The sequence below is a fragment of the Syngnathoides biaculeatus genome, chromosome 2, assembly GCF_019802595.1.
Source record: "Syngnathoides biaculeatus isolate LvHL_M chromosome 2, ASM1980259v1, whole genome shotgun sequence".
Taxonomy (NCBI): Eukaryota; Metazoa; Chordata; class Actinopteri; order Syngnathiformes; family Syngnathidae; genus Syngnathoides; species Syngnathoides biaculeatus.
The window spans coordinates 8,021,144-8,092,432 of record NC_084641.1 but is presented as its reverse complement, the minus strand read 5'-3'; the positions used below and the strand labels follow the sequence as shown (position 1 = coordinate 8,092,432).

The 71,289-nt window shown below is 41.6% G+C and overlaps 3 protein-coding genes and 1 long non-coding RNA gene across 6 annotated transcripts; 3 read left to right on the top strand and 1 right to left on the bottom strand.

Annotated features, from left to right (window-relative positions):
- The first annotated feature begins 1,560 nt into the window (after positions 1-1,560).
- LOC133514617 (uncharacterized) lies at positions 1,561-3,013 on the top strand. The gene is made up of 3 exons (XR_009798824.1): positions 1,561-1,693; positions 1,753-1,806; positions 2,830-3,013. It is a non-coding gene; the product is annotated as an uncharacterized LOC133514617 (long non-coding RNA).
- Positions 3,014-15,832: 12,819 nt separating this feature from the next.
- Positions 15,833-20,614, top strand: ccdc28a (coiled-coil domain containing 28A). Its single transcript, XM_061830329.1, has 6 exons — positions 15,833-15,946; positions 16,166-16,452; positions 16,619-16,800; positions 18,095-18,249; positions 19,456-19,478; positions 19,580-20,614. Exons 2-6 carry the CDS (start codon positions 16,244-16,246, stop codon positions 19,632-19,634), a joined length of 624 nt encoding a protein of 207 aa, XP_061686313.1. The 5' UTR covers positions 15,833-15,946; positions 16,166-16,243; the 3' UTR covers positions 19,635-20,614.
- Positions 20,615-22,259: 1,645 nt separating this feature from the next.
- On the top strand, positions 22,260-64,185 carry LOC133506305 (epithelial cell-transforming sequence 2 oncogene-like). The gene is made up of 22 exons (XM_061830320.1): positions 22,260-22,481; positions 23,667-23,779; positions 23,873-24,035; positions 24,115-24,379; positions 24,461-24,647; positions 25,627-25,744; positions 25,831-25,996; positions 26,140-26,268; positions 26,335-26,427; positions 26,502-26,711; positions 26,779-26,882; positions 27,311-27,421; positions 27,499-27,585; positions 28,960-29,069; positions 29,152-29,299; positions 29,928-30,001; positions 30,089-30,245; positions 30,319-30,384; positions 30,464-30,552; positions 30,698-30,870; positions 30,946-31,108; positions 64,063-64,185. The coding sequence occupies exons 1-21, from the start codon at positions 22,407-22,409 to the stop codon at positions 31,074-31,076; spliced, it is 2,769 nt and encodes a 922-aa protein (XP_061686304.1). The 5' UTR covers positions 22,260-22,406; the 3' UTR covers positions 31,077-31,108; positions 64,063-64,185.
- On the bottom strand, positions 34,256-67,816 carry filip1l (filamin A interacting protein 1-like). 3 transcript variants are annotated; one of them, XM_061830311.1, is made up of 5 exons: positions 65,010-67,816; positions 64,761-64,934; positions 64,043-64,221; positions 37,718-40,454; positions 34,256-34,471 (listed from the first exon to the last, which is right to left on the bottom strand). In XM_061830311.1, exons 1-5 carry the CDS (start codon positions 65,364-65,366, stop codon positions 34,256-34,258), a joined length of 3,663 nt encoding a protein of 1,220 aa, XP_061686295.1. In that variant the 5' UTR covers positions 65,367-67,816. The 3 variants fall into 3 exon arrangements, with proteins under 3 accessions (XP_061686295.1, XP_061686287.1, XP_061686277.1); XM_061830303.1 differs by lacking the exons at positions 34,256-34,471; positions 64,043-64,221; positions 64,761-64,934; positions 65,010-67,816 and adding an exon at positions 43,706-43,827 and having other exon boundaries at positions 37,442-40,454; XM_061830293.1 differs by lacking the exons at positions 34,256-34,471; positions 64,043-64,221; positions 64,761-64,934; positions 65,010-67,816 and adding an exon at positions 42,543-42,710 and having other exon boundaries at positions 37,442-40,454.
- Positions 67,817-71,289: the final 3,473 nt, after the last annotated feature.

The window sequence follows — 71,289 nt, the reverse complement described above, 5'->3', positions numbered from 1 at the left end:
CCGAGTCCTGCATTTGGGTCCCACTCTCATTCCGATGGGACGTGACAAGATTATGTTCTAACACGTTACTGTCACTTGTGTCCAAGTCACCCTGTAACTAAATGCTTGTCCAATCATTAGGAAAGTAATTAGTTTTTAAGGCCCATAGATGTTCAATGTCTGATAGACATTTTTTTGAAAGAAGGATTTAATATTTATAACACATTCTGTAAGTGTATTGCATGTTGTATTTTATTTTGTTTTACATACAGATCTGCACTGTTTAAGTTATTTTGTGTGTTATTGTACATGTTTCTGGTAACACAAAAAGCATTCTATTCTTCTCTTCTATAAATAAAGTTAGTGTTGCAGTCTCCGAAGATGATATGACGATAGAAAGTCACCCTGGTAAAATTGAAAATTTTCTGAAACATTTCCATGTTTGAGTTTAAGCCTAACAGTTCTGAGGTCCTGGGCTCAATCCTGTGTGGTGTTTGCATGTTCTCCCCGTGGCTGCGTGGGTTTTCTCAAGGCACTCTGGTTTCCTCCCATATCCCAAAAATTAAACATTAACAATAATTGGACACTCTAAATTGCCCCTGGGCGTTATTGTGAGAGCAACTGGTTGTTTGTCTCTATGTGCCCTGCGATTGGCTGGCAACCAGTTCAGGGTATACCCCACCTCCTGCCTGTTGACAGCTGAGATAGGCTTCAGTACTCCTGCGACCCTCGTGAGGGTAAGCGGCTTAGATAATGGATGGATAGATTTCCATGAATTGGAAAAAGCAACAATGTGCAAAGCTATAGAGAAAATACAGTAAAATCCAATATCCCCAAACCTTTTCGTTGTGTGTGTCTCAAAAGAAAAAATCTATAACAATAGTAACCTTTTTCTAGTTTAGTCCACTGTGCTCTTTTTTTTTTAAATAAAAAAAAAACATGAAATGACATAACGACTAGATTTTGGAAATTGTTCACTTTTGTTATAAATTCCCAAAAGAAGCACAAGATTTTGTTTTGTTTTTAAAGGGTTAAATCGAAGCTCAAGTTCCTGTTTGGACAACCACCACAAGAAAGAATTTTAGTGGGAAGAGGAGGAGTACTCATTTAGTACATGCTCTTACATCTTTGATCTGCACTTTGGACTGTTATGACACACATTGCTACATACATCAACACATTCATTCAGACATTTGAAAAACTATGCAGGCTTGCAAGTAAATACTAGACCTATGCAAATTATCGCTGTAACATGTCCAAACAAAGCTGCCACGGTTGAAGGAAGTGGAACCCGGAAGAGACACAAACAGAGTTAGCCAATGGTTTCCCTCGAAGCAGAGGTGGCAAAGCTTTAAACACACAATTCCACAGTTGACTTGCTGGTGAAGGTGGGAACAGGGGGAAAGGCCAGAGCGCTAGAAGGTCAGCCAGCAGCTCAAATGGAAGACATTTACTTCTCCAACAAGGCTGTTAACACACAACCACACGCACACACACGAAGAAAAAAAAAAAAAACATCTGAGCCAGTGTCTTTGCTGGAATAATTGCAGAAGCGAGCACATCTGGTGCACTTTGAGATGACTGGATGCAGCAGTGGTCATAATCGGCCCCTCAGAATGCCAGCTTTTCATCTGACCCGGAATATTCATTGTGTGTCGTTTCAGTCATAGACTGCATGGAGAAATTAAAATGAAATAGATAATCGGCTGTTGAGGTAGTCCCCTAAGATTTGTAACTTTGTGAGAACAGTTAGTCAAATGATTTTCTTTTCAGTTCCAGCATGCTGTGAAAACAATGATTTGAACACTTCAACAGCAAACTTTCGAGGTGAGTGAGAAGAGAGACTGAAATCTGACATCATAAATGTTCTTCTAAATGCATTTTTTTGTATACACCTGCCCGAAGATACCTAGGATAGGCTCCAGCACCCCCACAACCCTTTGGAGGATAAGCGGCTCAGAAAATGGGCAGATATTGTATACATTGAGGTAATTGTTCATGCACTTCTGTGGCTTATTTAACTTGTAGAGAATATGAAGATTGAGAATGTATTGAATGTTTAGATGTCCATCCATCCATCCATTTTCTGAGCCACTTATCCTCACGAGGATCGCGGGAGTGCTGGAGCCTATCCCAGCTGTCAACAGGCAGGAGCCGGGGTACACCCTGAACTTGTTTCCAGCCAATCGCAGGGCACATAGAGACAAACAGCCGTGCTCACAATCACATCTACGGGCAATGTAGAGTGTTTAATTTATGTTGCATGTTTTTGGGATGTGGGAGGAAACCGGAGTGCCCAGAGAAAACCGACACAGGCACGGAGAGAAAATGTAAACTCCACACAGGCGGGTCCGGGATTGAACCTGGGACCATAGAACTGTGAGGCCAACGCTTTCCAGCTGGGCCACCGTCCCACAGCCACCGTGTTTAGATGTGTATGTATATTTTTATGACATATATTTAAAGCCCGGGTGTCATCCCTATGAACATTCTTAAATAGATATTGTAATGAAAAATACATATAACATTATTCACTTCAATGTCTATACAAAAAAATAAATGTGAGCGGAGAGCGCGTCATCCATGTGCAAAGTTGCAGAAGTGTCATTCTACCATATCCAAGTGGTCGCCATATTGGCTGCGTCCTCCGTCCGTGACGTCACCCAGGCATTTGCAAATGAAAACATGCGGTGCACCCTAACTATGGGAGACAAACGCGCCCCGTCTGACACGGAAGCTCTTTTCGAAAAGGAGAACACTACACAACCGAGTGAAGTTACCGGGGCAATATTACACTATTGTTTCGAGCCCTCGGGGCAATATTACACTATTGTTTCGACCCATATTCAGATGATATGCGATCACTGCCAAACCTCTTCCCCGTCCAATCCACTTCCGCACCGGAGATGAGCCATCGTGGTGACGCGCAGCCTTCGCAGAAGCAGTGACCGCCGAATGCAGCGCCTCAGCCAGTGTGGCTGATTTTCTGCACTGTGGTGGCATATAAGGAGGAGGTGGAGCCGAGCCATGTTGCTTTTAGGGGTATGTTCAAAGCCGCCGCAGTACTTGTTGAACACCATCGAGCCGGGATACATTGCCGCCTACCTGTTATTTGGAACCCACGAAGTTCTTGACCTCTGCACTCGTGCAATCAATTTTTCACAACGAACTGGGTCTCTTGCAAACTTATGAAGGCTAAAACCATTCTCCCGAGTGTTCAAGCAATGTCCAGCAATGGAATGAGCTGGCATTTTGACCAACACGTAGGAACAACTTTGTGGAAAGGTACTTTGGGTATGTGTAGTGTATAGCGGTTGCAGCTACTTCATTGATTTTCAAGACAAATTCCCCTGAGCTGACCATAAAGTTTATCCTGACCCTGTTCATGATCCTGAAAAGACAGGCAATGAAAAAATGAGAACCGGAAAGACACTGTCCAGTTGTCACGGCAATAGAAGCACTCAAACTGACTCCTCACAAAGGACGGGAATGTAAATAAGAGTCCAACTGGCAGAGGCTTTCCAACCACTCTTTTCTTTGTTTGTATAACCAAGCTGATAACAATAATAATAACAATATGACAGCAACTTATGTCAGTCCAAGCAATGTTGTCTGGGCTCTTCTTGCCACCAGTTGCTGGTGCGACGGGCCTGAAGCCACAGCCGCTGCAAGAAAGGCCCGGGAGGCCTCTTAAAGTGCAGTCATTAAGCAGCCACTTGTGTAGGTGTTCTTGCAAGAAATCTTGTACCAGCCGTCAATTAGACACACGCACTTGCTGGAGAGAAAGCCAGTGGATGAACGCTGCACTGAACGAGTGTGTGTGCGTGTTTGTGTGCATTGTTAATCATGACCCAAGGCTCAACCTGCTGTTGAGAACAGTAACTTGTGACTTAATGCCTTTGTTCACCCTGGAACATCTGGCTTTGACCGAAGGGTGTGTGTGCGTGTGTGTGTGTGTGCATGCCTATGATTGTTTGAAATGGGCCATTGCTCAAAGAGACAGAGAAAGAGAGAGTGTGTGTGCATGTGTACCGATGCGAGCACAGCAAGGACTAAGGCGCGAGGAGTTGATCATCATCGTGTAAACCTCTGAGGGGAAAAAGGCCTCGAAGCCCCTTCTGTCAGCTGGGCTCCGAACTCCTTCCCCTCGACTGCCCCCACAGACACACACACACACTCGCACACATACGGGATCCCTCTGGTGCACCAGATTAAGGTTTGACTGAGTGTGAGCAGAACAATACCCCAGTGTGTGTTTGCAGAGCCGTGGCTAATTGTGTTCATTTGCTGCTTAACTTGAGACAGTGAGGCCACTGAAGATGTACGTGTGTCTGTGTGGTAAGTGCCATGTGAGGCAACTTTTAGTGTCTGAACATCCTGGTTAATGTCCACCTCAGAGGCCACGTTTGTAAGTTCAGTTTACCGCTACTTCACAAAGTGATTCTGAGTCAAGTCAAGGCCACCTAGCGTCCTTAAAAGCAGAACAACGGCAGCATTGTTGGCACTGGAGTCCCAGCAAGGCTCAAACGCACAACGGCAGTAGATCGATACCAAATAATGTCATCTTAGAAGGTCACTCTTGGACCTTTTGGCCATGTCAATACAAAGCCACATGCACACTCACTCACTCACTCCAAATCAACATAATAAAATCTTAATAAACATGGATAGCATTTCTAGTGATGAAATGGTTGGCATGCACACACAAGTACTGTAAATGTGAGCACTGCGCTGCAGGCTTTGCTGTGTTCATCCTCCCTGCCTGGCGTGCCTAGCACTAAGAGGCCCCTCCCTGCCCACACTGAGTGCAAGAGAAAATAAACAGCTAAAGAGACAAACAGCGAGAGTCACTTAGAGCCACTTAAAGCTAAGGCTCCTTCCCACAGCGAAGCACTTGCCCAGGGCGAGAAAGTGTCTGCTTGCCACGCCAGGAGGCCGAGACCTCCATCAAGGAGGCAGGAGTTGCTCTGTACTACTCTTCCTCTAAGAGTGTTGTTTAGGGCCTGCCCCAGTAGGTGGAACGTGAACTTTAATATGAACAATGATCAGATTTTTTTTCACCCAAGATCAACTTTTTGGGAATCTTCCAACATCTACAAAATATTATATTTTTAAAAGGTAAATTGCAAATTAGGTGGAGTTCATGTTCAACGACATGAACAGGATAGGATTCACTGCTTCCTTACAAGTTTTGTATGCCTATTTTCTTGCCCTTTTTTTTTCTTATTTGCTATTATTCTCTCCACTCTGCCTCCCTCCGCTCATTCCCTCACCTGCCTCTGTTTGTCTGTTCCCCGACTGTGAAACCAAAGGCCAACACTCCCCTGGGAGTTCTGTTTACCTGAGCTACTCCCCTCTTTTTGACATTCGCCTACTTGGAGACAGAAGGAGAAAAAAGGAAGGACACTTTGTTTGGGGGAGTTAAGGTCAGCCATCAATTAAAAAAAACAACAACCATCATAGAAAGTAAATATGTGGAAAAACACCAGCCAAAGTTGTAAATGTTTTTCGCAGATGATGCAGAATGAGTTCAAATTTGCAATAAAAGGCATTGAAAAACACACTGTATGAATGGGTCCATGAACACTGTGCAAACAACACATGGCATGGCCACTAACAGTGTGTGTTTACCTTGAGTGTAATGCATGCTGATGGTGACACAGGTCCCTACAGGGCCAACCACCCCTGGGGTCCAGGTCGCCCAGCTTGAGGATGGGGTCAAACAGACAACTCCCACCGGCCGCACCATAGAGGGCTGCCCAGGACCATTAGTATCCATTACCAGGAGGTATACAAAGACACAAACACACAAAGAGACGTGAAGATGAATGTCATAGAAGCGGTTTTATTGGAGAGATGGGTCTAGTCTGTTTTGTTTCCAAACACAAATGAAAACAAAAAATCACATGTTGCCTGCTGATTCACAATAGGATTTTAGTGTTTATCAAGTTGTATAGTCAAAAATACACCACAATGGGGAAAAAAAACCACACGAGTAGCAGCATTTAGGCGAGACACCGTAACTAGGCCTCCAGCCGCTTGGTGCCAGAGATCTTCACTTCAAATGGATGTCCTCAGGGCAATGACCTTCTGGGAGTCTGTGGGGTATGTGTGCTTGTGCAGATGCAATATTAGTGATATGCAAACTAAATATCGTTGCTGTCCAGTTGAAATATTAATTGACAGATTCCTTGTATATTTGTGACATACTTGATTCTGATTCTGATTACGCTAGGGTGTCGTGTTGATTTTGTTGTGCAACATTTTATGATTCAAAAACATGTAAAAAAATGTATATATATTGAATGATGTAGCGTTTAACAAACATGTTTTTTTTTGGAGGGGATAAGTAGTTTTGGCGATGAGAACATTTCATCCGAAGGCCAAAATGTCCAAAAATATCCAATATAACAAAGGTGGAGTTAAAAATCAGTGAACAGGCTTACGTACGAACTGAAAATGCACGAGACGAAAAGCGAGATGAACTTGTCTCTGAAATTGTGTGTTCGCGGCTGCCGAGCGAGCAGCGCCCTTAGCAGCCTATTATCCAGACTAAAGCGTGGCAGCCGGCCCATATCTGCAAGGTGTGTGTGTGCACTTCATAGCTCAGCAGATGTGTTATACCTCCAAGCATCTACACAACATCCTCGTCTGGATACTGAGTGAAATGAAGGACAAAAGTCTCCCCTCTGTCACAGTCTTCGGCCTCCCTGATAAAATGCAATCTGTTCTCCTTGGACAGTGTCACATGTATGCATGCACTTCAAGATCTGTTTTAGAACTTCTTGCTGTACAAAATCCACGATTAGCCATCTTGTTCAAGTCAAATTTGTGTGGCTGTACTGTTCTGTAGTCACAGCACTGACACAAGATCGCCCTGTCAGTATTGTGGCCTTTTAGGTAATAGGAGCAACAAATCGAAAACTGATAACTGATCTATTCACCCAATAATGAAAAGAGATGTGTAAAATTCAGGGATCCTGTTGGATGTTGTCCCGCATCTGGGCCACATAAAAATGGCTAGGGACACAAATACTAAATCTGCTTACTGGGATGCAGAGTCGTGGAAGTACGATAATGCGCGAGAGTACTATACGGTACATTGTATTATAAAGTAGTATTAAAGTACTCTGGCATAGTGTTGGAAATACAACGTTTTTAAAAATGTTTTTCGTTGAGACAGAGCTCTAGAGTGCGACTAATTTGGTCACATATGCAGCCTAGTTTCCAAATTGTGCGGCAAAAAAAAAAAAAAAAAACAATGTGCACCTGCACGCCCAGCCATTTGAGGAAGAAATAAAACTCTGCAACTTGAAAGCAGACATAAGAAATGCATTGCGGTCTCTAAACCAATCAGAGATAATGAAGGGCAGGGAACCACCGTCTGACTGGCTGTGTCTGTTTGTGTTTGTGTTTTTATGCGTACATGTATGTGTGTGCATGCGCGTGTGTATCCATGCAGGCAAGGGCCAGCTTTTGAAATGTGGGCGCTAGCATACACAAAGCCAGGTTTTTTGACAGTGAGCCAGTAGCTGCACAGTGAATGAATGAATGAATGAATGAATGAATGAATGAATGAAATTAGTTTCACAGCCTAATACCACAGTGGCGATGTGGGAACATTTTGGATTCAAGCTAGATCATTGCAGCCAACAAGTTGGTATATCAAATTTGCATGAAGTCTCAACAAACACAACACAAATCCTAAATAATAATCACAAATAATCTAAATTTTTTTGCTTTTTAACTGAATGAGGTTAAATACAACGGTAAATGCTCTCCCTCACTCTCTCAATATGAGGATAAAAAGTCTGTCTGCACTGGTCCTGCCTTCTGTACAGATTCTCACACACACACACAAACGGAATCTCCAACCACCTAACTGTGCACACCTCCGTTGCATCCACCAGCACTACCACCAGCCGCGGCAGCCTTAGGGCTCGGCCATCTGCCGCCACTGTGTCCTACCCACCTTCTTAACAAATGCAGCCCTTGCCCTGGGTAAGGTGGCGGGGGCACCGGCCTCGGCATCAGCCAAAGGGGTTGTTGGGGGGGGGGGGTTTCAAGAGTGCATATGGTACACATGAAAGAGTGACAAGAAGGAGGCGAAGAAAATGGAAGGCAAAGGAAGGATTAGTTAAATCTCAGTTTCGCGCTCGGTCTCCCCCATATGGCCGTTTGCTGCCTGAGCACCAAGGTCAAGGCCCACAAAGGACTAACAAGGCCGCAAGCGACGCAGTGAACAGGGGAAGAGCAGAGGGTAGGGGGTGGGGGTACATGAGGTTTAGGAAGGGGGTGTGCTTGGTCAATGAAGCTGGCACTGTCACTGAGACACCATTGTGACATTGTGCCTCGGGGCATCCAGAGCCACAAAATGGCAGGTGTGCGCTACTTTCATCCGCTCATCATCATCCTGCCTCTGTCTTCCACCCTCCAAACAAGATGAGCAAATGACAGTCAGTTTTGTTTCATCGCTAACATTAATTACATCCTCTTTTCTAAAGTCCTTTTGTCCATTTTTCATGAGGCTTCTTTTCCATGCACTGCGCCAATCTGCTATTCTCTTTCTTCCACCAGGGCCTCTTTACCCGTTCCAGGAAAGCATCAAGTTTTGAGGTTTGTCAGTTAACCCAACAGGGAATAGGGTTGGAAAATAGCCTTGAAATTTTTACAAAACTTTCTGCATACATGCAAGGTCCAAAATAAATAAAACATTTTTGTCACCTCTATCATCATCTGATATACACGATGCGTGTGTGTGTGTGTGTGTGTGTGTGTGCGCGCGTGTGCCTGGGTGTGTGTGTGTGCATGAGGGAGAGATTGAGCTGTGATTAAATAAATCATGCTGACCTTTCTTATAACCTTTCTCCCTGCCTGAAGCCCCTGCCTCCCCCATCCGACCTTACAAGACCGCTCACATTAAAGACTTTTTTCCCCTTATCTGAACTTTCCAAACATCTATCATCACATGAGGAATTTCTATATGCAGCAGGTTGGATTCTTTATGCGGTCCTTCCATCAAAAGCAAACACAGACATTGTGTGTGTGTGTGCTGTTCAATGTGCACTGAATATGTTTGTGCATGCGTTTATGCACTTTGAGTGTGTGATCTTTAAAATCTTCTGGTTCAAACGACCACTCCCACCACGCCTTACCACTGAACTCACCAAGAGGTCGCTGAGATGCTACAGTCCGTGTGTGTGTGTGTGTGTGCGTATGCGTCCGTGTGTGTGTGTGGGGGGAGGGGGGGTGAGCCGATATCCTGATCTCCTACTCTAATACCCTGAGGACCTTTTGGTTCCTTAACTGCAGGAGCTCAGAAGAAACACACACACCAACACCTTCAAAGATCTAACATCAATCGCTCGTAGCTCTTGAAGTCTTGAAGAACGAGCACCTCAGGTGAAAGGTCAAGCACACCTGCGGAGTGACACTCAATCAATGTGCGCGGATGAAGGCACCATTGAGGATGAGTGGCAGGGGGGAGGGAGGAAGTGCTGGCATGGAACAGCAAGCGATGGTGTTGTACCTGAACAAGTTAGAATTATGTAATAAGTTCAGTACAAAGTGAGAGAGCCTCAGCATTGCTCAACATACAATACACGCACATATTTGAGGCTCATCACAAAGGTTCCGAGCTCAAATCCTGATTTTTCAGCCTTTTTGAGCAGAAATCCTGAATTTTCAGCCTTTTGTGAGGTTTGTATGTTCTCCCCATCTCATTTGTGGGTTTTCTCTGGCTTGCTCTGATTTTTCTTCACTTTTTAAATTCTGTATGTTTTATTAATTTTCAGACAGTTTTATTGACTGAGGGGTTGCTCATGCAAATGCAGTATTCCTCCAGCTGACGAGAGTGATGTATACAATTTGAGTGTTTCCACAATATGTATTCAGTCCTTTCCATCTGGATTTCATAAATGGTTTCATATGGCCCGCACATCATTATGATTAGGTTATTAACTTGGTTGGCATTCTCGAGTGTTTGCAGGTACACACACTTCCTGAAGCATGTCTACAAGACCCTCATTGGTCTACTTTAGATTTATTGAGGTTGTTTTTATCGAAGACAGACCTATATCCTACAGTCATGTGACATTTTTATCCCTACTGTTCTGAACAAAGTTGAAAGAGTTTTTACTGTACTATACTGCTCTGCTACGAACAGAAAAGTCAATAAAAATCCACTGGACAATGCCTGTTACCTTGTACCTGGATTCACAGCTTACCTTAATTTATGTAAACTCATGCTACGTTGAGTGGGAGCTCAGTTTTCACTTGTTTTGTTGGACGTATGCTGCTGACCGTCTGGCCACATCAGCATTCAGACTTTGGTCTCAACTGCTCTTTTACCTAGTTAAATAAAGGTAAAAGACAAAACAAGAACAAGAAATAACTTTTTAAATGTATTAAATGTTGTCCTATTCTTTACAGTAATGTGTTGAAACTAAAAAAAAAAACTGCATACATATGAAAAAGGGTCTCCTAATCTTTATGAAAATGACCTGTGATTATTTCCATCCAAAAGCTGAAAATGCTTGTAATCTTTTTAAATATTCTGTCAGGCCATGTAGAAGTCCGTCACGACCAAAACAACAATGGCACCCACTGTAGCACTGTCGCATTCGTACACATAATGTTTCTCCTGCATAATGTATATTTAAGGAGCCTCGGACTGTTCAGCGATGTATCATACTGTAATTCATATCTTACAGACTTTTTTTTGTTCAGAGATGACAATTGTTTCTAATTGGAATGATAATGGAAAGTTTGTCTCACGCCTGTTTGAGCGCCAGCGCGACTGAGTTGCGCTCAACTCTGCTCGGCCTGCGGTGCCGAGCAACCGGCGTAGACGAGAGAAGAGAGGCTTATCTCTGGACGCTTGGTGTTTGGACGCGTGTGATGTCGGACCAGTTTCAGTAATGCTTCCTGGGCTGGGTGCGCTGATAAGCTTTGGGATGGAGATGTGCAGGTAGCAAACAAGGCTCAGTTGAAATTGAAGCCCATTTGTCTGTGATGTTCTTCTTTAGCTTGTCAGCATCCCTGAGCAGTGACCGGAGCAGCAAGCCATCCAAACATTTAGAAACTGGGACGACAACGAAGAGGGGATGGATGGTAAAAAGAGAGCTGGGGGAGAAAAAGGATGGAGTCCAAAGAAAGGAGGACGGCAGAGGAGCGACTGCACATGGAATGCCACAAAACAGAAAGACCTGAAAGCGGAGTACATGGAACCAAACAAAAGGAGGAGAAGTGTTGGATTGAATGATGAGAGGAAAGCTAAGGCCGTCTCTTTCCTTCTCCTCTTGTCCCGCCTCTTCCCCCCGTGAGAATGTGGATTTTTCTTCCTTCTTCAGATGTGGTGCGCTTTCATGTGCACACAAAGACGAGCCATACCTGGCACACCAGGGCGTGAAGGAGCTGGCACAAAGGTTTGTGTGCCACACACACACACACACACACACACACACAGACACCTGCCTGGCAGATAGTGGCCTGTTTGTCGGAAAGTGGTACACACATAATGATAATCTGGATGGTTTCCCCCTCCAACTAAAGCCACCAATAGCCTAGTTGTATGATGATTCAAAATATTGTCCTGACAGATTATTCTGTTGTGTACAATGTGTTAAAACAACCTATGTCAGGTCACTGTTTGAGGCTTAGACTAAAATTATCGGTGCCTCCACACACCTACACACACACATACTTATACACGCACAAAAGATGATTTCCTTCCACTGCCCAAACTTAAGAGATAGTTACATGACTCTGCAGTACATCATTGAAGTTGAAGTACTCTCTTTGCATACTAGCCGATTAAATCTAATTAGTTGGTTAATTGCAATTAATTGCTGCACTTACGTAAACATTATTTTAGGATTGCAAAGCTTTAATGACTTGTATTCATTGCGCCAAAAGCATTGATGCCATTGTTGTTCTTAATTCCAAAGTGATGCTCAACAGCTGCAGTAGTAAACAAGTGCATGCTAAAGAAACGTGTGGCCACAAACAATCAAGAGGAGAGAAACGGATGCACGCATGGATGAACATCCACGCGAACATAGAGCTACATGCACACAAAAACACTGATTGCTGTAATTAGTTTGTTTTAAAGGAAGCAAATAACAGTGATTTTGAGAACCACAGCATCCATAACAATTTGCCCCTGGAGATACTCCACAATTTGAACAGGATCAATTCAGACACCCACACATAATCACATATGTGCGCAGACACAAACGCTGTCGCGTCTCCATTAAACGTACTTGAATTTAGCAGTGAGGGGTCGTCTCAGTTATTATACACAGAATTTATTACCCCTCATCACCAAGCAAGGTGCAAAAATTAAGGCTCAGTTTGATCATGGTTTGAAAGAGACGAGTAAAACTGATGGGTGTCTGTAAGCACAACCACTGGTGAGCTGCAGTGCTGCAAATAACAATTAAAGAGAGTGCTACAAGACTGAATAAAAGAGAACAGATGATTTTAAAATCAAGGATGAAGTTATGGAGCAAAGTTGCTTAATGCACTTGTGTCACAGCCATATAGATGTCTAAAAAGATTGACAAACACTTTTGTGTTTCCTTTTTCTTTTTTCTTTTTTTGCATCTCAATGAAAATTAATTAGCATCAACTTCCCCGAGCTGTATACCAAGTAATTACACACTAACCTCCCCCACCCCACCCCACCCCACCCCACCCCCCACCACTCCACCCCCCACCGCAGCATTAACTTTGAAGGGACCAAGCCCAAGGAAGTATTAAGTAAGTGACAGTAAGCATGGGAGTCTCACTGGACAAAGATCTGGAGGTCTGCTACCAGAACTGTCCACTTAAACAAATTCGTCACGGATTTATCTATATCTTTTTTTTACATGAATGTGCTGCACCCTATATCAGCAATTGTGTACCACATAAAGACTACTCAAATATTTATTCTCACGTTTTCACCTATAGCCAATTTTGAATATTTAATTGGCCTACCATACATGTTTTTAGGATGTGTGAGGAAATTGGAGTACCCGTTGAAAATCTACACACAGGGAGAACATCCAAACTTCAAATTTCCTCCAAGCTCAGAATTGTGTTGCAGATGTGTGAAGCACACATACACAGGGTGTCTATGAACAGAATATATAATACTTGTATTTGTAAATGTAGAAAACGTTTTGGATGTTTTTGATATTTGGCACAGATTTTTAGCCCCCCCTCCTTGAGTTTGACGCCAGTTATTTAAACCGTCATTTCCAACTGTATCTCCCGATGCCCCCCAAACTGACACTTTGAAATTGTTAGACTGATAAACGCTAAACTTTTTACAAATGTAAAATATGTGCAGTCAATTTCTGACTGGCACATTTATGATGTCTTCTTTTGATTGCTTCTCCTGGAGGCCCCATCAGGGACCCTCGGCTATTCTGTGGCGACCTGCCAAGAATTTCTGCACCTCCTGGAACCCCTCAAGGCAGCAGACAGCCAAAATGTCAGCTGGACCCTCTACAGAGTGGTGAGGAGACCAAAGTTGAAGAGGAAAACAGTGGCGTATTTTCCAAATGGAGCAGTGGGAGGCAATTTAGAAAACCGGTTGGCGGTTGGAAATTTCATCTCACTACAATTCTATATCGTAAAGAGGTAATTACATTGCATATTACTTAAATTGTCTATTCTAAAGCTGAAAGGCGAGAAAATATGCTGGACTTTATTATTATGCTCCATTATGTTGTTGTGTGCTGTCCCCGTGTTCAGACCTAAGTTGTTTCTCTCATTTGTGTACTTCATCCAAGAAGTAGAGTGGGCCTTCATGGATCGGAAGGCATTTTGGTGAATCACTCAACTGTATTATAAAAGTTTAATTCATTAGTTAGTAAGTTCTCAGTACCAGAATTTGTGTTTCAGCACTAAAGTTAACGTGGTCAGCAAGTCAGTAAATACGTAACAATGTGGAATATTAACTGAACCTCAGGTGTTTTTTTTTTTTTTTTTGCTTCAAGTTTAATTAAGTAAAAGTTTTTTTAGATGTTTTTTTTTCCCATACTGAATTATTTATTCGCCGACCCTTTAAATCTAATTGAATGGAGGTTTACAGTTGTAGAAAAAGACAGGGCTTCATTTTTGTGACTGACAGAATAAACTTTGTGTTCAGCTTGGTCAGACTTGGTGTTGGTAATTTTGTGGATCAATGTTCAAAAGAGGAAGGTCTGCCTTGCTGTGAGGGTGATCACAGCCGGTTACATGTCCAATCAAAGCAGCTCCTCTCATTCCCTTTAAATGTGGCATGGTAGGAGGTCCAAGCTCACAAAGTACGGCTCTGCACGTAGACCTCTAAGGGCAGTTGTAAAGTTAGCTCTGGAAGAGAAGCCCAGTAAACTGGACACTAAAGACTGCCGCCTAGCCATGACTGGAACAACTGTAATAATAATAATAATAATAATAAAACTGTATCTTCTCATGTAAAATACACATTTCTTTCCTTAGAAAAAAAATGATTAAAAAAATCTAGGATGTGAATTATATACATGTAGTTGGAGAATGAAAATTAGTTGCCATATTGTATGGATGTTTATCTGTACCTAAGGGTTATGAAAAAGTTGTACTTTCATTCCAATATGATATATATAGATTACACACAAGAAATTACAAAAATAATAATGATAAATGCATACATTTTCTGTTCCACTTATCGTCACTACAATTATTATCATTATTATATTTATAATGATTTCAATGAATTCATATATTTGGGAATGGAATAAATCTGACATCCACCACATGTTTGCGGAGCTTGTATTATATCACGGTCTGTCACTGGTTTGCACACCCGCCTAAGCGTTCTGAGGACCCGGGTTGAAAACCAACCTCGCCTGTAAGGAGTTTCCATCCTCCCCGCATACCTCCATGAATTTTCTCCGGGTCCTCCAGTTTCCTCCAACCCCTCCCCCACACACACACACCAAAAATCGAAGACTAAATTGTCCATAGGTATGAATCGTTGTTGTTTTTTCTGTGCCCTGCAACTGGAAGGCATACAAATGTGTGAAAACAACTAATATTAGGTGACATGGGTTATAATAAAATTAATATAATATAATATATATAAAATACCCTCTTCAATTTGCCCATCCTATGCCAGTTTCACAGGGAGGGTGTACATTTACTTCACGAAATAAAATATAAAAGTATGTTATATGCATACAGTTTTCTCATCCAAAGCAAAATAATGATTATTTTTTTAATTGTCTGAACTGTCTTTTTTGCTTCCTTTATCCGAAGCAATTTTGCTGCTAGTTTGAGCTTTCTCTGGCTCAAGTAAACGCTGAATTTGAACGGCAGGTAAGTTAGAATTAGCGGCGTGAGGATGTGTGCAATTAAATGAGTTGTCATTCATCTAAATTCGAATGCATAATTCAAAAAGCATTAGAAAGGAACGAACTGGCTCTCAGAAACAGCATCCTACACTGCAATTATGGGATGCGCGTCTCCTAATGGCTGTGAGGACTCAGCCTAAAATGTGTTCATCTGTGGAATTTTAGCCATGGTTCACCTCACTCAGTCTGTCACCCAGCACAAATACACAAATTCACAAAGGCGAGAAGAGGGAGCGTATAGCGGGGACGTCAAGTGGACCGAGAAAATGCTCTCACATTACAATTTTGTAACTTTAACCCAAATGTTTTTAGCATTTTAAAGTCTGATTTGATTGTGTTCTCTTAGTTTGGAGAATAACAAACATTGCGTGGAGACAAATACTACAAATTTAAATGCGTGTAATTCTAAATACATTTTGAACAAATAAAAACTATTTTAACCTGGGATTTTAATCGGGTGTTCTATTATTGACATCTTGTGGTTGTTGCCAGTAACTACCTAAAAATGTTGTTGTTTACATCTCCTACCAATAGATGGCGGTAATTCGCCTCAACGTTTTTCGCCAAACACCATTCAATACAAAGATGAAAAAGGCCAGGAAGTGGTATGTGTTGGCTACTGGCTAGCTACATTGCGGAGAAACGGGTGTACATTTCTCAGAGTTTTTTTTTTTTTTTTTTTAGTAGTTTTATCCGATTGCTACTCATTTGTAGGCATGCTCCCAGCGTGCTGACGTTACGTCAATCTTGTTTACATCCGTTTGACGGCCTGTCATATGGGTACGTTTCACCTCTAACACTAGTTTGTTATCTGATGTTAAAAGATTCAGGTTTGAGTTGGGATTGGTTTGTCGTGATGTGCCCTCGACCTCGCTAATCCGAGAGCACCGTGGGCTGCCGCTATGGAGGAGCGAAAGCTGAAGAGAAAGAGCCCTCGGACCCCCACAGCCACAGCCCCAGCATCAGCAGCGGCGCCGGCGGCAGCTACGGTGATAGCGCCGACAGCCACAACAGCGTCTGGCCGGAAACACAGTGCTTCCACCGGTGGGAAACATGTCGGCTACAGTCATGGCACGGGGTCTCATTCCAGCCAGAAGAATAAAAATAGAAGGTAGAGACGAAATTTAGGCTACACTCACAAGTTAGTACTTTAATTAAGGGGTGTCAAACTTATTAATCGACTTTCAAGGCCTTTTAACGCTGCATTTTCTCTCTGTGAAAGGCCCACACCCTTGCTTTAGCTTGGTGTTTTTTTTTTTGTTTTTTTTTTTTTTCAGGGGAGTTCGTGACAAATCTAAGTATCAGATGGGGTCCGGTGTTCGACCCAGCCCAAATCAGAACCAGACAGCTCCCATAATCCAGCATTCGTTCTTGACTGATGTCTCTGACGTCCAGGAGATGGAGAATGGACTTCTCAGCCTACTCAATGACTTCCACTCTGGGAAATTGCAAGCGTTTGGTGAGCTGATTAATGGAGTTTCACTGCTTGACTCAAGTGACACAACTTATTTTTTTCTCCCTCAAATGGCACAATTCAAATATGGCAACTTCTTCTTTTTCTTTCGGCTTGTCCCGTTAGGGGTCGCCACAGCATGTCAACTTTTTCCATCTAAGCCTATCTCGTGCATCCTCCTCTCTAACACCCACTGTCCTAATGTCCTCCTCACAACATCCATCAACCTTTTCTTTGGTATTCCGCTCGCTGTTTTGCCTGGCAGCTCCAAAAGAAATTACAACCGTATATACATGTCCCCCATATTGGAATTAGCCATCTTCAGACAGATTTCCACTCCGGGTTTTTGTGCCCAATTCTGATAAATCACTTTTTAAAATCTCTTCACATCCTGTCAGTTCAGTGCCTAAAACAAAAAAAAACGTTTTTCTAGGGGCATTTTGCTATCTTCATCTGAAATGGAGAGATTATTTGAGGAAATAAATCTGATATAAGAACTATCTAAACTGGAAATAGCCACTTGAACTCAGACATGCAAACCAGTCAACCTTCGTTGAAATTCACTGTTTTGAACTCAAAATAGGCCACTTATGTGAATCGTATAGATCCTGGAAGGGGGGGTTGGTCACCTTCGCTGACATCATATGCTACATCGTACTGCTTGAATGCAAGCAGCTCGATGCATTCCATACATCCACCATCCACAGATGTTATTGTGAATATTACTCTTGCGGCCTGATATGTGCGGGTACATGTCTGAGGTTCCTCCTGTGCGCTGAGGACCTCCTTTGGAGAAGTCATAGGTGTTAATGAAACCACAAAAAAACACTTCCGCCCCTCCTGCTGTTCAGAAGGAACAGGACTTTTACTCCATTACAATGATCTAAATGTCACTGCTTGAAGCAGCTCAAGGGTGCAGGTAGAGATGGGCCTAGCTATAGTTCAAGGCCCGAACATATAAGCAAAGAAATGCAGCAAATTTAATTTTGATCTTAAATTTGTGCGTAAGCCTGCACTTGAGCAATTGAAATTGTTTTTCTGTGTGAAGAAAATGTTTATTTTGCGTTATTGTAAATTTTAGTCTTCCAGATTGCTGAATTTATGTTTAAAAAATTCCTGCATTGAGCCCGGGGGATTCCCCCATACCCATTACCCCTACAATGTTTTTTGGTCACCTTTTTCATGCCTTTGGCGTTTGCATGTTTGTGGACCTGATGTATAAATCCACCCTTGGTTATTTTCACCCGAGCAGCAAGTTAAACACAAGAGTTGCTAACTTCTTTTGTCTTTTATGTCCCAGGTAATGAGTGTTCCATTGAGCAGATGGAACATGTGCGGGAGATGCAGGAGAAGCTGGCCCGCTTGCACTTTGACATTTACAGCGAGGAGGAAGAGATGCAAGAGGAACAGAGTAAAACAGCACGGGACACCAACATGGACAAGTTGCTTCTAAATGTAAGACCTTGGACATTGGCCAGTTCAGTACAAAACTTGGATCAGTACTAGGATTGTTGTTTTAAGGACCTTTTCTGCAGAAGTAATATTGGCACAGTTCAAATGGTTAATAGTTGGGCTTCCATTCCCTTTAACTCCAGTGATGATACTCCATACTATACTATACTATACTCCAAGATACTCCTCACTAATTAAATTCCACTTGCATTGCAAATCGAGAGTATTCACAGAACCTTTTCTGCTTTTATTTTACAGCCATATTCCAAAAGTGATCATTGTTCCTCAAATGTCTACACACAATACATCAGCATAAAGGTTTTTGTGTCAGCACATTTGTTAAAAATGAAACTATTCTACTTACTATGTCAGTAAGCACACCAATTGCTATCATACTTCAAATTGAGCTTTGCACTGCACCCTTGAGATGTTTTTTTTCATCTTGATTTGTGTCTACTTGTGGTAAAACCAGATTGGACATGACCTTGAAAGTAACCCATTCAATCTATAGAAGATTCCAAAGTTGATCAAGCTATGAACTCAGAGACATTTTCTGTAGAACTCACAGGTTAAGGAAAGGGTAGAAAAGAAATCAAGCAAGGTTGGGGAGAGAGAGCTCGATTGACCACAGTCTCAACTGTCTTTCTGAATTTAGATCATCCTACTGTCGGATCACCGTCTTCACCGTTCCAACACGACAATGCTCCTTAGCACACAGCCAAGATAACAAAAGAGTGCCTTCGGGAGTCATCTATGAATGTCATCCAGTCGCACAATTAAAGCCCACAATTGAAACCGACGGGGCATTTCTGCTCGTTTCAGATTGTGCTTTACGGGGTCGCTTTGAGTTTTAGATGTGCAGCGAAGAATGAGAGTACCTGCCCAAAATTACATAACATACTCGGGAAGGCAAGGTTTCAGAACTTTTTTTTTCACCTTGTCCCTCAGTTTGCGTATATAGGATTTTGAGGGAAACAATTGGATTCCATTTTGGTGTGCAATTTGTCAAAAATTTTGAAGGTGAATGCTCTGTTTTCTATATTTCTGTACATGTACTTAAATGTCATTTGTTGCTGTTGCTTTATTTATATATTATAAATATCTTTGTTTTTGTTTTGTCTTTTCTGCCTCTGTAGTCTTAGAACCTTAGGTAAGAATTATGGTTGCAAAAAAAATGTAATTGATTTTTTTTTTTTTTTTCCTTTTCAGCTGGAGGAGCTAAGTTCATCTATGTATCCTTGTTGGCACTTGCAAGGCCTAACGTGAGATTTCTAAACTGTTGTTGCGTTAGAAAACACATGTGCTTGTGTTTCTCCTGAACTCGCCTTTTCAGACAGAAACTGAATCTGACCGACAGCCAAGAGATTCCAAAGTCTGCCAGCGTGTGACTGCCTTTCCGCCACAGTCACTGGAGGAAACATAGTTGTTGCCAATGAAATGCAAAAGCAAATTTTAATACACGTAATGTGGGGGCCGCATCCTAATTTAACGAAACAATAAGGTCCGAGTAGTTTAGGAACTAATATTTACTGTCTCATTTAACTGATCACCAGCATCTGTTTGCTGTTACAGTGTCCTGTAGAGGAAGCTCTACATTCTAACCAAAGTGATTTGAATTAACTTGACAATAGATTGTGTGGATGAAAACAATATTATAGCACTCTGTTGCACTTTATATTAGCAGTGAATTGGTGTAAAATCAAAACAATTTATCAATGCATAAAAAGTGTTTTTATCCCCTTTCTGTATCAGGACAAAATGGTTCGTGTCCACATATACAGTGGCTCAAATTGGCATTTAACACATCAGCATTTTTATCACGAAATATACTTCCAAAGGTGCTACTGACAAGATGTTGGGAACAGCTCAAGTAATCATACATGCAGAGAAAGTAGAACAATGACAAAAAAATGAAATGACAGGAGAAAAGTAGCGAATGCATGAAGAAAGGAGGTGCAAAAAGGCATAAAAAGCCAAGACAACTAAAATCCAACAATAATCAAAACCGCAATCCAGTCCCTTGTCAGTGCAAATGAATATCAGCTTGTCCAGTTTTAATTGACGGAGGTGGTTTGAGTCGAAACACATCTCATGATGCATAAGAGCAGCGAGCTGTCTCAAGACCATAGCAAACTAATTGTTACCAAACATTATGATGCCTTTGGTTACAGACACATCACTGAGCTTCTGAAATTTCTAGTGAATGGAAAGCCAATCATACCACCAGATATGTGCCTCAATCAGGTGCTCCTCACAGGTTTTCTGACAGAATAGGGCAAAGAATAATCAGAAGAATTGTCCAGGAGCCAAGGACCACCTGTGCAGACCTTCAAAAGGACCTGGAATTTGCAGGTACTGTTATCACAAGGAAAGCAGTAAGTAACGTACTCGGCCGTGGCCTGTATGCAAGACGCCATTGTCGGGGCGAGGGAGCAAGTTTAAAGTTTGCTGAACAATGAGCGAGTTAAATACTGGGAAAATGTAGTTTGGGTGGATGAGTGGAAAACTGAACTGTTTGGAAGCCAAAATGAACCCCACATTCGGAGGAGAAATGGCACTGCACATCACCCTAAAAACAACACACTAACAGGAGCATGATGGTTTGGAGCTGCTTTTTAACAAATTGTACTGGCGAACTTCACATTCGAAGAAGAATGAATGGGCAAATGTCCTTGACATTCTTGACAAAAGTCTGCTGCCATCTGTGGTGATGATAAATATGAAATGACTGTGGACATTTCATCAGGATGATGATCCAAAACACACTGCCAGGGAAAGTCTCAATTGGTTTCAAAGAAAAATAAACCTGCTAGAATTTGTCAGCCTTTCACGTGACTGGAACTCAAATGCAAATCTATAGAAAGAAAGTCAAGGTCCATAAAAGGAGCCCACGGAACCTTCAATTTGAAGACTGCTTATGTGGAGGAATGGAAAAAAAAATTACTATTTTCTCCATACAGGAGGTGTCTTGAAGCTCTCATTGCAAAAGTTTTAAATAACAGGTGGCATTCTTAAATAGGTTCCCCTCTGTTCACACTACAACACAATTTTTGAGCATATTTTAGTCCTTTTTGTGTACGGACTACCTCGTTGTTCCCAACATCTGGTGAAAAAAATCATCTCATGAGCATCTTTTGGAAGTAGAGGAAAAAATGATGCGTGTGAAGTGCTTATTTTGCTTATTTGCAATATGTTTTCTGTTGGGCTGCAAACAGATATTGATTTCACTACCATGCCTTAATTTGTATGGTAATGTAAAAATTTTAGTGTAGTTTTTCACATGCAGATTGTAATCTTTAATCATTTGCTGCTTTGACTGTCAGTGTCAGTTAATGTTGGGGATGAATTATTTTCACAGGTGATGTTTCTGTTGTTTTTAATAAAATGTATGTGAATAAGTTTATGCAGACATTATTCTTTAAAAACATTATGCCACTTTTCAGCAAGCATTTTTCCTAAAGTTTTTTTTTTTTTTTTTTTTTAATACTTTATGCAAGCAGAGTACAGTGCAGTTACTCTCCCTTACAAGATTGTCATCTCTGTCACTTGGAATTATCCAATTTTCATTGATTGGTGCAAAAATTATTGACTGCAAATGTATATTTTGTTCATCTAGCTATACCAGTGCCATATTGTGATGGGCAGAACTTTCCAAATGCTCATCTACCAGACTCCAAAGTCTAATTATAACATAATTACCCACTTTTTGGACATTTTCGTGAGATCGTTTGCCTGCCATTTTTCCACATTTCAAATGGTTGGTGAAACACTGCTGTTTGAGTTTGGATTTTATTTGACATTCTCCAAGCTCCATCTTGTGCTTACAACCCGAAGCTACACGTAGAAGACTGAATAAATCAGAAGTTTAATCATACGGCCACTGTAGGTTCGTAATATTCTTTAAAACGTAAACTATTGGAAGGCAGATGGGGTCGGAGAAGTAAGTAAACATAAGTAGCTGGCAGACTTGTTCTTTCTTTCTTTTTCTTTCTTTCTTTAGCCGGGCCTGACAGATTTTGCACCTTGAGTGGTTGCTGCCCGCAGGAGGCGCTGTGTCCAAAGGAATGTGTTTGTGCGTCTCTATGGTGACTTGAGGCTCGCAAATTTTTAGTCTTCGAGTGCAAAGTCAGGTTTCCACGCGGCTTTTTGAGCCATCATCCATGGAGAAAAAGATGAACTCTCACACTCTGTTCAGCTGCTGGACGCCGTTGAGCAACCACGTCGAGAACATGCAGGTCAGCGCAACATCAAATGACACAGAAATATTTTTAAATTAGAAAGATATACAATTTTGTGAAATACATCTGGAATGACCCATAACCTTCCGCACCAACAGTTTGGGAACATTTACTTTTTTTTTTTTTTTTGTATGGTTTCATTGGGGCGGGGGGCGCCGCACGTCATTTAATTTAGCTATCATCAGTGCGTGTGATATATTTTGTTTGTCAAGTAAGATATGCTCAGTTACCAAGGTATCAAACTTTTTTTTCCCCATCCATCCATTTTCTAAGACGCTTACCCTCAAAAGGGTTGTGGGAGTGCTGGAGCCAATCCCACCTGTCATCAGGCAGGGAGCAGGGTACACCCAAAACTGGTTGCCAGCCAATCACAAGGCACATAGAGACAAACAGTCGCACTCACAATCACACCTAGGGGCAATTTAGAGTGTCCAATTATTGTTAGATGTTTTTGGGATGTGGGAGGAAATCGGAGTGTCTGGAGAAAATCCATGCGTACAGAGGAAGAACTGTGAGGTCAATGCTCTAACTAAGTTGTGCCAACGTTCAGCAAGAAATATAACTAATGATTCCTGAATATTATATATAGTGTTGAGCTCTAAAGCACCACGTAAAGGTTTTTTTTTTTCATTTTTCTCTTTTTTTTCTCAAGTAATGCACATATTAAATGGATAAAGTAAATTTTAACTTCTTCACCAGCTGCCATATCAGCTAACATGACTAGCATTTATGCCAAACTAAAACATTGTTTGTATTGTTTTGTAAACCTGCTTCTAAAATTAACGTAATACTCAAATTCAATTTGAATAACATTCAAGTTGAACTGTAAAGGATTAACTACAATGTTTTTTATGCACCTGTATTTATTTTTTCATATGCCTGACCATGCTATGTGTAACAAGGTTGTGCCAAACACGCCATGACAAATAAAATATCTAAGAAAAAAAAATGCATAGTTGATGATTGAGTTGGACAAATTAAATGTATACGGTTACGTATTTTCTGGAAAACAATTTTGATGCCTAAATTGTCCTCCAATTCTGTAATGGACCATTTATCATAAAAATAGCATCAGTCTTATATTTAAAAACATTTCTTGTTTAATACTGTGTGTGTTTTTAACTTAATAGACTGAGTACTGTCCATTCATAGCACTGCTGCAGCACGTTTGTTTCCCTGCAGTTATTTGATGAGAGGACCAGCTTAGTGCTCCACTGGTTTGATCTGTGGACTGACCGACAGAGGAAACACATGCTCCATTCTCTTCTGACGCGATGCACCAAGTCTCAGCTCAGGTCACCTGAAGCCACCCCTCCCCCTTTTTTTTTCTTCTTTAAAATGCGTACATCAGACCTCTATTCAACAAAATTGTTAAATCACCCGAGCAGGTACTGTAGAGATCTGCTGACCGAAAAACTTCCATTGACCCAAGTGGATTTCACAGCGGTGTTACCTCGTTTCCTGTCACTTTACATCATGTCCTTCCTTCCCCCTCTGGATCTTTGCTCTGCTGCACAAGTCAGCTGGCACTGGAGGGTTCTATCTGAACAGGTGAGAAGGTTGTAAGGCCAACAATTCTACATGATCACTCGCGTGACTTTTATCCTTGTGGGTTTGACATAAACCCCAGGACTGTCTCTGGGCCGGGCGCTGCATACGGCAAGGTTGGTTTCTTCCCTATACACCTGGAGAAAAAGAGTTTGGCGCTTGGAAGAACCACTTCATCTCTTCTCTCCATAAACTGGACTGGCTGACTCCTCGTGAGGCGCCACAGCGGTACTGGAGATTTAACCAACTGTGTGAAGAGGCAGAAGAAGAAGAAGAAGAAGAAGAGGAAAAACTAAAAGAGAGCAGAATCAGGCAGATGATCAGAGCGAAGATTCAAGAGGAGAAGAGTGAGTAAAGTAATATACAAAAAAAAAAAAGAAAAAGTACCACGACAAATGCAGCATATTCTACATTGTTTGTATCCTCAGGAAAAGCACTGATAACAAGGAAAGCCTGGAGCAGCAGTACAAAGTTGGGGCCATCTGGAAGTCGGACCATGCAAAGCCAAACAAGCATCCTTGAGACAGTATTCAGGACCTCTGGATCTCCTGGCGTGAGTTTGAGCACAAGCGGTGGTCTGACCTTGGAGGAAAACATGAGGTGCAGCTTGAGCAGGTCAGAAATGTATTTAACAAAAATGTGAAATTGTAACATATACTGAACTTAAAATGTAAACTAGCAGCTAACTGTTCTCAGTAAACACAAGATCATCCATTTTCTGAGCTGCTTATCCTCACAAGGGTCGTGGAAACACAAGATCAATTTTCCAAATTATGTTGATGACTCGCCACAACCTGTGATTGAATTGTTGAAAAATTGATTTTTTTTTTATCTTCTTGAAAAACTGATTTTTAAAATGAATTCTTCCATCCATCAATCCATTTTGGAGAGCGCTTGTTATGGAGGCAGGGTTCACATGGGACCCTTCAACAATCACTTGCAGAGTGCATCCAGACAAACAAGCATCCACGCTTACATTCCTACTGAAAAGTCAAGTTTGCCATTCTTAAACAGCTAACAAGATTTGAATATTAGCTTTTCATCTCTGACCAAGGCTACGCTCCAAACTGACATGAACTTAGTCCTTCAATGTGCTCAATTCGCAAAGCGCTTAAAATATCACCATGACACATATAGTGTGTGTTTGTTTTGTCTCAACCTTTCCAATTCCTTCTTTTAAACTTCTTTCTAACTAGAGGTAAAAAAAAAAAAAAAAAACAACTGTGAGTGTGCACGGCAAATGATTAACATCTCGTTGGTCATACCTTTGATCTCAGTTTCTGATAAGCTGTTCTCATCCTAGCAGGAAACATTTTCAAATAAAATATAGACATAAGATAGATATATTTTCAACATACCTTTTTAATAATTGTATTATCATGTCATGCACACAAACCTAGATACTGACAAAATGTTTGTCTATTTTACTGCAAACTCCAATTTACAGACAATTTAGAGTATTTAGTTAATCTAACTTTTCCGTTCCATCATGGCAGTGCCCTTGTACGCGAGGTTTTAGGTGATCATTTCTTCATGTAATAATTTTTAATAAATTGAGCTGCTGTTTGAATTTTTTTTTTTTTTTTTTGAACAGCGTTAGTGGTCCACTTTCTAAGTACATCTCCAGACCTGCGCCACTACAATCCTCCAGCATCAACACACTTCCTGCAACGTGCTTGCTGTTGGTCTCGAACAGAATTCCTGCTTACGAGGTAATCCATGAACTTAAAGAAGACCTGGCTGAACATCTGGAGACAAGTGCTTTACCTGCCTTGGTTTCTTCCTGTGTGGCATGTAGCTGGTGCTGTGCGGCGTCAAGGCCGATGTAATTGTGATCCTCTACGACCACCGAGGGACTCTGTCGGCACTGCTGTGCCAGGTGGATGGCGCCGTTTCTGGACGCACCTTTCAAAGGCTCGGCCTGTTGGCACCAGGAGGAACAGAGGAAATCCACCTGTTTCACAGTGAGAACGAATACTGCACATTTGCTTTATGTTTTTAAAACCCAGAGGTTATTTTTTCTTAGTCCTATTGAACAGCATCAATGAGTCCTTAAGTCTTCAAGGATGAGCTTCTAAATATGTTTGTTATTCCTTTGTTTCTGCAGACAGCTGTTTATCAGACAGAACCCTTCTGATTCCAGCCCACCGGAATTTCTGGGAAAAACTGTCCATGCTAGTTGTCCCTGCTGAGCAAGGCGGTGGGATTGACATTTTCTCGCCATGTGCGGCATCAAGTGGGTGATCCCCATTCTTACTTTGATTTAGACAAGCTGAGCGTCTCACCTGCTCTTCTCTCTCAGCTGCAGGTGTGGCGTTCATGCAGAAGCTCGCAGCTATTACAGGGCTGAAGGTTTCGGCACCAATGGGTCTCGCGACTGGAAGTTTTCAAAATAGTGAGTCCTGTAGCCACAGTCTTATAGAATAAAATGGTTTGCCGTTTAAAATGAACCTTGTAACCCGTCCTCAGTCCTTAGTGATTGGTCTGATGGTAGTATCAGTGCCATCAGGCTCTGCGACCCCCAACCGGGAGGACCGGCGCTTCATTACATCAGTGAGCCAGTCCTGCAGAGCTGGTGCAGACAGGTCCAGTGGATGGAGGAAGCACTCGGGGAGATGAAAGCGTGTCTGGAGTTCCGGTTTCAGCAGGTTGGCCTTCAAGCCTGCGGCAGAGCTCTAGGTGTGTGTCACACATTTGGAGGCCTGTGAGAACATTCTGCGTCTTTTAAACTTGGGCGATTTTACAGGTCATTCGTTGTGGGAGAGAGTCCGTCTTGAGGATCTATCTTTGCCAGAAGACATAAGCATGGCTCTTACTGAGGGACTCACTATTCTCACCAAGCAGGAAGAGGTAAATAGGACTACTTGCTGTTCAGTTGAATGATCACCTGACCAGCTGTAGAACAGATGTTAACTTGCCATCTAGAAGTTGCATACTTCAAATTGTTATGTTTACTCTAATGTGCTGGAAGTCCGTGTCAACTAGTCGCTGATGTCGTAAAAGTCACAGGAGGGAAGTTCTGAAATAATCTATCTTCACTTACCATGGGCAGGCACCTCAGACTAATAATTTACACAGAACAGCAAGTAAACCAATGTGTCACATTTTACATAACATACATATGTTAGCATCGACCTGTGCTCTCCTTCCATTTTGATGCGTTGTCCAAAAAGTTGTTTAAAATCCTGCTCGAGTGTGTCTTTGTTTATGCAATTATGCTCTGAACATCATTGTGAGTGGTAAAGTCAACTTATCGACCCCCATGTTTGCATCCTCAGATGAGACCCTTTGAGTTTCTCGCTGGCTTTCTGATGAAATGGAGTGATGAGAAGGAGGCCAGAGAGGAGACACAATTGTCTAACGGATCTCTGATTTCGGGGCATCCCCAGGTGTGATATGCTGTATTTGTTCTCTCCCCATGCCAAAGAAAAGCCATGCCTTCATCTTTGCTCACCTCTACTTCCAGGTGCACTTAGACTGGAGAGGCGTCATCGTCAGAGAGTTGCAACTCAGCGAATTTCTATACATCAGCAGACTGAGTGCTCTTGTGAAGGTCTGTCCTCTTCAGAGCCAGATGATTGTGGATAAGAGGCTTACTCTATGAGTGCCTTGTTTATGGTTTATATCTCAAAAAATTAACAAGACGATTTTGTGTTGGACTAACATGCGTTTGCTTATCTGATGGAACATGTTGTCGTCTGCTGCACTGAGTATGTTGTCTTTGACTGATTGTAGCATAGTTTGGCACTGTACTACTTTTTACCACTGCAATTTATGTAGTACTAAAAGGGGAAATCCAGTGGTTTGCATTGACAATGTATCCAATAGGTCATGTAATATGTACTCTATCTTGACAATGTGATGTTAAATGCTTTCTCATTTAATAGCATTTTGAGAAGATTTTTGTCGACAATTATGAATTTTCATGGTTGCTGCCATTTCTGCAAGTCACATGACCTACATGGGCGTGTGTGACGTGTTACGTGCCGTTCCAAACGCTCCATTACATGGGACACCATTATGACCAGTGCTGATTTCTTGGATTTATCCTCATCTGATGAAGAAATATTAGTAGTAGTATTAGTTGATTGGGAAGACGGAGGAATACGTCCATACACATCCGTGAGCGGCTCTCCGCTGCTTGGTTGATCGGGAAGACTGATGAATACTTCCATACACAGCCGTGAGCAAGCTCCCCGGCCACGCAAGCTCACGGCTCCGGCGCTCTATATGGAAGTATTTCTTCCCGATCAACCGATATTGCTATTTCTTCATCAGATGAGGATGAATTTGAGAAATCAGCGCTGGACATAATGGTGTCCTGTGTAATCGAGCGTTTGGAATGGCATGTAACGCGTCACTTACGCCCACGTAGGTCATGTCACTTGCGAAAATGGCAGCACCCCTGAAAATTCGTAATTGGCGATTTAAAAAATCTTCTCCAAACACTATTAAAATGAGAGGGGATTTAACATCACTTTGTCAAGATAGAGTACATATTGCATGACGTGTTGGATACATTCTTAATGCAAACCACTGGATTTCCCCTTTAAAGATTGAGTGAGACAAACTGCAGTCTTAATTGAACACTTTTTGAAAAAGAAAATAGATCCAGAAGAAAACACACTGGCTGTTGTCAATTAAAGCTTGTCCAGTTCTTGTCATGACGAGCCACAGGCCAAGGAAAACAAAAAACATTGGATTTTTTTTTTAATACTTTGTCAAATTCCACTTATTGAATGTGGAATAGATTAGTGGGTTTTCATTGTGTCATGCTGTTATAATGTCACACTAACTTTGGATGATTGTGACAAAGTTAGCGCTATACCACATCAGATTCATTACAAACATATTCACCTTCGTGGCAGTCATTGTGTATACTGTAAAGAGCTGTCAGTTCTTTTTCCTGATGTCCTCTACTTTAAAGGCATACCAGGAGCCTCTCACGGCAGCCCTCAATTCCAACAGAGCCATTCTCAGCTTTGCTGACATGCATGTTGTGCTGAGCCCCGTTGCGCAAATTCTGGACCTCAACAGGTATGCACAAAGTATAACCTACACACACAGCTTGCGTGTTTAGTTTTTTTGTCTCCAGACAGTTCCCTCCTGTTTGTCACAGGGCATTCAAGGCAGATTTAGATGCCAGACTGCAGCAGTGGGGAGCAGAGCAGTGTGTTGGCGATGTGTGCATGAAATTGTGCACACAGCTCAGAGTTTACACAAACTACCTCAACAATTACACAACTGCTCTAAGTACCATTGACAAGGTAACCACTTCCACTCATGTACATTGTTCCCTTATTATTCACGGGGGTTGCATTACTTACACCCCCGCGAATAATGAAAATCCGTGAAGAATGGATGGAGTATTAATACAGCTATGTATGATCTGTACCGAATGTGTGCATGTGCAAATGTCAGAACTCATTGTGTACATAAGGTGCAGCACATTGTACGGTGCCATGTCTAATTTGGAGCCTTGTCTATTTAAAAGAGAATTTAAGATCGCTACGATTGTGAAAATACAGTAAATAATATATATTTTTTAGAAATCTGCAAATATTCAAGCTGTGAACGGAGAACTGCAAATGGGAGGGCTCACTGTATAATTCCGAAAGCTGTTTATTATGTTTCCTGTGTCATGCAGCAAAATGTATAAATATTATTAACTGTTCGCGGTGATGCTCTGAAGTTCAATTCCACTATTATCTACAATTACAAAAATAAACAGTGTGTGAAATGAATACCCCATTTGAAAGTGACACTCATTGTCAAAGGTGTGATTATTTTATACAGCTCACGACACTATACTCACTCAGATTATGTAAATCATGAAAATGATTGTGTATCATTGCATTAATACTAAATGTGTACTTTTGTGTCTATGGCCATCAGTGCAGGGATGAGAAGCCAGCATTTCGAGCTTTCTTGAAGAGAACTGACAGAACACTTGCAACACACATGCTTAGGTGACTTGTATACGCTTGTACTCAATTGATGTTAGATGTTCTTGTGTGTACGTGGTTTTGGGTTCACGTGTTTGTCTGCATTCATAGTTTACAGGAGCTCCTGCTGTGTCCAGTGTGGAGAATCCAGGAGTACACGACTCTGCTGCAAGCTCTGACTTTGCATACGCATGACAGTCACCCTGATCACACACACCTCTCCTCAGCCCTTAACACCATGCAGCGATACACAAAGTTTATCCAAAATGTAGAACAACAAACACTTGCATGCTCAGTGAACACTGATTTTTCTAAAAAAAAAGAATTTTGTCTCGTTTCAGCTGAAGCGCAACTGTGAAAGAGACCGGCTGTTGGAGGAAACCCAGCATAGGATCCAAGGCTGTCCGGTAGAATTATGCCTCTGTCTTCTTTCGACACGTGCACACCTGGGAATTTTTTTTAATGTTTGTGTGGGTCTGCATACAGAGGCTCAGAGAGGGAAACCGTCAGCTGATAACCAGTCAGGAAGCTGCTTTGCTATACAGCCCGAATGAGCATATACCAGAGTCTCTCAGGTAGTGATTTAATATTAACTTCCAAATATTTTGCAATGCTCCTAAATAACAATAATGCACTCTTCAACATGTGAAAGATATCATGCATGTAGGACAGGACTGTTGTTACTTTTTGTGGCTTGATGTGTGGATCATGTTTGATTAGGACCTACGAGCATGTGGCAGACGTCTGCCTCTTCCTGTTCACTGATATTTTGGTGTTGACGCGGAGGCAAAAGCAACACACACCTTTCACAGTATTGCACAGAAGCACACACACGTTCCTCGCCTGTGTGGCGCTCGCCAATCTGACCGTGCGCAGGATCGTGCACTCACGTTGTAAGTAGTCACAGACATAATTTGAACGCACTTTACTGCTGCTCTTCTTTCCTCAACTGCGTCATATTTTCTTAGATGTGGAGCATGCCTTCATCCTGGAGGGGCCTTCATGCTCTTGGATTTGTGCCACAGAGCGAGACGAGCAGATGAAGCACTTCCTGTGCGTGCTGAGCAATGCCACACAAATAACGCTAACAGCCACATGATCAGCAACAGGATGGCAATGCGAGGACAGAAGGTTTGGACAACTTGGACTTGAAGTATCACAAGTAAAAACATTTAAGGATGCAGCACAAATACATTTTAAAGTATAACATAGTGCATACGGAAGGCTTCAGAATCAAGTAGTCCTGTGCATCCCAGTCAGAGAGAGAGTTGTGATGGGTGCAGATTTCAATGGACATGTTGGCGAAGGAAACAGGGGTGACGAAGAAGTGATGGGTAAGTACAGCATCCAGGAAAGGAACTTTGAGGGACAGATGGTGGTGGACTTTGCAAAAAGGATGGAAATGGCTGTAGTGAACACTTTTTTCCAGAAGTGGCAGGAACATACACTGACCCACAAGAGCGTAGCGTGATGCACGCAGGTGGATTATATTTTGTCCAGACAATCTGAAAGAGGTTACTGAATGTAAGGTAGTGGTAGGGGAGAGTGTAGCTCGAAACCACAGGATGGTGGTGTGTAGGATGACTCTGGTGGTGGGTAGGAAGATTAAGAAGACAAAGGTAGAGCAGAGAACCATGTGGTGGAAGCTGAGAAAGGAAAAATGTTGTGTGGCCTTTCAGAAAGAGGTGAGACAGGCTCTCAATGGACCAGAGAAGCTACTGGTAGACTGGACTACTACAGCTAAGGTACTTGGAGAGGCAAGCAGGAGAGTACTTGGGGTGCCATCTGGTAGGAAAGGGGAGAAGGAGAAGGAAGGAACAGGAAGTCATCCAAGCAAAGAGATTAGTGAAGAAGAAGTGGGACACAGAGGACTGAGGAGAGCTGGAAGGAATACATTGAGATGCAACATAGGACAAAGGTATGGGTGGCGAAGACTAAACAAGTCATATGATGACATGTACACCAACTTGGATATGAAAGAAGGAGAACAGGATCTTTACAGGTTGGCTAGACAGAGGGATAGAGATGGGAAGAATGTTCAGCAAGTAAAGGTGATTAAGGATAGCGATGGAAATATGTTGACTGGTGCCAGTAGTGTGCAAAGTAGATGGCAAGAGTACTTTAAGTTAATGAATGAAGAAAATGGGAAAGAAGGTAGAGTAGAAGAGGCAAGCATGAATGACCAGGAAGTGGCATTGATTAGTAAGGGAGAAGTGAGAAAGGCACTGAAAAGAACGAAATATGGAAAGACAGTTGGTCCCGATGACATACCGGTGGGGGTATTGAAGCAACTTGGAGAGGTGGCTGTGGAGTTTTTGACCAACTTATTCAACAGAATACTAGGGGGTAGGGGGATGCCTGAAGAATGGAGGAAAAGTGTGCTCGTTCCCATTTTTAAGGACAAAGGGGACTTGCAGAGCTGTGGCAACTATAGACGAATACAGTTGATGAGCCACACAATGAAGTTATAGAAAAGAGTAGTCGAGGATAGACTCAGGTCAGAAGTATTTGCGAGCAACAGTATGGTTTCATGCCTAGAAAGAGTACCACAGATGTATTATTTGGCTTGAGGATGATAATTGAAAAGTACAGAGAAGGTCAGAAGGAGCTACATTGGGTCTTTGTGGTTCTAGAGAAAGCCTATGACAGAGTACCAAGAGAGGATCTGTGGTTCTGCATGCGGAGGTCTGGTGTGGCGGAGAAATGTTAGAATAGTACAGGACATGTATGAGGGCAGCAGAACAATGGTGAGATGTGCCGAATGTGTGTCAGAAGAATTTAAGGTAGAGGTGGGACAGCATCAGGGATTCACGCTGAGTCCCTTCCTGTTTGCGGTAGTAATGGATAGGCTGACAGATGAAGTTAGACTGGAATCCCCTTGGACTATGATGTTCGCAGATGATATTGTGATCTCCAGTGAAAGCAAGGAGCAGGCGGAGGAACAATTAGAAAGATTGAGGCACGCACTGGAAAGGAGAGGAATGAAGATTAGCTGAAGTAAAACAGAATATATGTGCGTGAATGAGAGGGGCGGAGGAGGAAGAGTGAAGCTCCAGGGAGAAACGATCGTGATGGTGGACGACTTCAATTACTTGGGGTTAACAATACAGAGCAATGTCGAGTGTGGTAAGGAAGTGAAGAAACAGGTCCATGCAGGTTGGAATAGCTGGCGGAAGGTGTCTAGTGTGTTATGTGACAGAAGAGTCTCCGCTAGGATGAAGGGCAAAGTTTATAAAACAATGGTGAGGCCGGCCATGATCTACGGATTAGAGATGGTGGCGCTGAAGAAACAACAGGAAGCAGAACTGGAGTTAGCAGAAACGAAGATGCTGAGGTTCTCGCCCGGAGTGAGCAGGTTGGATAGGATTAGAAATGAGCTCATTAGAGGGGCAGCCAAAGTTGGCTGTTTTGGAGACAAGGTTAGAGAGAGCAGGTTTAGATGGTTTGGACATGTTCATAGGTGAGAGAGTGAGTATATTGGTAGAAGGGTGCTGAGGATGGAGCTGCCAGGCAAAAGAACGAGAGAAAGACCAAAGTAAAGGTTGATGGATGTTGTGAGAGAGGAAATGAAAACTGTGGGTGTTAGAGAGGAGGATGCATAAGATAGGCTTAGCTGGAAAAAGATGACAATGCTGTGGCGACCCCTAACGGGACAAGCCGAAAGGAAAAGAATAAGATGTTTTAGCAAATTTATTAGCCATAACAAAGAAATCACCTTGTACATGTGTATTCATGGCCTTTGCTTTATGTATTCCATCTTAGAATACAGCTGGAGCATAAGAAAAGTGAAGCGATCTGATTCTGAATACTTAATGCTTGAACTGTATTTTACTCTTAACCAACGCTTCTACAGAATTTCTGATGAGGAATTTGAAACGTGTGTGTGCTACAATATAAAAGGTCTTTATTGAACCAGAAGGGGAAAACAACAATATTTAGACTTCAGAAGTGTGATGCAGCTGGGTTCTGTCATTGGTTTTAGGCATTTATATTTTTTTCATTATTACCACTTATTAAAAAAAAACGTTTTTTTTTCTCAAACTAATAAAAAATAAATTATAAATAGTCAACATACAGCTTTTGCAATTGTCCTTAATGTTTCTCTTCAGCTGGGTTGCAGTGATGTTGACATGATAATTAATCTAAAACTGCTCCTGTCTATTTTTTTTTCTTTATTAATTTTTTTTCCTGGAGTCATCACCAGCTTGTAAATCCAATACAGGGTGACCTCCTTCAAATCACACATTGTCATTCATCTTCATGAATCCATGACATTGATTAAAGTCTGCGGTTGGCAAGGTTCGGGTTGCTGTTGTTGTTTCTGCGGGCTGCAGACGTGTGCACAGCTTGATCTTTGCCACTACTGAGAGTAGTGTGCAAGGACTGGCTCCCAATCGGTAGCAGCCCGTTGCCGTTTGTGCCTTTTACAGAAGCGTAGCCCTTTGGTTTTGGGATGCGTGTCGGCCCTGGGCGTCTGAATGATTCTTGAGGTATCTGGAAGAACACACAGAAGAAACGAAATGTACGTCGAGCAGTTGCAGTTGGTTTGTTTAAAATATTAAACAGTGACCCTTAGGTAGAGCCAAAGTAACTTACTAATTACACAAAACCGTCTCCCCCTAAAGATGTTTTCAGACGCAATGAATGGGAATGTCTTGTTTCATTTGAAACATATCAGAAAATGGGAAAAATATGGTGATAAATTTTCCTAAGCCATCTGATGTCCATGAATGTTAAAAAAACAGATAATGATGAGTAAGTACATCAGATTCACCAATGACAGGCTGAAATAGGATGATGTAAATTTGTATCTGTTCATAAATGATAAAAATGGTTGAATTAATTTACATGTTGTCTGCAATAACTTTGCTGACAATAACTATGCTTTACTGGACTGTTGAGCGTCTTAACCAGAGTTTGACAATTTGGTTATTTAGTTCTTTGGCCCCTCTGGAGAAGAGCAGTTAAATGGGAGGAAAATAATAACTTACTCTTAAAAGTTGGTTTCTTGCTGAAAAATGCACCCACCCCCCCAAAAAAAAACCTCTCTCTCTCACACACACACACACACACACACGCAAACAAATACACACACACTAACCTGTGAAATAATGGCTTTGCCACTGACTTTATGCAAATGGTGACACATTTGGAAACTATTTCCATCTGTTAAATGTCATTCTGTGTGTCAGTAGTTTAGGTTTCCATTTTGTAAATTATTTATCCAATTTGTTCTAGGTGCACAATGACAGGCACATCATTTTGTTGAGCGTGCATTACTTTTTATGTCGACTTTTCCTGCACTACATGTGCGCAAATGAATCAAAGTGGGACTCTTCATAGTTTCTATTCACATGGCTTCCAAAGTGGATTCTAACATAGCAACATGAAGTGTAAGTTTCAGTACCTCTAAGAGACCGGAATATGTGTCAATACTTGATTTGTGGGATTCTATTTTCTTCTTTGGCATCTCATTGCTGCAGCGGGAGCTCAGCTTCCTCCTGCTGTTTCCATAGAAACCAAACAAGAGTTTTGTTTTGGCGCTAGCGCCGGAGTGCGGTCACATTCATGGCGTCCGCATGCCCACTTGCATGTGATGTGGTATGTTTGGAAAAAGCCCCTAGACTGGCGTTATCATACTTTTATTTTGGCTGCTGCTCACAATGGTGACTGTTGTCCATTACGGAAATTCAGGAAGTCTCAGTGCAGCTGTTGAGGAAAGTTTGCGTTCAATCCAAAGTGAAGCACAGACAGCATACTCAGCTGCCCAGTTTTTCTCAGGCCTTACACTAATGAATAGCATCTTGTTTAGCCCGCATCATCTCTTCCTTTCCAAACCCGCCAAGGATCCAGTTTCTTCAGCTGTGACACTAACCGTAGCATGTGTTTTATTTAATGCCTCATTTAATCATCGCCTCACTGCCGCACGGGTCTGTGTGGACGAGCTGAGGAAAATGCTTAGCACACTTCCTATTGTCTGCTTTACTTCAACCGCTTAATTCTTTTCACATTATATAAAAATATTTTTGCTATTCCAAATACTTGGTGGTCAGTTTCACATCCCGTTCTATGCTTTCAATACGAAATTATGTTTCGTCTGGTAGTGTTTATACTTACAGCAGTCAGCATGGCCACAAATTCCAACCAACTATACATCTTTTAGATGTCGTCGTCACCGTCAATGAATGAGTCTTACAAAATGTATGGATATGTACAAATCCATAACTTGTTGTGTGCATCCCATCCCTTGGTATCCCACATGAGTGGCTGTTCAGTGCAGTTTAAATTTAAATATGTCTCGGTTCCAGGCTGGCTGACTGGTCATCTTTGTGTTTGTGTGATTCACGTACAAAGGATGGTGCATCCCCCCCCCAAAATGTTAATATACAGTACGGTTAGGTCCAGTAGTATTTGGACAGTGAGCGACATGTTACAATTCTGCCTCATTCCACCACTATAATGGATTTGATTAACTTGTAGCGTCTCAGCAAATTCTGAGGCTCCTTCGTTGAGATTCTTTGCCATTGGATTGGTATCAGGTCAGGACACTGACTTGGCCATTTAGTAATATTCAGCTCATTTGCATTCAAAAAACCTTGATTTGATTCTTGCAGTAATTCACAGGAAGATAACTAAACCAGATTATAAAAACACATTTGGAATCACATGCTGCGGACAAATTAATTACGTTATTTCCATCTCATTATACGACGTTTACCACATCATGTCAAACATGGTGGGGGCATGTTAAACTGCTGGAACATTATCGATTTTTTGACTGCTGCAAGCAACAAGAGAAGTTATGATGTGCAGAGTTTTAAACCCTGCCCATGAAACTAATGCTTCAGACGCTAAGCATACTACAGTATTCTTGAAATTTTACAGCTAGTCATTTGAATATCCTTCCCCGGCTGTATAATTGTCGGTGGATTCCAAGCACTTCTTGACTGTAAAGCAATCTTACTTTTGAAAATTTACAATAAATATACTTATGACTATGTCAAATGTTTGCGCTCCCAACTCAGTAATGGCTGTAATTTCTGAATGAAAACAATAGAAATTCAATATTTTGAGAAACCTCTCAAATGAGACAAATCTTGTTTCTCATTTCAAATCCATTGAGGTGATGCATGAAGTCCAACTCAAATGAGCTTGGTCAATTTCTATCGATCATTCGATTGGATCTGATTAAGTTGTCATGTTGCTCTGTTGGTTTAGTTATTTGGGGTTTGTTTGTTATTATGTAGATCAGCGGATATTACGTTTCTAAGTTTCATGCATTTGGATATTCAGATACATGGAAATGTGAGTGCAAAGGTTGTATAATGAATTTAGCTATTGTCAAACGTGAGTGCATCCCAACAATGGAATCACATAACTGTACATGCTGTAAAAATAGAATCAAACAAATGTTTTATTATTACATGCTGCATTCAGTAAATAAATGAGGCGGGTGAGCACTGATGACAAACTAGAACAACTTTAATTCTCAGAAACGAACTCAGAGACATATAATAGGATAGAATGTACATCAGTGTAAATTGCAACACAGTACGTGCACTCTGTTTAGTCCGGTTGTGGCAAAGCAACAAAAGTCAAAACCCCGGTCAAGCCAACTACTCTGGGTCAAAGGAGACACATAGAAATGGGTCAGGGTTTTGTATTGAATCTCTTGTGTGATGGGATGGAGGATGAGGGTGGAGAAGGGTCTCATAAGGGTCAGTCGTAAACATTACTTACTGTAATCTGTGATGGCCGTTGGTTTTGGGTGGCGGTGGGCTTAATCATGATGCTACTAGTGACTTTGCTCTTGCTTTTGGGTGTTGCAATGCTGTCGTTAGTGATCCTTTGCTCCTGCAGTGCTGGTGAGCTCACACTATGAATGAAGGGACTTCCCAACTGAATATGGATTTTGTTATCCTCTGTGGTGATAACGTTTGGCCCAGAGTTGTTGGATCTCTGCACCTGCCAGCTGTTCTGACGCTCAGGGGTCACACGAACAATAGCGTGCCCACCGGCTACCTCCATTGGGTCAACTGAGACATTCCGGTCAGGGGTGCCTGTTGTGACGGAAACAATTTGGATAGGGGACATTGCTCTGTCAGGGGTCAGAGAGTTACAAGAGTCAGGTGTCAGGGCTCTAGAATATGTTGTCATTGTAAGAGGGGAGAGCATCCTGTCTGGCGAGCAAGACCTGTCTGATATCGGGGAACCTCTGCATTTCGCAGTCGGGGAAATGGCTGTGTTCTGGATGATGGTAATTCTCTGTTTGGGCGGGCCTCCGCTTGTGGGTATAATGGCGGTACTGGTAAAGGACTGTGTGTTTTCCGTGGTAGGGCTGGTGATCTCAAGTGTCGCCATGTTGTGTCCATGCTCAGGAGTCACTTTAATCTGAAGCGACTGGCCAGGACTGTGGGTTAATACCACGTCTCCAGCCTGTACACTGTTACCATTGGGCCGCGGTTTCAACTTGCCATTCAGCTGGTGAGGAACCTCATTGGATTTAGCACATTGGACTCTTCTCATGTTGTTATTGAGGTTATTGATATTATTTACAAGGGAGGGGCCACATTTGGTGTGGATCTCGTTGTCCTCAGATTCGCTCTCATCACACAGCTTCCCGTTAAGCATGACATGCCCTAATGGGACTGCTGTCAAGAGGTCACGAGACTCAGTCTGGACCTCTTTGGTGGCAAGGTGCAAATCAGAAAAGCGCCTACCATTCATGCCAGGGCGCAAACTTTTGCTAAATCTTCGATATCGTTCCAGCTCCCGTGTAAGCGTCTCCATTTCCCTGACCAGTTCTTTGTTTCGGACCTCCTGTTGGGTCAGCTTCCTTCGCACGGTGGTCTGGTCCGTCTTCATGCGGCATAAGGACTCCTCTTGTCCCATATATTCGTGGATCTTGTCTTTGAGAGCTTCAACCTCCTGTGCCAAATGACTTGACTTGGCCTCCTCTTCCTTCAGACGTTTGAACAAAACATGCTCTTGGTTGGACTCATTCTTCTCGGCGAGCCGGTATGTGGAAAGTTCTTTTCTTGATATTTCCAGCTCCTGGCTCAAAGCCTTGGCCTTTTCTTGCTCATTTGTAAATCTCTTCTCCAAGGATTCAAGTGTCTCTGTTTTTAAGAGGTCACCATCTACAACCCTTATGTCTTTGAGTTTCTGTCGGAGTCGCTCAACCTCTTGGGTCAAGTCTTTGACTTTGTTGTCCTCTTGTTGGATGTGGTTGGCTAGAGGGGTTTTAACGTGCTCCTCTTTGACTTTGCTCCTCAGGTAGTCTCTTTCTATAGTCTCTAGCGATTGCAACCTTTTTTTCATCATATTGATTTTTGACTGCAAATCGACGTTCCTCTCCTTCTCCTCCCTTAATTCTGCCTTTAGGTCATCCCGCTCCCTCTTGGCATCACACATCTTCACTTCTAGTTCAGCCTTTGCCTTTAATGCTTTTTTACTTTCTTCAATGAGCTTTTCTGTGACTGATGTTACCTTATCCTGTTCCACTTTAAGTTTCCCAGTGCTGCTTTGTACCTTGTTTTCCATCTGCTTGAGCTTCTCTCCCATGGCCTTCCTCTCATCAACCAACATGACTGTCAGTGTCTTTAACTTGGAAAGGTCCTCCTTCAGTGTTACCTCTGTCTTTTCGAGATGACCCTCAACACACTCCAAGTGTTTAACTTGAGATTTCAAGGCTTCGAGTTCACCAGAGAGAGTCTTTGATGTGTTTTTTTCTTTCTCAAGGTTATTTTTTAGTGAGTTGCATTCTTGTTTACTCTCGCAAAATGCATCCTCTAGTTTTTCCAAGTCCATAATTCTCTGATTCAGTTTATCAACTTCAGCCTTCAAAGTATAGCTTTGGCTTGCTTCTTTTTCCAGTTTTTTGTTGAGGTCCCTGCAGTGGTCCTCCATTCGAATCAATTCCTCATCCTTTCCCTCCATTTCAAGTACTCTTTTCCGTAGCTCCTCCAATTCTGGCATGAAAGTGGAGTTTCCACATTCACCTCGGCTAATTTTGTCTCTGAGTTCCTGCAGTTCCTCCTCTGCTCGACGCAGTGTCTTATTGGTGTCCTCCAGTTCGTCAAGCTGCCGGCTGAGAGTTGATAACTTCTGACGCAGCTGCCGATTCTGTGCATCCTCACTTGTCAACTTGGCCGTCATGGCCTCCTGCTCCCGATGGTGTCGACTGATGCAGTCACGCAGTTCTGTTTCCAGGCGACACACCTTCTGTTCCTCTTCCTGCAGGTTTCTTTTGGCCAAGCTCAACTGCTCCTGAACCTCTGAAGTGCTGGTGCTCAGCTGTTGGACCTTGGCCGTTTGTTGGCTGAGCTGCTCGTTGAGATGCTGCTGTTCATCTACCACCATCAACGCAAAGGACTTGACCCTTGTTAGCTCCTCTTTCAGACTTATAACCTTTTTATTGTTCTCTTGGTCCTTGCGTTGTTGATAGGCCTTTTCCTGATCAATTAAGAGCTTCAGCCTGTAAAAGAGAAAATTAAGAAAGCATTACCCTCAAGCACCGAGACTACAGTCGGAATCTGCTTTCGCAGATCCCATATATTTGACCCCAACCATCATGGTACGTTTTGGAAAATAATGAGTTGTGATTTGACATATATTTCTCCCACAGGAAGTCCTCGGGTGATGGCAGCGCAAACGCTAGATACATGTATCCATCCATTTTCAAAGCCGTTTATCCTCACAAGGGTCGTGGGAGTGCTGGACCCTATCCCAGCTAACTTCGGGTGAAAAGCGAACAACAGCCACAACTGGTCTCCAGTCAGTCAGTCAGTCAATCACATTGCACACACACACATATACAGTATATGGACACTGTCACTGAATGGGAACTGAACACATGGTGTCAGCACCAAAGTCAGGCAAGTGTACCACTACACTACCATATCCATATATATATCCTATATTTAACTGAATAACTGATCAACTTATTGTTTTAAGTTGACGTTACACCAGTTTTTCTCAGCCTAATTGGATCGGCCGATTATTGGCATTTTTTGCTAATCACCCGATCAGTTTTGATGTTATAATTTGTCAATCCTGCGACTGGCTACTGACCAGTTCCTGGTCCTGCCTGGGATAGATTCCAGCACTCCCATGACTCTTGTGAAGATAACCCACTCAGATAATGGGCTGATGGATGGATGGATAATTTGCCGATCCAATCAATGTCATTGATCCGTTCAAAAAAAGACATTTACTCCATCTCACTGTTGTGATTAGCAAATCTGAATCGAAAAGCTAGTTTATTTTCATATCGTAGTATTCATATAGTTTTTTGTGCCCTTTAGCATAGTATTGTAAATATCTGACAGCCTGAAGTTATTTAAAAAACAATGTCGGCAGCATGGAAGACAAAAGATGGCGGAGAGAGAAGGGAGTAATGCGCTGATTCACACTACAAGACAAATTAGATCTTTCATGTGTGCACTATGTCAGACTACTGCAATAAAATCTTGGATTCCAATACCACTGCATCCCATTTTATATGATCATTCGGCTTTTATCTGGTCAAATCAAATGCGACGGGCTACATTCATTACTGTGGGGATGAGTGGATCGACCTGACTGTACTTTTGGAAGAAAATGGTGGAAAACACGTGTGTTGGCACGTGTGTTGGTGGTCACCAGTTCTCAGGACAAGGGAAGACATTCGTGTAAGGCTTGCTTGAGCTATTTTCGCGTACTTTTAATACGATACGGCTCACGAGCAGCCAACAAAACTTTATGTAGCCTAGCAATGTATGTATGTAAGCATACTGCGTTCTGTTGAACACATGATCTGACCAGAGTATTCTAACATTTTGGGAGCCAAGGCACAACATACTATACCCGAAAAATCCTGATCTTGTAAAGCCTGGTTTTGAGCAAATAATCATTAACTTAGAATTTTTTGATTGCGACACGTCCCAAAAAAGACTGAGAAAGTGCAGGAATGGTCATCATGGCGCTGTGTTAGTGCCAACATCATGGATAACTTACACATCCGTGAAGTCACCACTAATGTTGAAAGGTACATGCAGATTTTTGAGAAACATATCCTGCCATCTAAGCAACGGCTTAGTTCAGCAAGACAATGCCAAACAAAAATCTGCATGTGTTACAACAGCATAGCTCTGTAGTATAAGTCCAGTGGTTTTGGATTTAAGAAAGCAGAATTGATCAACACCTGCACTGGACATTACACCCACAATCGTGACTGACTGTGGATACTTCACACTGGACATCTAGGACCTTGGATTCTCTTCTTCACCTGTCCTCCGCCAAACTCTTGGAATTTAATTTCTGAATGAAAGGCAGGCTTTACTTTCACCAAAACGTGAGGACCTTGGACCACAAGCCAACAGTCCAGTCCTTTCTCTCTTTGGCCCAGTTGAGACGCTTCTTACTTTAACTTGGGCTCAGAAGTCGGCTTGACCCGAGGAACCAAGTAAGGTAAAGTATTTCTAACAAATATCTATAATTTATGAAAGGGTAACTTTTTGAATGGAATTATGAAAACAAATACATTTTTGCATGATATTTCTATTTATATCGCTACTATCCTCACATTTCAGAATTGAAAAAAAGTACCATCCTGCTTGTCACTTCTATCACATTCCAATATGCGACAATATCAGCGTGACAACATCCCAAAATCATGTTCCATTACTAATTTAACACACTAAAAAAAAACTGTCAAATTTATTATGCTATCAGTGATTAAAAAAATGGTAGGATACATCCCCAGCATTTAGCCAGCTCCAGCTGTCCACATCAAAGTGCGCACGCATCATAGCAAAAGCCTTTAATAAAGCACAAAGGGACTATTTTGACTTTCCAAACTATTTTTTTTTGTCTTGGAGTTATGAGATATGCAATAAATAAACAACGAGATGACTAACCCGAGTATTAAACAGATATTAATCGTCACGCAAACTTGCTTTCATGACTCACAGGCTTCCTTCTAAAACGCCATATTACAGCAATTGATTTAAACAGAACAGACCCACTCAAATGTATCTTCTATATTTTCACATTTTATTATTTCAAAAAAAAACATCCAGACTTTTAATCTTGTGATGACAATTATCTTGCAGTGTGGAGGGAGTCGAGTTTTACAAGATATGATGGTTTCAAGTCCAGAGATTCTTTGTCCATTTAATAATAATAATATTAACAAGAATAGTTTTGCACTCTGGGAGTGGTGAGAAGTTTGAAACAGCTAAACTTAAAAAAAGTAATTGATTATTGAATTAATCATTAATTTATTTAAAAATAGCATGGCATATTTAAAAAAACAATTTAGTTTGACATCGATGGACAATTTACTCTTCAATTAACCTAACATCTGTTTTTTGGGTGTAGGATGCAAATTCCACTCCGAGATCTTTTGATGCAAAATGAAACTCAGATCTCTTTGGGTTCTAATCCATTATTGTAAAATTCTCATAAATGTAAGTAAATACAGCACATTCACCTGTCTTTTTTTTCCTCCCCAGTAAATTAGAATTAGCTTTATGGTGGTATTTATTCAGGAAATTAGTTTTAAGTCCTAGTCGTTTTAATCAGATGTTCCATCTTTTAAATGAACTCAATAGAGTACATGCAGATAAATGTTTGGAATTTTAAAGTGATTTGTAATCCAGATGAATTTAGCGCTCAAAAACAAATACTGTACATTGTACTCTGTCTTGACCAGCAAAGAGTTTGGATAATGTTAAGCAAGCCTACCTGGAGCCAAGCTTCTCTCGGTCCCTGTGCCATGAGTTATTTTGACGTACATTGTGAGCCTCGCTCTCTGAGTAGCATTCCTGTAGCCAGACCAAATAATCAGGGATGTGCTCTGCGCTCTGTGCCTGTCGGCCATGACATCATCAACATGGCCTTTTATGGAGCTTTGCATTGCACAGTCTCACAAGAAGCGGGTGTACGGACTTGCTTGCGTGTGCGAGGACTAGACCGCATGTGTACATTTTGCCATATTAGCCTCTCATTCAACATTGCGGCGAAGTGATTAAGTACAAATACTTTATTGTACTTGGGTAACTTTTGGGTATCTGAACTTTTGAATATTTTTCCTCACGGCTTCTTACTTTCTATGTTTGAGAAGCGATAGCTATAGTTTTTACTTACAATATCAAAATGGTTTTGTTACTTCTTTTTTTTTATTTTAACGGATGGCAATAAGGCATTAAAAAAATCAGAATGTAAAACAGAGAGAACAGTGAAGCAATAGAGGAGGAGCAAGATGTTCCCCAGGCATGGCCTTATTTAAGACAATTTTGTATTTTTTTTAGTTGTTGACAGCTAATTTCACATTTTTCCGTTAGTCAGTTTGCAGTGTGCGCTGGTTTTATGTCAAAAAAAAAGTCAGCCAACACAAGATAACTTTTTCTTCTAGTGTCAAAGACTACAAAAGACTATTTTGTGTGCAGAAAACTTGTTTTTTCCTTTGTTCCACCTCATCACAATTATTGTATAGAGCCTTTAACGATTTAAAAAAAACTGTGCTACTGTATTTAAGTACATTTTAATTTGTACCTATAGAGTTGTGTCAATACTTGTACTTTTACTAGTCTTTCTCTGGTACTGATATTTGTACTTCTGCTTATGCACACAGTGCAAGTACTTTTGCCAACACTGCATTTGAACCAGGTAGGTGTCTCTTGTTAATGTATTTTATCTCTACTCATTTTTAGATTACAGTATTTCATACAATATCATAGAGCTGACTTTCATTTTTTTCCCCTTCTAAGGATCCTACAGTATTTTGTGTGTTTCCAGAAATGGTTGGTGGCAAGTTTGCAGGAAGTGAAGTCATTTAGCCTAAATTATGCAATTTCCTGTGTCAAGTCAAGAGTAGTCTTTCGTGTGTGTGTGTGTGTGTGTGTGTGTGTGTGTGTGTGTGTGTGTGTGTGTGGTGTGATACAGCCAAGCATATATTTTCCATACTGCTTATCCCAACTAGATTTGCGGGCGTACTGCAACCTAGCTGATTTTGGGCGGGAGGTGAGCTACATCGTGAACTGGTCACCAGCCTTTCGCAGGCCATATATAAACAACCATTTCCACTCACATTCACGTATACAGGAAATTTAGACTTTACAATTGACATACTATTCACATTTTCGGGATGTGCGAGCAAATCGGACTACCCGGAGAAAACCCACGGAGGGAATGGGAGAACATGCAAACTCCACACAGGTGAGGCCGAATTTGAACTTGGGTCCTCAACTGTAATACATGTTAATACGTGTGTGACTACTAAACTACTACGAGCAGTAGTATTATTACGACTAAATCAATTGGCAATTGATTTATGACCCTTTTCGTTGAGAAAATGGTCTCAAACTGGCTCACTGCAGGCCATTTATAGCCTCAAAGATGATATTTTATCGCCCCCATCTTAAAGGGCCACTGTCATGAAATGCAAGATTTTTAGTATGTTATTAATGAAAAAACGGCAGCCGACATGGACCCATGTGTTTTTTCATCAGAAAACATGACTTTGCCGGATACAGCTTTTTGTAACTCCTGCCATGAAAATCCTCTCGAGGTATTTGTTTTTGAGAAGAAGCAGGACGTCACGTACACGGCAGGACCGCCCTCAAGTGGACTCGTTTGTTTCTATTAGTTTCACCTCCGGGAAGGTAGCTCATTGTTCCTTCGTGTTAGCCAAAATGCCGGCTTGTTGCATTGCTGGACATTGCTTGAACACTCGGGAGGATGGATTTATCCTTCATAAGTTTGGAGGAGACCCGGTTCGTCGTGAAAAATGGATTGCATGGGTACAAAGGACGAGAGGGTCGTGGGTTCCAAATGACAGGTATGTGTGTATACAGCTACTAAAAAAAAAGAATAGTTTAGGGTGGACCACGTAATCCATCTCTCATAATGTAACAAAAGATCCGGGTATGTATGACAGGGGTGCTAAATGTGTCGATGTGCGCGTCAGACGGCTTCCACGTCAGGCTCGCCGGCGAAGGCTGCCGTGTTGGCTCACCTGCGAAGGCTGCCGTGTCGGCTCGCCGTAAAGCGGCCCGGCTCGGCACCATGATAAGCCACGTCGGCGGCGAAAATGAGCCAACCCAGTTGACAAGGCCGGCGGCCGGCTCGGCATTGTCTACTTGTCTTGCCTTGTCGGCCAGGGTGGCTCATCTCCGCCACTGAAGTGGATCGGACAGGGAGGCAGTTTGTCCGTGAGCACATATCATCTGAATATGGCTCGAAACAGTGGGGTTATATTGCCCCGGTAATTTCACTTGGTTGTGTGATGTTCTCTTCTTCGAAAAGAGCTTACGGGCCAGAAGGGGTGTGTCCCATAGTAGGGGCCACACCGTGTTTTCAATGGCGAGTGACCTCATGGACAGGACATGCAGCCAATATGGCAACCACTTTGATGTCGAATGACACTTCCGCAACTTTGCGCATGGATGACGTGCTTTCCGCTCACATTAATTTTTTCGTGTAGTCATTAAACGGAATGATGTTATATGTATTTTTCATTTCACTATCTATTTTAGAATGTTTATAAGGATGACACTTTAAAATGAAAGTTTAATGGTCGTGTGCCCCTTGAGTTGTAAATGAATGGTAGTTTTACAGCATTATGTGCAGAACTGACAAATTACCAATCCTATTGGATTATATGGCTCTCTGGGGCGTGGCAGACAGATTTTGATGTAGATGAAAGCAGAGAAACATTCTTAAATTAATGTTACAACAGTGTTGCCATTAGGCATCGCAAACGGTTACAATTAATCGGTTATAACAGGTTTTCGATTGTTTAAAACCGAAACCGTAATCGGACTTTCAAAATCGGTTAAAATTTCCAATAATTTCTTCCGGTTCCAGTATTCCACATTGCGCTATTTTTTCAATATCATTTCCACTTTTTTCAAGAATGTTAACATTAAAACATTTTTACAAAAAAAAAGAACAAAAATTTAACTTACACGAGTGCATTGTTGAAAGCCACATTCAACAAGCTTCTTTGTCAATATTGTATACAAACTACTCCATTACCGGGGAGTAAATTAACGATCGATGGTGTAGCGCCGAGAAAAGGAGTCTGAGGTGGAGTGTCGGACACAGGAACAAAACTTGTTTTATTGGCAGACATCAAAACACTACCCACATAACGGCAGGAACTCTGTGAACTCGTCACTCCGGAAGAGCAACAACAAAAACAGTCCGTGCGGAACCCCGCACCCCAACTCAAGGTCCCACGGGTGAATTATGTAAACACCACAATGGTACCGATTTTAAAACCGGTTAATCAGTTTTTTGCTACAGGTGTTCGGTTAAAACCGATTATGAAAGTAAGCGTTTTTTTGCGATCCCTAGTTGCCATGGAGAGTATTAGTACTTTTGGACACAACTTGTTCAGACCAGTGTCCTTTTTTCATCTTAGTTTGTGTTTAAAAATTAAAAAAGACGTTTGATAAGATTTTTTAATTTTTATAATTTATAATTAAAATAATATGTATAAAATAATTAATTTCTGATTCCAATTGCGGGGGAACGTGCGCCAAGGTTGCGCCTCGGTCTCAGGTAGACTCTACCTCCAGTGGCCTCCAGTGAGTTTGAGAGCCCTGTTTTAGTATGTAAACAAGCCCTTCATTTTTCAGCTTTCATTTTACATTCAATTCAATATCTGCAGCCCGTTGGGCAGGACAATATTGTGCTACCTGTCGGCTGGTCCCAAGCCCGGATAAATGCAGAGGGTTGCGTCAGGAACGACATCCGGCGTAAAACTGTGCCAAACATATATGAGCATTCATCATAAAAATTCCAATAAGGTTAGGTCGTGGCCCAGGCTTCCTACGTTCGCCCCCGGAAATGTTAATCTGCAAGGCGTTGGTAGAAATTCAGACAATGAAGGTCGAAGACAAAAAAAAGGAGGAAAGCGGCTTGGTCTGCAAAAGAAGAAGAGGAATGCACAAAACCTACAGCTGTGTGTAGGGACTTTGAATGTTGGGACTATGACAGGAAAAGCTCACGAGTTTGTTGCATGATGATTAGGAGGAAGGTTAATATATTGTGCTTCCAAGGGAGCAAGTGGAAAGGGAGTAAGGCTAGAAGTTTAGGAGCAGGGTTTAAATTATTTTACCATGGAGTGGATGTGAAGAGAAATGGAGTAGGGGTTATTCTTAAAGAAGAGCTGGATAAGAATGTATTGGAGGTGAAAAGAGTATCAGATCGAGTGATGAGGATGAAATTTGTAATCAAGGGTATTGTGTACAATATAATGATTAGCGGCTATGCCGCACAGGTTGGATGTGACCTTGAGTTGAAAGAGAAATTCTGGAAGGAACTAAATCAAGTAGTCCTGTGCATCCCAGTCAGAGAGAGAGTTGTGATGGGTGCAGATTTCAATGGACATGTTGACGAAGGAAACAGGGGCGACGAAGAGGTGATGGCTAGGTACGGCATTCAGCAAAGGAACTTTGAGGGGCAGATGGTGATGGACTTCGCAATAAGGATGGAATTAGTAGTGGTGAACACTTATTTTCAGAAGAGGGAGGAACATATAGTGACCTACAAGAGCAGAGGTAGAAGCATGCAGGTGGATTAAGCACGCAGGTGGATTATATTTTGTCTATATAATGTCTAGACTATGTAATCTGAAGGAGGTTACTGATTGTAAGGTAGTGGTGGGAGAGCGTATGGCTCAACAGCATAGGATGGTGGTGTGTAGGATGACTCTGGTATCGGGTGGGAAGATTAAGAAGACAAAGATAAAGCAGAGTATCAGGTGGTGGAAGTCGAGAAAGGAAGAATGTTGTGTGGCCTTTCGGAAAGAGGTGACACAGGCTCTCGATGGACTGGAAGAGCTCCCGGAAGACTGGAATACTACTGCCAAGGTACTCAGAGAGGCAGGCAGGAGAGCACTTGGGGTGCCTTCTTGTAGGAAAGGGGAGAAGGAGCCTTGGTGGTGGAACCCCAAAATACAGGAAGTCATCCAAGGAAAGAGATTAGCGAAGAAGACGTGGGACACGGAGAGGACTGAGGAGAGGCGGAAGGAATACATTGAGATGCAACATAGGGCAAAGGTATGGCTGGCAAAGACTATACAAGTCAAATGATGACATGTACACCAACTTGCAGAGGAAAGAAAAGAAGAAAAAGGATCTCTATAGGTTGGCCAGACAGAGGAATAGAGATGGTAGTTTGCAGTAGGAATGGATAGGCTGACAGACGAGGTTAGACTGGAATCCCCTTGGACCATGATGTTCGCAGATTATATTGTGATCTCCAGTGAAACCAGGGAGCAGTCGGAGGAACAATTAGAAAGATGTAGGCATGTACTGGAAAGGAGAGGAATAAAGATTAGCCAAAGTAAAACAGAATATATGTGTGTGAATGAGAGGGGCGGAGGAGGAAGAGTGAAGCTCCAGGGAGAAGAGATAGCGAGGGTGGAGGACTTCAAATACTTGGGGTCAACAATACAGAGCAATGGTGAGTGTGATAAGGAAGTGAAGAAACGAGTCCAAGCGGGATGGAACAGTTGGCAGAAGGTGTCTGGTGTTCTATGTAATAGAAGAGTCTCCGCATGGATGAAGGGCAAAGTTTACAAAACAGTGGTGAGTCCGGCCATGATTTACAGATTAGAGATGGTGACTCTGAAGACACAACAGGAAACAGAACTGGAGTTGGCAGAAATGAAGATGCTGAGGTTCTCGCCCGGAGTGAGCAGGTTGGATAGGTTTAGAAATGAGCTCATTAGAGGGGCAGCCAAAGTTGGCTGTTTTGGAGACAAGGTTCGAGAGTGCAGACTTCGATGGTTTAGACATGTTCAGAGGTGAGAGAGTGAGTATATTGGGAGAAGGGTGCTGAGTGAGGAGCTGCCAGGCAAAAGACCAAGAGGAAGACCAAAGAAAAGGTTGATGGATGTTGTGATGGAGGACATGAGGACAGTGGGTGTTAGAGAGGAAGATGCAGGAGATAGCCCAAGATGGAAAAAGATGACACGCTGTGGCGTCCCCTAATGGGACAAGCCGAAAGAAAAAAGATTTTACATTCAGTTGCATTACGTGAACACCTCTCAACTATAAGGTTGGCGAAGAGGGAACAACTCGGCGCTGAGTCTTGATAGTTGCATCATCTCGCATAAACCTGCCTGCTCACTCATGTTGCACAATACGACATGGACAGACGGTGCTCATTATCTGACGCACACGTGATATCATCCTATAATCTAACCCAAATGTCTCTTTTTGTTTTTTAAATCCCCACATTTCATCTTTAATTTGCTCTTTTCTGCATTTTAATGCTACTGATGTTTCTTTGGTCTTATAGATTATAACAGTTTGTTCTTCCATCAAGACTGATTTCACTATTCCATTAATAAGAAGGACTAGCCCCCAATATATCTACTTGAGTGACGTGTGCGGTCCTGTCATCAACTGCTCCAGCTTCAGGGGCAGGAATTGATTGTGCCCCTTCAGACAGAAGAGTGGAACGATGTTGACAGACTGTAATTTACACATCTACGACCACACTTTACATGTTTACATCATGGAAATTCTTCGGAATCCTAGATGTATTTATTTTTTCTATCAATGTCCCCTTTAAGAGAGAATCATCTTTACTCGCCAAGTATGTCAGAAACATACAAGGAATTTGTCTCCGATAGTTGGTACTGCTGTAGTATGACATACATGACGACAACAGCCAGACAGTCAATTGAGACATAAAGATATTGCGGAAACAGTCACGGAGCAATAAGCGCTGTTACTTCCAAACAAAAACAGGAAAATTTAAAGAAGCGTGTCGTCATCGTTAGTGTACAATGCACATTATTTTCAGTCAGGTTTCCCACCACCCCCATCCACTTTGCACTTTCATGTCAATCCTATCCAATCACACTTTGTACAAACATGGTTGCATTTAGGTGCCACCGTAGTATGGTGACAGGGACACATCCGTATTCATCTTAAACAGCCACATTCCATGTGAGTGTTGTTTGCCTTGCAGCACTGCAGTGCAGTTGTTAGCCAATTAGGCTGAATCCAAAAGGAATGTATGATATGTTGCTCCAGGTTTGCTGCTGGCCACTTTATAGGTTGGTAGAAATAGAAGAAATTGCTTCTCATTGCTGCATCTAACTTTTGCAAAGACTTGATTGGGTCTGTAGGGTCTCTAATTAATGAGTGTCTTAATAAAGCAAGTAAGTATGTTTTTCTGACAAAAAAAGAAAAAAAGACAGATGGCCTACAGGCAAGCTGTTATGCAGAAAGCATCAGTAAGGTTATAAAAGATCGTGACCACGAGGATGAAAAACTCAGAAAATTGGCATTGAAGGTGTTCTTTTTCAGTCATGGAATTTTTCTTTCTTTTTCTTTTTTTACAAAAAGTGAAGACTTGTTTTGCAATCACACTTATCACCAGGGAAATTAAAAAATTAAAAATAGGTCATAGTTTTGTAGAGAGCTAGCTCTTTTTATTTTTTTCATCCGAGGGAACAAATGCCTTTTTTTTAACCCTACATGCAAACTACAGTGTAACACTGATATAAAATATGGAATAATGATGACCCCGTTAAACAATCATTAAAAAGAAAGTCAGTGATGGTGTAGCAATACACTCCCCTGACTTTAGCATGGATCAAGCTCCCACTCAGTGAAGGTGTAATGCCAATAGAAACAGAATTGCCTCGTTAGTCCATGTTGTCAATGGTGAGAAAACTTCCCAACCTTTTTGACACTGGGAGATGGTTCTTTAGTACTGGTTAAAGTGAATAGCCACCAGTTTAATATGGACTGATTTACATTATTACTTATTTACATTTGTCCTCAAATTATGTTTTTATTAACAATTAAAGATATTAATCTATGTGAAGATGACCATATTAGTGATTTCTCACTAATTATCAACAATGGTTTAAAGATTGGAACCAAATATTATAAGGCACGGCCTCTCATCATTGCAAGTGTTGACATCATTTTTATAATGTTCCTACGAAATCACATTTTCCCATTTTCACTGGAATAGAAATGACGGGCATTTTTTACTGCACTGTGTGACACTGGCATGTAGAGATGGACCCGCGACACACTATGAGTCTCTGTGGTGTGCAGTCACGGTGACATCATTGTCCTGGGCACTTCAAGCGGATGACGCAAGATGCCCCCCTCTTTCAGGTTGGGCCAAGACACATCACATCATCATCCATGTGATGTGTGACATCATGTCAGCATCGGAAGATGTCATCACCTTGTCTTCCGTGAGGTAATCGGGTACAACCTGGTAGTCATAGCTGGATGAGTCCTCTACCTAAGTTCTCTAAGCCAGTGTTTCCCATCTTTAATTCAGCCAAAGCATATAGTTTATATCAGAAAAAATTAAGAGACCAAAAAACACTGGATGACTTTTAGCTGTATCTTATGGGTACAAAATATGCTACATCTCCTACCCAGGTATTTTAATACTGCATCCATTAGTCACGGATTTCTGTTTTTCATGGCAGTGTAAGGAACTTAACCCCCGCGAATAACAGGGCCACACTGTATAGCTATATATAATTTTATAGTGTTCTGTTATTTTTGTTTCCAGAGCTGTACATATCCTGAAATAAGTGTGACCTCACCTCAATTAGCTCACGAATTTACGTGGTCTAAAACGAGGATAAGCGACTCAGAAAATGGATGGATGCGTGTGATGCGCACGGGTTAAATTCCCCGTCTACAATTGCAGTTAAGCATTTCATTGTTCTGCCTGTCACCAAGTCGCTGAGATGAAAATCAAAATGTTTAACGAATTAAAAGAAATTATACAATTTACCCAGACACACCGACACCAGACAATCTGTCATGACACACTGATGTGCTGCAGGACACTGATTGCCAATTGCTGTTCAAATCCTTGTACTGTAGAAAGTGAACATTTTTATCAGGCAGCATATTCACAGCACTGTGACCAAGCACAACACTTGACTCTCAATTCTGGAACCAGTCCACTTGAAGTTGTGCTTTTTCCCCTCCAACACTCTTCACTGCGTTTCTAATTTCATTTTGTTACAATAATTTACTTAAACATAGCAAATTAATTTGGGTTCAACTGGGCTCAAAATGAGCCCCAACTAGCAAGGAACTGCTGTTAAATTAGATTCTGGGTCGTTCCGACTTGAGCGTTAAGTTGGCTGACATGGATGGCTTCTTCAAACATGAGCTCATGAGTTCTTTGTTTGGAAAAAGAGTGTTCTTTTGCAATGACCTCATGCTATACTTACATTAAATTAGAGAGCAAGATTTAGCCTCTCGCCTCTCCTCTTAATCCAAACCGCACATGCTTTGCCCCTGATTAAACTTTACAAGAGCGCTGCTGAGAGTTTGGAGGTGGCTGATCCAATACAGTGAGTGCATGTGTGCATTCCTGCAAAGACCAGATCAGGGATTGTGACCCAAAGACATTGTTTTGGTACATTTGGCTCTTTGCAGGGGCCTCATGGCTTGTCGACATCCTGACATGGATACTTCCTCTTTCCTCCACTGCTCGGATCCTCCCGAGACAGCTGTAATCAGATCTGGTTTCTGAAGCTTATTTAGTCAGACCCTGCCCTGACTCGCATGGTCTCAGAATCCAGCTACTGGGTGTTTGCTTATTTGAAGCAAAGAAACAACTAACAGTCTTTGTGCCTCAGCTTTAACATGCAGCATAGCACTTTAAAGGCCCTTCGAGAACAACCCACTGCTTGATTTATGCTTGGGGTGCAAAAAAAAAAGGGGTGTATTGGACAGTGCCAGTGGCATTAACCAGTCAACAAACAATATATATTTCTTTTGGGCAGTTTTAAAAATTGATACTTTTTAAAATACAGGTATGAAGCATTACCAAGTAGTTGTGGCTTGATGGTTGAAAGAAAAAAAATGACAGTTACACGTTTCATTTTTAGGAAATACACAGCAAAAAAATATATTTGTTCTGTTTGTATGTTTGTTTGTTTTTAATACATGTAGTTACTGCAGAAAGTGTTGTAGTCTGTCCTAACTAAGGCTTGTTGCAGAAGCGAATGAAGGTGCCGGGAGAGGCGAAACATCTACCCCAATACCAGAATATTGGTTATTTAATAACCTGAGAATGAAATGACCTGGATTTATGAATGAATTCAGAGGTTTAGTGCCATAGAGTATCTTCATCTCACCTGTGCAGTGGGCAAAAGCAAACATTTGATTTTTATAACTAAAATGTGAAATCTTTATCTTTTCCTTTGGGCTTATCCCATTGTGGGTCACCACAGCAGAACATACTTTTTCATTTAAATCCATCTTTTCCATCGTACTAACACAAACTGCCTTCATGTCTTCCCTCAGTGCATTTGTCAATCTTCTGTTGGATGTTCCTCTCACTCTTTTGCCTGGCAATTGTATCCTGAGCACCCTTCTTCCAATATAATCACTCACTCTCCTCGCGACATGTCCAAACCATCTAACCAACTTTGTCTCTAAAAAAAAAAATCTAACCTTGGTTGACCCTCTGATAAGATCAATTATAATCATATCCAAATTGGTCACTCAGAGAGAGAACCTCAACATCTTCATTTGCTACATTTGGCTCTGCTTCCTGTTGTCTGTTCAGCGTATTTATACATCATGACTGATTTTCCCGCTGTAATAACAAAAAAAGTGAAATAATTCCTTTAAAAACACAATTACCAAAACAATTGAATTGGCATCTATGGTAAAGACAGGTTCCTTAAAACTGATTATTTTCTTTTATAATATTCTTCACTGATTGCTTGAATGGGTAGCAAAAGGGTTAAGGAAGAGTTTAGTTCAATGTTTGGACCATTGTATCTGTAGTAATTAGGCAATATGCACTCAAACTTTCTAGTAAAAAAAATTATGCTTCATTTAGTTTGAGCCGGAACCAAGTGCAGTTTGTAGCCAATTCATCCAATTTTGAATCCATCCTTTTTTCTGGTTGATAAGACCAATCGTGCAAAAGTGAAAGTGGTCAAAAATCACTCAACACCAGCCTCTTCCAATGAAGCTTTTCACAGCTGGTGGTTTTCAGCTACTCCAGAATTTAAAAGATTCCAACTTTTGTAAGATTCGAAATTGTGACATTCAAGAATACGATCTGGTCACAACTTTGGGACGAAGTTTGTCGGTAGTTGTTTATGGAATTATGAGCTAAGGTCATATTTGTCGGAGGGCCCCTGGATCCGTTATGCGTGTCAACAACACTTCGGGGCTTAAACTTGTCTAATTGCTTCAATAATGCATTTCACTCAGCGTCTGAAGTTAGCAGTAGGCTATTTCAGTGTGTTGAGGCTGCCAGAAGGCAATCACACAGTTGATTCTCAAGACACGACAATAGAAAACCTTTCTTGCCCTCCTCTTTTTTGAATGCTGCGGCTTCAGAAAGTACTGGTTACACAGTAATAAAATAACTCACTACTAAATTTGCAGAGGCTGGAACAAATTTTCAATAACAAAAGTACAGAAGCATATACCGCTTATGAGTTTCAACAGACTGACAGAAATGGGGGCTCTTCCTTCAAAATTTTCTGATTGGTGGATTTTGAGGAGGAAAACATGGATTGCTACTTAAATTCTGCAATTTTTTAAATACATAATACAGCAACATGGTAGACAAACAACAACAACAAAACAACATGTTTTTAAGAAAAGAATTTGCTATGCTCCACAAATGTCATACTAAATGGAAAAAACAAATTGGGTTGTCTTTGGGTGGGGTTTTTGTTGTTGTTGTTGTTGTTGTTGTTGTTGTATTCCCCTCAAAAAAAGGACGTTTTAGGTAAGCTTTTGACTTTCACTATTGATAAAAAATAATGTAAATGGTCCCCTGACCACATATGCAGCAACAGAATTAGATCTTCTCTAATGGAAAGGCTTTCTACAATATTGATGGAACTTTCCACAAGATCTCTAGGGATTTTTTCAAGATCTGGGGGCACTAATATTGGACTTGTGAGAGGGCCTGGCTCACAATTTCTGTTCTACTTAATCCCAAATGTGTTCGATGGGGCACTTTCGAATTCTTCCACAAGTTATTTCATCGCCAACTCATCCAAGCATGCATGAAATATGCCTTGTATACTGTGGTGCAGTCAAACTGGAGAGAAAAGAGCCTTCCCCAAACTGTTCCCTCAACGCACCAACCTGTCAAACTCCTGAAGTTTTCATACAAGACCACAGTTGTCAGCCTCACCAAAGACAGTGACAATTCTGCATCTCACCAAGAAGTGGAGCGGCTGGAGCTCTGGTGCAGCTGACATAACCTGGAGCTGAAGACGGTCAAGACTGTAGAAATGATTGTGGACCTCAGGAAGCATCCCTCACCACAGCAGTTCTTCACACTGTCCAACTGCACTGAGTCACCAGTCGAAACCCTCAGGTTCCTGGGAATTACAGGGTCTCAGGACCTGAATTGTGAGACCAACATCAACTCCATCCTCAAAAAGGCCCAGCAGAGGATGTACTTGAGGCAGTTCTACATAGGAATCATCGAATCAGTCCAGTGTTCCTGGTTTTCATCACTGTCTGCTTTGCTGCTGCCTCTAAAAAAGACACACTCTGAATAATCAGGACTGCCAGAAAAATTGCAGGTACCCCCAATCCACCCTTGAGGACTTCCACGCTGCACTAAGACCATACGGAATCCTCTTGGACCCTCCACATCCTTGTCATCACTTCATCCAGGTCGTTCCCTCAGGTAGGTGCAATCGATCAATTAATCTAAAACGTGCAGGCATTCCAACAGCTTCTTCCCTCTTGGCATTAAACTGCTAGAGGTTAATTGACTCTCTGTTGCGAAAAAAGTACTTTATTGCCAAAATAGCTGGCAATTGTCCTATAGCGTCTCCACCTAGCAGAAAGAAATTCATTGTGTTTTTGACATACTGGTACTTGGCAAATATCGAGGAGTCTGATTCTTATTGTGTTTTCCAAAACATCCTGGATAGATGAACAATTATTATTAGGAGGAACTAATGGGATTAAGTCTAAAATAGGGTTCATTTGTTTCATCAAGCGCATTGTCTCAATATCCTCATTGAAGCAGCTCACACGCTTGGCTTCAAAGGGTCCAGCTCTAAATCATGCAAGTTAATGGTTATTTATATTAGTGTTTCCAGAGCATAACCTGTCTTTTTCATAAAACTCAGCATTGTTGGGTTCCAGGATCCTGAACTTGAAAAACAATACTGTATACTAGAATATAGGAGGATTGGTGGCGACCCCGAAAGGGACAAGCCGAAAGAAACTTACTTTTTGGTGTCTGAATGTTTGGTCCATATTGTGTATTTTCTGTCACGAGAAAACAATTTGCCAGCCACAATAACTTGTCACGCTCAGTGTAAACACCGTTATTTCTTGTCTAGCCGGGGAGATGGATAAAGGAAAACACATGCTGTCACACTCTGTAGAACTTTCCCGTAAGTGGCTCTATATCTTCAAGCATGATGTCATTACTAATGTCGTGTCGCTTTCATTCAAATGAGACCTCCAGAGAGGCTCCATTAAGTCTATCAAGCTTGTCCCGTCCTGCGCGTAAGCTCTAAGCTATTTGCTCCCAGGCCTTTGTACCTTTTAAGGAAGGATGAACTTTAAAATCTCACAAACTGCATGGCTTGTCTACTTCAGCTTCTAAGAAGGTTATACCACACTCACATGAATCTGATAGATCTAACTACTGTAAATGTTACCTAAAAGAAATTATCCAAAATTTGGATAACACAAAACCTTGTGTGATTGTGGTTTTAAAGCCAAATTTTGTCACCTTATTCACGTCCAGTTTAGAAGCGGCTTTCTGCTTAAAGGTGTTTCTTTATTTTGAACCCATGATAAAATTGAAGCAGCAGATTACAAATCAGAAAAAGGAGGCCCTTGATCAGCGAGAGAATGTACTTTTGTTGTAATCTAAACTGACCTACAAGGCACACGCTTTTTAATTCTTTCTATTCTATGATCATTATACTTCCTCCTTCCTGATTCAGGCTCATTCCTGATGTCTATCCTTTTCATAAATACTCCATACAAGGAAATGTTTGGTACAAAGCATCTCCATTTCCCTTCATCATCTCCCAGAAAGCTGGTGCAGACCAGGAATGTGTAGCATGCAGTAGGCTGAATATGCAGGTGTGGATCTCTTCAGGAAAGATGCTGCAAATACTTTTTGATGGCCCAATGGCATCTTCACAGTCTGTAGATTTTAACAAGTCCTCCTCATGCACGTACCACAACAGTTGCCTCATAACTTCCTCAAACATTACGTCATTTAGACACAAGAGCGAATACAATGAACCAATGTTTATCGCGGTGAATACATTCCAGTAAACGTGATATAGAGGGACCATACAAAATGACTTCTATCCCTGGTACATGCTTTAGATACATTTCAACATTTTAACACACTCTTTTTAAAGTATTGCTTAGGATTACAATTACTTTTATAAAATTTGAGTAGTACCAAAACTAGGTTTTACTTAGTTCTCTCTTTTGCTCACACATTTATAAAAGTGAAATGGTGTTTTCTTCATGTTGTTTATTTGTCACTCCTAGTTTACTGTAAAACTGACACATAAAATAACTGAATTAAAATGTTCTTTATCTAACCTAAAATATTTAACCAACCCACATACCAGAAAAGTGTGGTAGTCGCCATTTTTAAGAACAAAGGCAATGTTCAGAGATGATAAAGATGAGCCACACAATGAAGTTATGGGAAAGAGTCGTGGAGGCTAGACTCAGGACAAAAGTAAGTATCTGTGAGCAACAGTACGGTTTCATGCCTAGAAAGACTACCACAGATGCATTATTTGCCTTGAGGATGCTCCTGGAAAAGTACAAAGAAGGTCAGAATTACCTACATTGTGTCTTTGTAGACCTAGAGAAAGCCTATGACAGAGTACCAAGAGAGGAACTGTGGTACTGCATGCGTAAGTCTAGTGTGGCAGAGAAGTATGTTAAAATAGTACAGGACATGTATGATGGCAGCAGAACAATGGTGAGGTGTGCCTTAGGTGTGACAGAGGAATTTAAGGTGGAGGTGGGACTGCATCAGGGATCAGCTCTGAGCCCCTTCCTGTTTGCAGTGGTAATGGATAGGCTGACAGATGAGGTTAGACTGGAATCCCCTTGGACGATGATGTTCGCAGATGATATTGTCATATGCAGTGAAAGCAGGGAGCATGCAGAGGAACAATTGGAAAGATGGAGACATGCACTGGAAAGGAGAGGAATGAAGATTAGCCGAAGTAAAACAGAATATATGTGGGTGAATGAGAAAAGTGGAGGGGGAAGAGTGAGGCTACAGGGAGAAGAGATAGCAAGGGTGGATGACTTCAAATAATTGGGGTCAACAATACAGAGCAATGGAAAGTGTGGTAAGGAAGTGAAGAAACGGGTCCAAGCAGGGATGGAACAGTTGGCGGAAGGTGTCTAGTGTTCTATGTGACGGAAGAGTCTCCGCTAGAATGAAGGGCCAAGTTTATAGAGCAGCGGTGAGGCCGGCCATGATGTACGGATTAGAGACGGTGACACTCAAGAAACAAGACGAATCAGAACTGGAGGTAGCAGAAATGAAGATGCTGAGGTTCTCGCTCGGATTGAACAAGTTGGATAGGATTAGAAGTGAGCTCATTAGAGGGACAGCCAAAGCTGGATGTTTTGGAGACAAGGTTAGTGAGAGCAGACTTAAAGGGTTTTTGACATGTTCAGAGATGAGAGAGTGAGTATTTTGGTAGAAGGGTGCTGAGGATGGAGCTGCCAGGCAAAAGAGTGAGAGGAAGACCAAAGAAATGGTTGATGGATGTTGTGAGGGAGGACATGAGGACAGTGGGTGTGAGAGAGGAGGATGCACGAGATAGGCTTAGATGGAAAAAGATGACACACTGTGGCAACCCCTAACGGAACAAGTGGAAAAGAAAAGAAGAAGATATCAGCAAAACGTCTGTGAGCTTAATACTAACATACAATACAAAACAGAGAGTGAGTGAGATAAATTAACACTCCTTGAGCTACATCACATACAACAAAATAGAACTAATCATATATTTCAACATCAAACCATAGAACCCTTGAACTTTACTCACAGGCAGATATTCTCTTCGCTTAGATGTGATCGTTTCCATTTCCTCATGTGCTTGGTAGAGCTCAGTTCTGCCCAGTGTATTGCAGCACGTGGTGCTACATAAAATTACAACTATCTCAACATTCAGACTTGGCAATATACTGTAACGTAAAAACAATAATGTATAGAAATACACCAGAGGTGTAAAAGATGCGATTTAGCGAGGGTTTACAACAAAGTAACTCTGTTGCGGAGTTCACAACTTTCCTCTGCGGCAAGCTCGAACTTACATGAACACTGATTAATTTTAACCAGAAATTCCACGTTGTTAACACAAAATGTAGTGTTCTTTTTGAAAGAAGTGGGCAGGTCTGGATAATAAGCACCTCAGTGATGATGAGGGCATCGCTCAAGAATGTTCTCAACCTGTTGACGTCACCATCGCTTCAGTCAAACCAGCCAGATGGCATAAAGATAAATGGCAAAACCTGCGTAGCAAATAAAGAGGCAGACTGATCATGCTGTGTCATGTTCGTTGTTACTGTTGTGCAGCCGTATTTTATTACATATTTTGTCATATACTGCACACATTGTTCATGGCTTGGGATATACAGAAAATGTCTCTTTTAAAGTTTAATGGTTTAGTTGAGGTAACTTAAACTACACTCAGCAGAACACACCATCAAATTAAGTGCCTCGTTCACAGATATCCACCACAAGTGTTGAAAATTTTTGCCATAATTCTAGCCATATCACAACATTGCTCAGAAAATGAAACAAACCTTTAAAATATGTCTCTAAGAATTGCACAAACTTTTAAGGACATCACATTGCATAATATGGGCAGCATAGCTGTTTAACTATTACATCTGGCTCATAGTCAAGAAGTTCTGAGTTTGAATCTTATCTAAGGCCTTCTGTGGGGTTTGCATGTTTTGCCTTTGCTTGCCGGAGTTTTCCTCAGGTACTCTGGCTTCCCTCCACATCCTCAAAACATTATATCGGGTGTTTTTTGAAACTCCAAATTGCCCACCGGCGTGAATATGAGTGTGAATGATGAACAATCTCTATCTGTGCCCTTCAATTGACTTGCTACCTGTCCAAGATTTTCTGCTGGATGCAGTTGGCTTTGACAAGCTCCCACCCACCCATGACACTGCTGGGGCAAATAGGAATTTAAAATGGATGCGTGGAAGTGTCTAATGCACGGTGTCATGTCAACACATCGCATGAGACTTGAGCAATACTTTACTATAGAGCTTAAAGGTCTACCGACACGTGTGGCATGATTTTCAGTATGTTTTTACCCCCCCCCCCCAAAAAAAAAAAAAAAAAACAGCAGCTGGAATGGACCCATCTGTTTTTTTCAACACACGTCATGATGTTGTCGTATATGGATTTTTGTATCTCCCGCCATGAAAGTCCTCTAAAGGCATTCGTTTTGTAGAAGAAGCAGGAAGTGACGTTTTTCTAGACGCCCACACTGGTGGCTTCGTGTGTTTATACCAGTTTTACCAACAGGAAAGTAGCTGTTTTTTCCTGCGTGTTAGCTAAAATGCCATCTCATTGTATTGATGGGTATTGCTCAAACACTAGAGAGAATGGATTCAGTCTTCACACATTTCCAAAAGACCCGGTTCGTCGTGAAAGATGGATTGCACAGGTGCAAAGGACGAGAGCTTTGTGGGTTCCAAATGACAAGTAGGTGTGTATAGAGCTATTCAAAAAATAATACTTCAGTCTCAGAAGTAGAAAAAGATCCGTAGCATAATAACTTAATAAAGTGCGTAAGTCGGGGGTGCTAAATGTGTCGATGTGCGTGGCCGCGGATTTGTCGTCACTCGCAGTCATCTCCGCCACGGAGGTGGATCGGGCGGGGAGGTGGTTTGGCCACGTGCGGCAGGAGAAAGGAGCACCCCCCAACCCCTCTCCGGCCAGTTACTTCCCCTGGCATGGGTCCTCCTGAGTACACTATATACTGTCGGGGATTCTCTTGTTAGTTAGAACTGATCCGCATATCATTTAAATATGGCTCGAAACGATGGGGTAATATTGCCCCGGTCACTTCCCTCGATTGTGAGATGTTCTCTTCTTCAAAAACAGCTTCCGTATCAGAAGGGGCGTCAGTAAACTGTGAAAATCTCCGTTGTTCGTCTCCTATAGCAGGTGGCACTACGTGTTCTCAATGGCGACTGTCCCAGTGTGACGTCTGCAGATGATGTAGCAGGCAATATGGCTACCACTGGGATCTCGAATGAGACTTCTGCAACTTTGCGGATGGATGACACGCTCTCTACTTATTTTTTTTCGTATAGACATTGAAGTGAATAATATATGTAATTTTCATAACAATATCAATTTTACAATGTATATAGGGATATCGGTAGTCCTTTAAAGTATAGCACGAATCAAAAGGAGTGACGTTAAAGGACAATGCTTTCTTATTCCGTTTTGCAATAGTGATCTACGGTGGCTGTATAGTACAAAACACTACAACAAAAGCAGAAACACCAAAACAAAAGCGAAAACACTTAAACATTGAACTTTACAGCCACCGTATTGATCACTCTGCTTGAAATGACTCTGTTTCAGAAGTATGTATTTTGTTAGGAGGAGGAGCTAAGGCAAAAACGAGGGTCACTCATTGTTGCCAGCTTGACAACTTTTGAGAGCATTCTCGGGACTACGTTTCAAAAGTGCAATTAGCACAAAAATGTGTCTTTTTGACTTTTTTCATTGAGTAGACTTCTGGAGAGCCAACTTGTGATGTCCCAATCTGCAAAAGACAATTTTCCATACTATGTGTGCGTGTGTATTTGTCAAAGAGAACTAGGGGATACGGGCAGCCATGAAATTGGCTCCCTCGAGAAGAACAAAGGCGACAACTTATCATCTATGTAGCATTCCTCTCTGAGCTGAGGTCATGTTTTAAAAAACATCTGTTGCTGGTTAGCCCACCACTCTCGTTGTGGCTCCCACACCCCTGCTGCTCCTGCATCAGCCGGCATGCGATGAGCTCACCACTCAATGACAACCACTTAATCAATCAAAGGGGACTATCTGCCGACATTTCTGCACATCCGCTATGCCACTGGTGTCAAACTCAAGGCCTACGAGCCCTATCTGCACCGTCATGTCATTTTATTTGGCCTGGGAAAGCTTGACACAATTTGTCCTTGACTTCTGCTTAGGGCTACAAAGGGCTGACAAATTTCTGTTCATTGTCCCTAAAATTTCAGGTAAATTTTCATGGGGAGTTCATTTTCTAAGGGAATTATGGAAATTAATAGGAACATATGGTGATTTAATGGAAGGGTGTCAGATAAAAAAATGGTTTTGTCATATGTACACATCCATGCAAAATAGCTAACTCAGTTGCCAAATCCCACAAAGTCATGACAGTTCCTTAATTGCTCCATTTTTATTTCATATCACTTAAGCGGCAGGTTATCGGAAGTTTGCTCAAAATTAAAATTTAGACTCACAATGTGTGTTTCTTTCGGCTTGTCCCTTTCGGGGTCGCCACAGCGTGTCATCTCAGATGAACGCACATATGTTTGGCACAATTTTTACGCCGGATGCCCTTCCTGACGCAACCCTTCTCAGGATACAAAGCAAAAAAAAAAAAAAAAAGCAAAGCAAAGGCTTGTTACTCATGGGTTAGGGTGCTAATAAGTCAAGGTAGCACTCTCCTTGCAAAAATCTTTTTGTTAGAATTATGCGAAAATATATTAAGAATATATTTAATTCAATTCTTGACATTTTACATCTTTTGTGACACCAGTCTTGGAACCTGTCTGATACCCATCATGATACAAATTAGTCATTTCTTTTTTAAATTGTGGGTGATTATGATGTGCTTTGTTTCTTTTGTTTGAATTTTTAGATACGCTTTAATTTTTATGTCGCTCTATCAATGACTTCAGTATTTACTGAATTTTTAATTAACACAAAGTCATGACTTTGCCTGGGATACTGAGGTTGGGGAAGTTCTGTGATGACACCTGTGCTGCATTCACGTGCACTGACCTCTCACGTTCTTGCTCCAGCAGGTTGGTGAACTCGTCGCTTTTCCTCATAAAGTCGCCATGGTTGCGCTTTTCGGCCGCCATCTTGTGCAGGACCTGTTTGTGGGCCTGCTCCACCATCAACAGCTGCTCCAGCATGCGGCGGTACGTCTCCCTGTGCTTCTCCACCAGCTTGTCCAGCTTCAAGACAGTAGCAGGACACTTAAACTCGGGCCAAATGTTAAAATTTTCACCTCATCAATTTTCACCGATCCCAGGGTCCAGCCATGTTGGGCAATGTCACCCTCTGCTGTCGATTAAAGTTAAGGTCACATGTGTCCTTGTGTTTGTATTGTGAATGTCATGTGACCAAACCGGGCACTTAGGAGCTGTCCTCCATGACTTGCAGAAGCAGGTCGAGGACACTTGTGGCATTAAGTTCAGTAGACAGCAGAGGGTGACATTGCCCGACATGGCTTCCCCCCCGGATCAGCCAAAATTGATTAAATTAATCCATTATTCCACAAACACAATATTAATCAGTCGAGGGTGTTTGGACTTGTTGGGGTGCATGCAACATATTCTAGCCCAAGTGTTTCTTGGGTTTTCTTCCCCTTTATGACTTTTAGTCAGGTAATATTCCACAAGGCGACTTTTGCTTCTACCAAAGTTATCTGTTGAGATACTTCTACTTTTATTCAAGCATCATTTTCTGGTACTAAATTTAAGACTGCTGATACCTCCACCATGGGCCTTTCGTAGATGTCTTCCTGCAATCCATCAGCTTTTCCCTGGATGGCATCCCGTTGCAGAGCTTGCAACACTTTGGGTGGTGTGACAAAGCCGTATTTGGCTTCCAGAAGGGCCAAATCGATTTTTTCGGCCTTCAGCACAGTAATCACCTCGTCTCTTGCCTGCAAAGGGCAGAATGTAGTCCATCACATACACTCCTGAGAAAAAAAAGTTTCTTTGTGGCTATGTCACCTGACCTGCAGCTCTCCCTCCAGCAAGCTCAGCAGGAAGACCAAGTCATCACGCGTAAGGTCTCTTGCCTTTTCCCTGCGGCCCCCCTTTGTAGCGCTGCTGCCACCATTCTTGTTGGTGTTGTGGTTCCGCTGGACAGTGCCAGTGTCATCTGGCGGCTCCCGCTGGCGACTGTGGCGCTCTGGCCGCCCTGTGGGTCCTTCTTTGTCCAGCTTGACCTTGGTGACATCCTCCAGGCTGCTGCTACGGGAGCGCATGTTGCTTCCTTGAAAGAACAAAGTTGGGACATTAGTCTCAGATGTGCACACGCATGTTGAATATTTCATAAAGATGAATAAATTGCTGGCATTTTTTGAAAACATTTAATTTATTCTTCCAAATTAACTCAACATAGTCGTCAGTGTCTGAACCACTGGCAGTAAAAATGGCAACACCACAAATTTTGTCCAGAGGGTCAATCTTTTGTGTAGCCACCATTATTTTCCAGCATTGCCTTTATTCTATTGACCATTTCAGTTCACCAGCGTTGAACAAGTTGCGACTGGTATCTTCGTCCACGTCTTCATAACAACATCATGGGGGTGAATATTAGAGACCTTTTGCTGCTCCACCTTGCGTTTGAGGATACACCAATGACAATTTGGACCTTTTCACTCAGGGGTTTACTCACTTTTGTTGGGATCAGTTTATACAACAATATAGAAATGCACGCAAGAGTTAGACCTCACTGCTAATAAGAGAAAAATACAATAGTCTGAGAAGGTCAAGCACAATAATATATAAAGGATCTGAGAAAGACATCAATAAAACCATCTATTGTATAATACTCTTTATACAGTTTGTATAAGTGGTCCTGTTTTCAAGCACACTGATGCTGCATCCTCTGACTTGCTGCCGCGGCTTTCCAAGCTATTATTAGCTTCAAAGTAAAATTGAGTCATCAGTACAGGCCAGAAATGATCAAATGCTACAAATTACAAACTGCATCCAGAACTTACTTGGACCACCTAGCCGAAACCTGCTGCCAGCCACTTGCAACCAAGACTTCACAATTTTTTTCTTCCGTGACTATGTTTGATGTCTTTGGCCCCCGAGTGTGATTGGAAAAATGAGTAACTTCAGTGAAAGATGACTTTGGGATAAAAAGAATCATCGTTTGGTTGGCTGACGTCTGCTGTGTGACTAAGACTTTCAAGCTCTAGCTGATTATGGTGAACCCAGCTCTGATAAATTGATAGAACAAGCAGATGAACTGTAAATGTGGCATTTCTATCATTTTTCTTTCCTTTTTTCTTTTGAGCAGAAACTAAACATATCTCAAGGATGCCAGAATCATTGCATCATCTTTTGTAAGCACTTTTATCTTAGTTGAGAGTTAAAGAAGACATGGGCCTCCGAGGGATTAGAAAACCATTAGTAGGTAATGAATCATCTGAAATGCTAAAATAAGGGATTTATTTCAATATATGGCACAGAAAGTAATTTTATCCTCCTCAGATTTGTAGCTGAATAGAATCTCACCACTGGGTGAACTTGCCAGATAAACAGAGCGGTATTTTGGTGGAGTTTTAGTGACTTGGCTGATGTGTGAGGCCTTCTGATGGTCTGTGAGTGATCGCAATGGCTGACTGATTGCATTGTACAAACTGGAAGTGAGACGCCAAGTGATTGTGAGCTGAGGTCATTCCCTGCAGTCCAGGACAGACTCCACATCCGCTCAGTCAGAACACTGAGCTGCTAGAAGAACGGGTTTACTGCAACGGTTGCAAAGGTCACAGACGTGTACAGCAGCACAGCAAGTGCAAGTATCACGTAGTTGCCAAAACTGCAACAAGGATCACAAATATATCATATAGTCAAAAGTATAGAAGGGTCAAAGAAGGGACAAGGAAGCCAATTCATGTTGAGTTGAATGAATACTTCAGTCACTTGCTATAAACATGCAGTTGGGGAATTTCCAGGCCACAGGCAAATACTGATGCAGATATTTACAGTGCATTGATGTTGGTGCCTTTTTTATTTATGGGTGGAAAAAAAGTCAGTTTAGTTGCTTACCTCTTCAATCAAGAACATTTTGTCAAAAGCAGAGGTTATTACTATTTGAGCCAACTCCACCTGCATCGAATGTTCAGTTTCATTTGATTAAAAACAATTTCACACTGTACAACTAAACATCTTCAAATTTAAGAGAAAATTGATACGTTTTTTTGAGTGATCGGATTATCTAATATTATATCTTGTCTTAATGCCAATGAGTATGCTGCAAATATGCACTTCAGTAATTGTGACATTGATGTGCTGGTGATAATTTGTTCTATATGAAATCGTCTATTAGCACTAAAAAAACAACAACAAAAAGCAGTTCAGTAGATCCGCCCTATCCGTTTATTGTCGGCAGACATAACTGTATGTGCTGCCAAAAATCACTGGAAAATGTTGGCAATTTGCACTCTTTCTTTCCAGTGACCACTTAAGTTTCCATGACTAGCGAGCAGCTCTAAAAGTAGGATATGGGAAGTCCCAGAACCATGGACATGCAGCCCGTAGACTATTAGACTCTTTAGAGTCAACGATCACGTCATGTATCATGATGTAAATTTAAAAAAAAAACAATGGCCTTCACTTTTTATTTGCCTTATGAAAGTCACCAGGGTGAAAGGTGAGGAAGCAGGTGTGCTGCAAAGAAAATAAACCTCTTCCCCCAAGCATGGAGAACATAGGCCTGAAAACACACACACACACACACACACATTACTGAGTACATTCCTACAGCCTGACATCACACCCTGATGTGATTTAGGGTAAGAGAACCCAGTTCAAATGGAAGCAGAGAGAACAGGGAGGAGCAGAAGCAGTGAGTGACCTTCGCAAAGAAGTCCAGTTCCACCACTTGTCTGCCTACTGCACACAAAGTGGGCTACTAATAAACTACGCAGACAAATAGCAATTTTTTGGGCCTGGAATATTGTATCTTCTGGCTTTCACCCCCCCCCCAAAAAAATCTTTTGGCTCCAATCTTATAAATAGTATCCATTGCTAATCAGTGTTGAAGAGTAACGAGATTACATGAGATTTCGTGCCTATGAAAATTCCTACTCATCCTGCTCATTTTATTTTCAGGGCACTGAATCAATCCCAACTGTTTGTCTTTGAAGATATTTTCTCATTGGAGCGAGCTTCATGAGTTCATGCAAAAATTCTTAGGATGCACTAGCAGGTGTTTGTGTCGAAAACCCAACCATTTCTTCTGCAAATTTAAGGCATTCAGCACACCATATTAACAAATTCTGAACCTACATGCATCCCAAAGAACCAATTCCTTGGAATGCAAAAAAAAAAAAAAAAAAGTGGGGGGTTGTTAAAGTGCCTGGCCGAGAGGCCTTTGGCCGTTCACCAGAGTCATTGGGTGGAAACTCCCGCATTGATATTCTGTTCAGTTGTAAAGTGGTCAATTTTAAGGTGGCCATTCTCTTTGTTGCAGGCAGAATATTGAGTTTCTTTGGATTGGACAAAAGGAGGACATTTTGATATGTGATGTGTAATAAGCAATGGGTTTTTTTCACCTTAGTGTAGTGGGCCTCGCTCACCCCTCTTTCGAATCATCGGTCTTCCCTGCCCAGAATCTACACATATCTGTTGTAAAAAAAAAAAAAAAAAAAGTGCTGTTTCTCTTTTTAACATGTTTTTCTTGTTTTTCCATATGATGATATCCACAAGTGATGTATACTGTGTGGACATCTGTTACCTTTGTGTTGTTCTGTTTTCCAGTTGGATTTTGACGTAAAAGTTCTTCATTTAATTTGCATTGACTATGGAAAGTCTTGAGTATGAAAGTTTATAGACATTGTAAGGTAGTGTACTGTGAAGCTGTTGTGAGTATAAAAGTTACTGGCATTCAATCTTCTATAGTCTCTTATTATATTATCTTTGTGTTGTTTCAAGTACTTCTGATGGATTTTAATCCACATCGGTTCATAAAATATAAAAATGGTTAACAGCTGAAGTGAAAGCATTTGGTCAAAATTAAGAAAAAATATCCAAAATAGAATCAAGTGTTTATAGCTATCACATTTTGAGAACATAATTAAGTTAGTTACACTATTGTAATATTTTTATCAGGGTATAATAATTATAATTGGAACCAATGACATTTTCATAGTGCCGTAATCTACCGAGCAGTTATTTAGATGGTGTTCCTATTTTAATTTTGTGAATGTTGCTTCATCAAATGCGCTTAAGCTTGTAAAATACCCGCATTTACTTTAAATTCCAGCTATTAGCCCTGTATTAACAACACCTTCTTCCACGGTTTTAATGACAGAGCCACAAAAGGAGAGGGGTGTTTACAAACAAGGTAGATGGTTGTCACGGCAACCGGTGACGCCCAGAGTTTACAGTTCCTTGAGGTGGTATAAAACCTTTTGAGATGCTTCCTGCCAACATAAGAGAGTGAGGGAATTATCAGTAATCTTATTAAAGTTCCCCCCCAGGACAGGACATTCAAAGGTACAGGGTGTGGTTCAGGTTGTGCATGTTTTGTTGTGGCTGGGTGAGAAGAAAAAGCTTTAAAGGAGAAACATTATGGAAAACTGACTTTTTCATGACATACATGTACAGTGAAGAAATTAAGTATTTGAACACCCTGATATATTTCAACTTCTCCCACTTAGAAATCATGGAGGGGTCTGAAATTTTCATCGTAGATGGATGTCCACTGTCAGAGAAATAATCTAAAAAGAAACATCCAGAAATCACAATCTATGATATTTTTTTAATGACTTATTTGTATGATACAGCTGCAAATAAGTATTTGAACAGGTCTATCAGCTAGAATTCTGACCCTCAAAGACCTGTTAGTCCGCCTTTAAAAGTCCACCTCCACTCCATGTATTATCATGACTCAGATGGACCTGTGTGAGGTCGGTAGCTGTATCAAGACACCTGTCCACTCCATACAATCAGTAAGACTCAAACTTGGAACATGACCAAGACCAAAGAGCTGTCCAAAGACACCAGAGACAAAATTGTACAACTCCGCACGGCTGGAAAGGGTTATGGAGAAATTTCCAAGCAGCTTTGTGAAAAAAGGTCCACTGTTGGAGCAATTATTAGAAAATAGAAGAAACTAAACATGACGGTTAATCTCAATCAGACTGTAATTGCAAACAAAGACTACTGCACTAAATATTGACATTGGTTTTGTCAGGTGTTCAAATACTTATTTGAATCTGTATCACATTAAAAAATCATTTAAAAAATCATACATTGTGATTTATGGATTTTTCTTTTTAGATTATCTCTCTCACAGTGAACATGAACCTATGATGAAAACTTCAGACCCCTCCATAATTTCTAAGTGGGAGAACTTATAATATAGCAGGGTGTTCAAATACTTATTTTCTTCACTGTTTATAAATAGTTAGGAATCCGGGATGCATCCAGAGTCTGACACGCAACCAAGTCAGATCTTTTGTGATGTGCTGATTTCCAAAAATGAGGCCCAGTGAGGAGTTCTGAACTTTGATGTCGAGTCCTGCTGTGTGAACTCAAACGTCAATGAACAGAATATGACGCACAAGATGTGCACGTCCTTCTTGCGCCGTGGAACTCTACACGATATCTTTAGCTCTGAGAATCCTGTTTAGGCCTCAGTGCATGTTCCAACACACAATTGGATTTATTAGCCCGTATCGGTTTTCCTCTCTTGGCACAAACTGCAGACCTGGTTACAGTTGCACTGTAACCAGGTCTGTTTTGGAACAGGTGATTATGAGCGAGAGAAGGCAGAAGAGCTCGGTGGTTGTAGTAAGTTCAGTCCGGGGTCATTGGGTTTAGGCAGACAGTGACACTTCGGATCTTTCCTTCTACAAAGCATTACTGGGCTTGGTAGTTCAGCTCAGGGGTGTCAAACACATTTTTGTTGCGGGCCAGATGGCAGCTTTTGGTTTCCCTGGGAGAACCATTGTGACTGTGAAACCATTTACCGTAAATGAATCATCACCTGATCAAATTATCACATATGCACAACAAATTGATGGATAATGTTTGTAAATATTCATCATTTCATTCCCAGAATAAACTTGAATTATAAATAGGTGGGTTTTCACACCAGGCAACCAAACAAAAAACTCACTAGTGCTGCATCATGCAGTTGGTTCTGAGAACTGACGAAGCCTGCACAGATGAGAGGCAAAATATCTAAAATAAATATACAACAACCAGACTAGTCCAGTTTCCATCAATTCACTACCGAGAGAATGAAGGGTAACTAATTTTGAAAGCATA

What these genes read in the sequence shown, in the direction of transcription:
- ccdc28a (XM_061830329.1), top strand. Translation starts at nt 16,244, where the DNA reads ATGGAGGAGCGAAAGCTGAAGAGAAAGAGCCCTCGGACCCCCACAGCC. An exon ending in TGGGAAATTGCAAGCGTTTG is followed by an intron (nt 16,801 to 18,094) that starts GTGAGCTGATTA and finishes TTTATGTCCCAG; the next exon opens with GTAATGAGTGTTCCATTGAG. An exon ending in TGGACAAGTTGCTTCTAAAT is followed by an intron (nt 18,250 to 19,455) that starts GTAAGACCTTGG and finishes TTTCCTTTTCAG; the next exon opens with CTGGAGGAGCTAAGTTCATC.
- LOC133506305 (XM_061830320.1), top strand. Translation starts at nt 22,407, where the DNA reads ATGGAGAAAAAGATGAACTCTCACACTCTGTTCAGCTGCTGGACGCCG. An exon ending in GGAGGGTTCTATCTGAACAG is followed by an intron (nt 24,036 to 24,114) that starts GTGAGAAGGTTG and finishes CATAAACCCCAG; the next exon opens with GACTGTCTCTGGGCCGGGCG. An exon ending in ACACAAAGTTTATCCAAAAT is followed by an intron (nt 30,246 to 30,318) that starts GTAGAACAACAA and finishes GTCTCGTTTCAG; the next exon opens with CTGAAGCGCAACTGTGAAAG.
- filip1l (XM_061830311.1), bottom strand. Translation starts at nt 65,366, where the DNA reads ATGTTTTCAAAAAATGCCAGCAATTTATTCATCTTTATGAAATATTCA. An exon ending in TGCTGGAGGGAGAGCTGCAG is followed by an intron (nt 64,935 to 65,009) that starts GTCAGGTGACAT and finishes TGCCCTTTGCAG; the next exon opens with GCAAGAGACGAGGTGATTAC. An exon ending in ACGAAAGGCCCATGGTGGAG is followed by an intron (nt 64,222 to 64,760) that starts GTATCAGCAGTC and finishes ACTGTCTTGAAG; the next exon opens with CTGGACAAGCTGGTGGAGAA.